Source organism: Zingiber officinale, chromosome 6A, assembly GCF_018446385.1.
Source record: "Zingiber officinale cultivar Zhangliang chromosome 6A, Zo_v1.1, whole genome shotgun sequence".
Classification (NCBI taxonomy): Eukaryota; Viridiplantae; Streptophyta; class Magnoliopsida; order Zingiberales; family Zingiberaceae; genus Zingiber; species Zingiber officinale.
Genome location: NC_055997.1, coordinates 113252628 through 113324716, shown reverse-complemented (window position 1 = coordinate 113324716; position 72089 = coordinate 113252628). Strand labels below are relative to the sequence as shown.

Here is a 72089-nt window from a genome sequence, read left to right as displayed (position 1 = left end):
CTTTTTCAAGGACTAATTTTGTGTCGACCTCCACTTTCTTGTTCATCCATGCATCTACGATCCGCAGGTGACCAAGGGCCAGATCCAGCGCGATCTTGCAATGAACAAATTCGATTGGGATCACCCGATCCACCTCCAGCTAATGAGCCCAACAGCAGTGAAGGAGATGACAGTGACCTGGGATGCTTACGAGGCCACCAAGGGGCCCATGGAGTATGCATCCTGACTGAGTGGGATGAGTTTAAGACACTGGACTATACTAAAATCTACGCGAACATGCAGAAGCCTTCATCTTTGACGGTCGCAATGTGGTAGACCCTGAGAAGCTCAGGCAGATTGGCTTTATTGTTTATTCTATTGGAAAGCCACTGGACCCGTGGCTTGCAGATATGCCTGCTGTGACCTAATTGGGTGATCCAGTAGAGAACGAAATCTGATGGATTCTCTAGGGAACTTATTCCTTTCTCTTATGGTTCAGAGTTAATAATTATTTTCATCCGAATGATGTCTTTATTTATTTTTTTTTCATAACTAGTTTCTACACGGAGGATGATTATTGCACTGCTGCGTTTGTACAACTCTTTTTCTTTGTCTTCAATGAAAGAATTTCTTTTCATGGACTACTTATTTGCAATGAGAAAACAAGTTGGTAATTACTCTCTTTCTTTCTTTTTGGAATGAACTACTGATTTGCTCCTCCATTAATGTTCAGTTGAGGTTAATAATAATAAGTGTTAATAAATAATCTTATAGATTTTTTTTTAAAAAAATAGATTTTAAATGATTTTTTTATAATTTATGGGGATAAAAAGATAAGAAAAAGTCTATTTTTGTGAACCTAAATGTTTATATTTCCATAGAGTTTATTTTTTTTTCACGGATGAATAATATCCTAAAAGGAAAGATATAGTGCAATGATCAAAATACCCCTCCCCCTTCTCTTAATCATTTCTCTGCCCTTAAACTCTTTCCACATCACAAGCCTCCCCTTCAAGTCTAGTCGAAAGAGGCATGAGTCCGACTGACTAGATGCAGCCTAACGTAAAATGAAATCGCTCCTGAATGCAGAATTAGATCGTTGAACCTATCATATGAAGTCGAATGAGTATTTGTGGCGATGCCGAGCGAGCGACCAAAATAGTATCGAGCGAGTGACAATAAACCGCGATCAGGCGACCGAAAGATGTTGACCGGGTGATCAAGAATGTCGAGTGAGTAGAAAGACGATAGGCGAGAGGTGTTGAGCGCGTGATTGAGAAAATGTCGACCAGGTAACAAAGATAATGTCGATCGGGTGGAATAAGAATAGGCGAGCGATGTCGAGGGTGTGATCGAGCGATAATAAATCCCGATCGGGCGACCAAAAAGTGTTAACCGAGTGATCGAGAATATCGAGCGATCGAGAGACGATGGGCGAGCGAAAGCGAATCCCAAGAGCGGAGCGAGCGTAAAGCCTATGAAATCGAAGGGGAAGGAAGCAGAGCCCTTGAGATGAGCAGGCGCAGAGCTCGTGAATCAAGTAGGAGCTGATCCCGAGAGATCGAAAGGCACAACATCGATACCCCAAGTGGGCATAACGCCCATCGAAGGCGAATGCAAGAGGAGGCACAGTCGGGATCTGAGTGGGCGCAAAGCCCGTGGGCGCAACCAAGAACAATGTCGACCGAGGGGCAGTAAATCGCGATTGGGCAATAGAGAAAATGATGGACGAGCAAAGCCATGAGCGCTACTGAGAAAAATGTCGACCGAGCGACAGTAATTCACGACCGAGCAATAGAGAGAATGATGGACGAGCAAAGCCGTGAGCGCGACCAAGAGCGAGGCGATCGGGAGTAGAGCCCTTGAGCCGAGCAGTGAGTGAGACGCGAGTGTCAAGCAATGCGAGTGAAATGAGTGCCGGGCAGAGCGGTGAGTGTCGACCAAGCAATAGCGATGAGTGAAATGCGAACGGTGAGTGCTAGGCGGAGCGGCGAGTGAAGCGAGTCTAATGAGTGCCAGGCAGAGCAGCAAGTGAGCGGTGAGAGCCGACCGAGCAACAGCAATGAGCGAAACGCGAATGGTGAGTGCCGGGCAGAGCGACGAGTGAAGCGAGTATGATGAGTGTCAGGTAGAGCAGCGAGTGAGCGGTGAGTGCCGATCGAGGAACATTGATGAGTAAAATGCGAACGGTGAGTGCCGGGCGGAGCGGCGAGTGCAGCGAGTGTGCTGAGTGCCAGGCAGAGCAGCGAGTGAGTGGTGAGTGCCAATCGAGCAATAGCGATGAGAGAAACACGAATGGTGAGTGTCGGGTAGAGCAGTGAGTGAGTGGTGAGTGCCGACCGAGCAACAGCAATGAGTGAAACGCGAATGGTGAGTGTCGGGCAGAGCGGCGAGTAAAGCGAGTGCACTTAGTGCAGGGCAGAGCAGCAAGTGAGTGTCGACCGAGCAACAGCGATGAGCGAAATGCGAATGGTGAGTGTCGGGCAGAGCGGCGAGTAAAGTGAGCCCCTGACTAGGGAGTAACCCAACCGACTAGTGGTTGATCGTGAGAGTCTGGCCGGGAGGTCGTTGGTCGTGAGAGTATGCTCATTTATAACTCGCGCTGGGGCGAGAATCTGGAGCCCGACCGAGAGGTCATTGGTCGTGAGAGCATGCTCACTTATAACTCGCGCTGTGGCAAGAGTCTGGAATTGTGAGAACATGCTCACTTATAACTCGCGCTGGGGGAGAGTCTCGAGGCGTGAGAGCATGCTCACTTATAACTCGCGCTGGGGAGAGAGTCTGAAGGCGTGAGAGCATGCTCACTTATAACTCGCACTGGGGAGAGAGTCTGGAGTCATGAGAGCATGCTCACTTATAACTCGCGCTGAGGCGAGAGTCTGGAGCCCGACCGAGAGTTTATTGGTCGTGAGAGCATGCTCACTTATAACTCGCACTAGGGCAAAAGTCTACAGGTGTGAGAGCATGTTCACTTATAACTCGCGTTGGAGCGAGAGTCGAAGGCGTGAGAGCATGCTCACTTATAACTCGCGCTGGGACGAGAGTCTGGAGGCGTGACCGAGAAGTGATCTGGAGGCTTGACCAGGAAGCAATCTGGAGGTCAGACCAGGAATGGATCTAGAGGTTTGACCAGGACTTGATCTGCAGACCTAATCAAGAATTGATCTAGAGATCTGACCAGGACTTGATCTGGAGGTCTGACTAGGACTTGATTTGGAGACCTGACCAAGAATTGACCTGGAGGTCTGACCAGGACTTGATCTGGAGACCTGACCAGGAATTGGTCGGAAGCTTGACCGAGAATTGGTCTGGAAGTTCGAACGAGAATTAGTCTGGAAGCCCAACCGGGAAGTAGTCTGGAAGCCCGACCGAGAGATCGTTAGCGATACTCCGATCCGAGACCGGTGGTGATACTCTAATCCGAGACCAGTGACGATAGCTCGACCCCGAATAGGGGAGATGAAGCCCTGAAGTCCATAGAAACGGAGCCCGTAACAATATAAGGGAGAAGAGTCTTTATCATACTTGACGTGGAGTGGTGTCGAACGACTGAGGATCTGTCTCGGTCCCTCAACTCCCGAATACTCTTGGAGCGAGGGGAGAAGATAATAATCTAAGCCCTGATCGTCAAAGGGAGTGAAATCTATGGTAATATAAGGGAACAAAGTCTATAGCAATAGAAGGAAGCAGAACACTGTGGGTGAAGGGGGCAAAGCCTGTAAAAGTAAGAGGATGCAAAATAGGTGGAGGATGCAGAGCATATAGTAATAAGAGGATGCATAGCTCCATGGTGAAGGGTACAGAGCCTGTAGCAGTAAAAGGATGTAGAGCCTCATGGTGAAGGGTGCAGAGCCTGTAACAGTAAAAGGATACAGAGCCCCATGGTGAAGGGTGCAAAGCCTGTAGCAGTAAAAAGATGTAGAACCTCATGGTAAAAGGTGTAGAGCCTATAACACACCTGACCTGGGAGCTAGGTTCCTAGTCCGTGATCAGAGAGTAAGATCCCTAGCATGTAATCAAAGAGCAAGACCCCTAAATCCTGATCGGGAAGTTATACTGCGAGTCATTGATCAGGAGGTGTGTCCCTAGTGTCTGATTGAGGAGTTGTGCCCCTAATGTCTGATCGGGGAGTTGTGCCCCTAGTGTCCAATCAAAGATCTAGGGCCCTAGTTTTTTTATCAAGGGACTAGGATCTTACTCTTTTAGCAGGGAACTATAGCAGATCCTATAACTATACAAAGGGAGCAAACCTCGTAACATACCTGATAGAGGAGTCGTGTCAACCGGCTAAGGATTTTTCTCGGTCCCTTGACTCTCGAATACCCATGGAGTCAAGGAAAAAATATAATGGAAAAACTAACCTGTTGATCAGTTGAAACTCCAACTCAATCCTTCGACTCCCGAATACCCGTGGAGGGAGGGTAAAAGATAATATGTTCGTTAGAATCCTCTGAGACTATGATAATAGCAAAGAACCTCCCGACGTCGTCCATCTTCACGTTCCAGAACAGGTGAAGAAGTTTCCCACAGACATCGCCAAATTGATCCTGTCCGGAATCTAAGTCAGACGGGCCGCGGGGTGAGGTGGATGGAATGTTGACCGAATCACGATGTCTCGGAGGGGGGGGTGCTGAGATGACTTCTATGTTGACCAAGTCGTCAAAAGTCCTTTGGTCAACGCTACCTGCAGCCAGCGATCGGGTCGCCCCGGTCCCTGGTACCCCGATCCTCGAAGCAGATCCAACGAGTATATAAATAACAGACTAAGACATAAAATAATGAAATGCATATAGAATATGAACGAAGAACGTACCCTGGCCTAGGGGGTGCCCTCGGATGGCACGCTGCTCGAGTTGTTGTGACCCGAAAGAGCAGATGACTATAAGCCGGCTGGAGAGCTAGATTTGACAATGCAGAGCCGGACGTGGTGGCACGAAACTGGATGTGACCTCGACACGCAGGCCGAGATATGACTTCGGCACATGGGCCGAGATAGGACATTGGCACACAGATCAGGATAGGGCATTGGCGCGTAGGCTAGAATAGGATCTCGGCACGTAGGCCGAGAATTAACAACAACAAGAAGGCTAGACATAAAACACACAGTCCAAAATACAACCGCGACTCGAAGTTCAGAACACCACGCACAAGTCAGATCAATGCGAGGGTCGGAACACAGCGAAAACGGAATGTGGTCAGATCGGCGATAATAGGGCCTACGACAACAATAACAGGATCCGTGTTGGGGCGGTTGTGAAGGTGTAGGTCCGGCCATGGGGACAACCGACGAGGTTGTTCGTGAGAGGGGAGGAGGTGATGCCTCCTTGGCGGACGTCAACGTTGTACGAAAGAGGGGAAGATCGTCGGCGTCAGTGCTCTCTGCGGCGTCGGCGTGGAGAGGAGGTGACAACGAGAGGAAGTCAGAGGCGTGCATGTGCAGGGAGAAGAAGATGCGCCGGCGCTGGCGTTGGCGAGGGGATGCGACAGAAAACCTCCAAGGCAGCGTTCGTACTTGGGGCAGTGGTGGCCTTGGCAACGACGTGAAGAGGGAGAGAGACGACTTTGGCAACAGGCGCGGAGAGGAAGAGCCTGAGGGAGCAAGGTCGCTTGGGCACGGGATGCGACAACGTCCGGCTTAGGGTGAAGGTGGAGAGAGGGGTTGCCGACCTCCTCGTCGTGAGAAAGAGAGCACAGGAGAAGGGGCGGCGGATGGCCGTGTTGGAGTGTATACTGAAAGCCTAAGTTTCTGCAAACATTTATTTTGAATAAAGAATCACATTTGGTCAAATTAACTACATTTGTTTGTAGTTGTTCAATTAATTTATATTGTAGATAACATAGTATATGGTGTCACATACAGAAGATGATGTTATCAGTACCTTATAAATTATAAACAGTAGCTCACGACCAAAATGGAAAGGAACAAACCATTGGAAGGTCGTAGTGTAATTAGGAATTAGTTTATCTTAACTATATAATTACACTAGTACACTTAGAGTGTATTGAGTAGGACCATTAGAGGTCGTTTCTTTTATACTGACTTTATAAAGGAACAAAGACCTAAGTTATTGTGGAAGTGTGTGCTCTTAATCCTAATATAATAACAAGCACATATATTTGATATTTATTTCTTTAATTTATCAATGGGTGAGATTTAGTTCGATAAATCAATAAGCCCGATAAATTGGGAAATGATATCACTTATAGTGTGTGTTGTTGATTATAAAAGGAAACTGTGTCCTAGTGATCTAAGTTGATAATGTCCCCAAGATGAGCTCATAAGGATTGTCATGTTAAACCCTGCAGGTGGACTTAGTCCGACATGATGATAATGTTGAGTGGTACTATTCTTGGACTAAGATATTAATTAAATGAGTTGTCAATAACTCACTTAATTAGTGAACATTTGACATCTTAAACACAGGGAGGCTAACACACTCATAATAAGAAGGAGCCCAAAAATGTAATTTGGGATTGGTGCGGTAGTTTAATAATAGTTCTCTAGTGGAATGAATTATTATTGATAAAATTAAGTTGTGTGTTCGGGCGAACACGGGATGCTTAATTTTATCGAGAGACCAAAACCAATTTCTCCTCTCGGTCCTTATCGTAGCCTCTTATTTATAGAGTACTATACCCACCTTCATAACCATGATATAGGGGCCGACCAAGCCAGCTTGTGGATCAAGCTAGGGTCCGCCAAGCCTTGGTTCATGGGTGGCCGACCCTAGCTTAAACCCAAGCTTAGGTGGCCGACCCCCATTAAATTAAAAAGAATTTTAATTTTAAATTTTTCTTATGTGAAAGATATAATTTATTGCAGAGATTTAAAATTAAAATATCTCTTTAAAAATGATCTACAAAAGATTAAAGAAAGAGATTAGATCTCTTTCCTTATTTGTAGATTGGAAAGATATTTTATTTTTCTTCTTTATAAATTATTCATATGTAGAAAAATTAAAATTATAGAAATTTATTTTTATTAACCATGAAGGGATTTTAAAGGGAAATTTTATTTTTTTAAATTTCCAAAAACAAATAAGGAATTTTAATTGTTGATTGAAATTGTCTTGTTTGCTCTTATTGATGTGGCCGGCCAAGACATGAAGGTTTAGGAAATTTTGTTTAATTTTTCTTAATTAATTCATGTCAAGGAAAATTAAGGAAATTTTATTGTAATTAAATTTTCTTATTTACCAAAGCTAAGAATTATAAAAGAGAGGGTTGGGGTGCCTTCATGACACACAACTTTTATTATTCTTCTCCCTCTTTTCTTCTTTGGTGTGGCCGGCCTCATCCTTTTTCTTCTCTCCATCCTTGTGGCCGAACCTCACATCTTCTTGGAGATCAAGTGGTGGCCGGATTCTAGCTTGGAGAAGAAGGAGAGAAAGCTTGTATCCCTTGGAATATTGGTGGTGTTTTCTCTTCATCCTTGGAGAAGCTCTTGTTGTGGTCGAACCTTGCAAGGAGGAGAAGAAGGTGCTTTGGTGGTTTCTCATCTCGGAAGATCGTTATCCACACAACGTCCGAGGTTAGAAGAGAAATACGGTAGAAGACCTAAAGGTTTTTACTTGCAAAAGAAAAGGTATACTAGTATTTAATTTCCGCATCATACTAGTTTTATCTTCATGTAAAAATACCAAATATAAGAGGCATGCGATTCTAGTATTTCGAATTTGTTTTCGATATTGTGTTCTTTTGTTTTTCTTTTCCTTGTGATTTGATTGTTCTTTTCGGTTGACCTAAAGTTATTTAAGGAAATTAAATATTAACTTTCCTTAAAAGGCTTTGTCTAAGCGGTGGTGGTTGTTCCCATATCCAAGAAGGTCATGTGCCTCGTCATGCAGTCCTGGAAGCCAATTTTGGAAACTAATATTTAATGAAATTAATAACTTAGGTGATTTGGATCGAACGTGTTAAGTTCCAAAGGAGATCCAAGTCTTAACCTAAAATAACAAATAGATTAAACTTTGGATCAAACGTGTTAATTTCCGCAGGCGATCCAAGTTTAATTTAAAAGAACACATGGTAGCTAGGAAAAGGTTCAAACTTTTATACAAAATTTTTATACAGTGAAACCATTACGTTTTCCGAGTAGCAACCAACAGGCCGACGGGCATGAGAGGGAGAGGCTACCCCCTTAGCGGCAGAGAAGAACCACGAACTCCCCTGTTCGTGTCCGTGGAGCGAGGAGGAGAAGAAGAGGAGTAGCGGCCGGCGCGAGCGAGGAGTGTAGTGTGAGAGGAAGAAACTGACCCCCCTCTCTTGGTGGGGACCGGATCCTCTGGTCCCCTTGTCCTGGTCTACTTTTGGACCGGGACAAGGGGATTGGTAGGAGACAATGATCTCCACCTATTAATAGATAAAGATCCATTGCCCTCCACTAATATAAAGATTGGATCATAAATTAATCCAGTCTTTACATATCAGAGGATCCGTCCCCTCTGGGCGGCGGAAGCAAAATAACGAAGAAATCCCTTTCCCATATATGAACAATTCCCTAAATGCCCCTCCCCCTTCCCTCCTCTGCCCTTAGCCCTTTCCACATCAACATACTACACTGGAGAAGATTTTTAAAAATTGAGTGGAAAAAAATATCAGACGGAGAAAATCACCTCTTGCCGTCATCGAGGAGGCCATAGTGACAATACTTCTCTCCCTCCTCTCTGTGAATAAACGAACCAACTAACCCTTTCATGTGATTTACCTGGACGCTTTATAGGGAAAAGAATGGATATCACTTGCCCACTCCCTCGGCAACGTGGGCAACGTGTGACACTCACTTGGCACACGTCCAACAAGGCGGCCGCCGTCCGAATGAGCAATGCAATGCCGGCGGCTCATCCTTCAGCATCTCGTCCTTCAGTTTGAGGGCGGCCAGCATTTCCTCAAGCATGCTGCGGGCGGCGGTGGGGAGTGGCGGCGAAGCTGAAGACATGTCGCCGCGCCGCAAAGGGGACAAAACCCTAAATTTCGCGATCAGCACCTCCTTGCAATCGATGATATCCTAATAAGCCAACAAGCTCGATTCCCGGAACCAAAATGAAGGTGAGCGACGGAAGCAGATTCATCCAACAAGCACCCTCCTTTGTTGGTTCAGAAACCCGATCCAGGGTTTCACTCCAAAGAAATCTTGATAAAAATCGGAACTTTGGCGCATCTTCTTGCTTCACGCAAAAGCCAGAAAGCTCCCGCATAGGTTGCAGCTTTTCATCAACTTCACCAAATCACCGGAAAACAGAAGAGCAAACTGATTTCCAACAAAACTAGGGTTCTTGCTTCCTGAGCTGCGTCCGCCACAAAGAGGAAGTTTTTAAGAAGACAAATTAATGTCGATCTAAACACAGGAGAAAAGAAAAAAAAACACGAAGTGTCCCACTTCTTAAATTTGTCATCCTACCTAATAAAACAATTCTTACACTGCACCGGTGCACTTTAAATTCGAATAAGAGCTAACCGCTATAGCACCGAATAAAACTATTTTAAATATGATTTTATTTGGTCATTGGAGAAAAAAATAATAAAAATTATCACATAACTATTTTGCTTTCATTTGGAGTGTTAATTTAATAATTTACTAAATTTATTTTATAATTAAATTTGTTCGATTTATTATCCTTCAAATATCTTTACACAGAAATGATCATCAAACTGAACAAAGAAAGGAGGCTGAGTCAAGGTAACAAGGAACGTATCGAAAGGAGATGACTGCAAGAGACCAAAATTGACGTTCGATATTCAGCTCAGCGTTTCGAGAACATTCCTTGAGTCAATGATGAGAAATCATAGTCGTTGGACGATTGACCAGAACTCATGGATGATGATGAAGCAGCATGAACTGGGTTTACGCCATCAGTTGATCTGGATAGTTCAAGAGCACTTAGACTGCATGGCAAAAAGTTTGGAATTAAAATGGCAGGTCTGCAATCAGGCGAGAAAGACAGCAAATTGAACATGGAGCTCAAGTAAAATATGCATACCACATACACAAGGGGATTTTTGTGCTAGAAAATCAAATATATCGACTAAGCAATATATAAACATCAGCATTTAATAGATTTAACTAACATTTTCTTTGATCTTCCTGTACCTCTCAACTCTCCTTAAGTTTTACGTGAGTTCTAAAAGAATCACAGTAAGAATATTTTGTCAGGATTCTTGCAACAAAAAAGCAAAGCATTTGATATGATCACATCGCTATATGTTATCATCAAGTTTCAATGACCATTTTTTGAAAACCAGTTTTTTTGGAATGATTCAATGGTCTTTGTCACTTTCTCCTAAATCCTAATGCAATTGAATTGCCAATATACTATTCTATTCTTTTCCCTAGTGAATTGATCATCCATCTTTCTACAAAACATTTTCTGTGCCATACTCCCAGCACAATGAGAAAGGATGCATGACTGAAAAAGTGAAGGTTCAAATGTTGGATTTCCTTGAACTTGATTTCAACTCCATTAAGATTTTATATCTAAAATCAGGCTTGAGGAATGCATACCTTGAAGCACGAACATGACCAACGTTCTCAGATAAAGTGTGTGAGATATTTCCCATCTGCTATTTCACAAGGGGAAGTCATCTTTCTAATCTAAGATATATATATATATATATATATATATATATAACCAGATTAGACAGCTGGGCTTACCTGACCAAAGTTATTGGGATACTGACTGCCAAAAGGTACATTCCCTGGAAGCTGGTAGGTGAAGTTACCCCAACTTTGTGACGCAATGTTTCCTTTCATTGAGTTTGAATCACTCGTGTTGAGTTGATGAGTTCCGAAAGCAGATACAGTGGAAGGTGAATTGTCAGGTTTGTTGGCAGTCATGGCATGAGCCTGCTGATGGGCAAGGAATGTCAGCTGCTGTTGATGAAGTGCAAATGGAGACACCATATTTGACTGCAAATCGTCAAATTACAGATGTTAAAGAAATCAATAATCTCCCATATTGAATTTTTTTACCAAGTAATAACTATGTAGAGGAAGCAATTGCTTATATGAAACCAAGTGAAAAAAATAATGCCAATAAATTAAATTATCATTCTGCAAAAACTACGAGAGCACATGGTGGCAAAAAAAGGCGAATACGCTCGCCTCCAGCGCCCCCGCCAACCCATCCCAAGGTCAACATGGAAGAGGTAAATCACGGACGGCTACTAGCCTTTGGAATAGTGACTAGCACATAAAAAAAGCATTTACTCGGCTTTGCCGAGATTTGAACCCCAGATCTCATGGTGGTAACACCTCATGCGCTAGAGCACATGATCCATTAACAATCAGTGTTGAAGCAATAAAATGTTTAAAAAAATAAGAGAGAGAGCTTAAGAATTCATGAGAACTTTTAGTTCATACAAAAAATAACATAGATTTTACCGTGTCAAAGAGGCTCATGATTTCATTTTTTAAATCTGGCTGAGTTTTCTTTTCTGCTGAAGGTTGCAATGAAGATGTTGGATCCTTAAATAGATCTTCAACTATAGATTTAGTTTCAGTATTGACATTAGTCTGACTATTTGTTTGTAATGGAGGTTCAAACAATGATTTTGAAACATTAAATAGATCCTCAGCTCCAGATGTTTCATTTTTGACAACTGGCTGAGTTTTCATTTGTGTTGAAGGTTGCGACACAGATACCGAATCCTTAAATAAATTCTCGACTTCAGATTTAATATTACTCTTGTCTTCAGCAGATTCAGTGGTGCTCTTATTGTCCAAAGAATTGGTTAGTTCTGCAGCTGCAAATTGCGAATAAGGAAGTGAGATCAACATGTCAATAATCAGTTAACAATATATAAATCTAATCCACAAAATAAAGTTTGCAGAAGACATCACAAAGAGTAAACTATAAAAACAAAAGAATCAGCATCAGTACTTGATGATGTGAATTTTTACCTAATGAGTCCCCTAAAGATTGAAAATTTTTAGACAATGGAGAGAAGAATAAAATACTCATTTCTTTTCAATATTAGCAGAATATCAGAAAACATACACTGAAAATTTGCCCATGAATTGTCATCGACTGGAGACAATTCTTCTCCAATTTCATTTGGACAATCCAGAGAAAGCATGTCCAGTAGATCAGATGTAGAATTGACTTTTGGTGGTGGTGTTGTTATGGCATTAACCACAGCAAGAGCTACCTCTGGAGGATATACCTGAGCTGTGCCTGTTTCCGCATTTAATGTGTAGGAAACCTGTTAAGTAATCTGGATATGAGAAACTTTTCTTACTACTATCAAATAAATCAATTAGAACTTAAGCGAGAAAAGGAACAAGTTAGGAATAGAATTACAAATGATCCAGAATTCATGAGAAAGCATTGTGCATTTGTTTCACAAAGTTATGCTAATCTTGAGATCCATCTTGTGTAACATGCCACGAGCTTCTGAATGTAAAATGGAGGCATGCAAATCCACTCAACTAAACATAAAAAACCATGTTGCTATCTAAAAACAAAGAAAGTGATTTTCTTAGTATCTGGGACCTTTAAGCTTTCCAAGGAATTACAACATTCTCAACATCTAGAAAATGTGGAAAGAATTATCTCCAAGAAAGAAGGATGGCAAAGAGAAACTATAGCTCAGTTATGATGAACATTTTTGATGAAAAGGGAAAAGAACAAGAGAACTTTTGCAGAAAGCCAGATAGATAGATGCACACAATCAATCAGCCCAGAGTTTGGGATATTAGAGACTGGCATTTATTAGGGTAATATACAAGATTTGAATATTAATAGTGATATAGATTTGTATAGAGTTCAAAGGAGGGATAAAATAAATATAACTAACACTAAATAGCTGAGATTGACACAAATTGATGATGATGGTAGTGGTGGTGGTTATAGCTTGTAAATAGTTCAATAAAGGGAGAAGATCTATCAAGAAATGGCGACTAACAAGGCTTCATCAGCATTTCTCATCAATTATGGGAAAATCTAGAGTCTTGTGATGTAAAATTATATTCCTTGCTTAATTTTCAAAATTATATATCACTTTTTCACTTATTGGATCATGATTATCAAAGACAACAGTTTGTTGCTAGAAGTTGTATGGGCTAATTTCCACGAAAATCAAAACTATCTCTTTGATGATGATTTAGTTCCATTAGCTGGTATAATCATAACCATAGACCGTGGTTATACTCCTATAGTTGCATGAATTCTCAGTCAGGAACTGTATAAGATTCACCTAAAACTTCATTGATTTTTTAGACCAAACTTTGGTAGTAAAATAATGGAGACAAAGATACAGTATAATATCAGCTTTGCAGAAGTGGACGAAGTAAGAACATTACTGGACTAGGTAGCTTAGGAACCACGAGATTATCTTTTTTTATAGGTGGATTATCCTTCTTCTCTGAAGCTTTGTGATTGCTGGAATTCTCATGTTCATCTGCATGGCCAGTCTTCGCTTCTTGCTGTTTTGAAGGCGTTGTAAATCTTTTATCCCGAGGAACCCATCGTTTCTCTTCATATCTGGAAATTCAGTCCATTTAATTGTCAACTTAAACATGGTATGCGATTTCTATATACGAGGAATATAGAACACAACACAAGAATAAAGGAGTAAAGGAAAGATGATAAGTTCTGATACTTTGCACGAATGAAGTTTTCGATCCCAACTCTGTCATAATTAGGAGGCAATTCTGATTCCCAGTAGCTATTTGCCTTTTGATTGCCCATCGCTGTCCGTCCACAAGAATCAGAAACTTAAAAACCACAATCACTTTCATACTAAATAAAAGTTCATTTTACTCAACTATGGCAGGAGTAACTAGGATACAATTAAAGATATATATAAAGAAGCAAAAAAGACCTGCTCACTTTGGATAAAAGCAACTTGCTCTGGAAGCCATGTGTCCAATGCCGCAGATCTTACCTGTGGTGCAGTAAGAATTAATAAACTACAGTCAAAATTTGAACCAACTCTTGTTCCTAGATTTTCAGTAATGTTTCTATATATATATATATCATAGTGTAGTAGTTAATGACATTAAAATATCTCAAATTGAAACTTGCTAATGGAGAATGAATGGAAATTGAAGTTCAAGTTAATTGATAATTTGAAGTTGCTAAGACAATGTGAATGCATTGACAATGAATATTCAAGTATGTTTGATGGCATAAGAAATGAACTTTGACCTTTGATATATGCACTCCTAAACTTCTATGAATTCCAGAGCATTGCATGCATAAGAAAATTCCCAGATTCACACTTGCCCATCGTGGACCTCTGAAAATTAACCACCAATATGTTAAAAATAAATGCTTAAATATAATATCAACAAAAATGAAGGTCAAAAGTTATGCAGTAGGATAAAGATATATACAGCAAGCGAGAAGGCTTAGATTTTGAAGAAAAGAAATTCGGAACTCTAAAAAAAAGTCAAATTTAAACCGAGGCTTCAGAATGCAGCAAAAATGTTTAGCAGGGGCCTAACCAGAAGTCCTGGAAACACTTCCCAGTTTCACCTCTGGATTATCTTATGGGAGAAATAATTAAGACAAGAAAATCCACTATTCATGATAGAATAGAATAAATTCTTGGTGCCATCAAATGCATTACACTGACACAAGAGTGTTCTATCATTTCAGAAAATAAACTTTAGACAGGAATAAATTTAGTCTAAAGTTGCAGTTGAAGTGTGGGCAACAAGAAAGAAATTAAGTAGCACGAAGTTGGATGGAGAAAATTGCACACATTATCTTACTTTAAACTATGTGGATACAGCCCGTCGTAAAATTAGAACATCTCTAATGTAAGAATTTGTGTTATGCAACCATCGTGTCATCACAAAGCAACGAATAATGCAATTTGCATATACAAGGAGGAATCAAATGGCAAACATAATGCTGATGGAAATTTATACGATTCAGTAGAGCTAATTATGAGGGCATCAACAAGCAATAGCAAACCTCAAATATAAATAAACCATTATAACAAAATGTTCTCATCAAACCAGCAACCCTTTATCAAGGAGAACAACCAGGTGTTGTGGTCAAACTTCTGTTCTTATTTTCAAAATCGTCTTGCAAACTAATACTCATTGACAAAAAATTTTAAAATGAAAGTACTACTAGTTATGCTTTAAACAAATGGGAGAACACCACTAAGTGTTATATCAACAGTTAAATATATACCCAGAAAGAATTGAAAACTAGTAAGAAGCTAACAATCACAAAAACTAAAGCACTTTTAAGCATAAGACCAGAAAAGAACTATGTGAAAAATTCTAGATTCTGTACAAACAATATCCTGGTTTTATTTGCAAAATCCAATGCTAAGAGAAATAATCATTGTCATGAAAAGAAACACCAGAAATGACTGCACCAACAAGGATGTTATACAACATCTATCATAAGTAGCTTCAAAGCTTACTTCGACTTGCAATCAGCGCATTCTTTATTCTCTGACAACTTGAGCAATCCTTCCAATATCTGCAAATAAATAAAACAGATACATAATTTTGCTTAGATAATCACAACGGGAAATGAAATAAGTTATATGAAAATATTTCTTTAAAAAAAAAAGAGAATAAATCAAGGTGGAAAGAGAAGAAATCAGCTGAAGTATTTGTGACCAAGTGAGAAACCAGGACAAGAAAATTATAAGGAGCACATAGTGGCCAAATTGCTCAAATGAATGAATTCCAGTGCATGGCAAGAAAAAATCTGCTAATGGCCTTAATGATGGAATGGAAAAAAAGCAAGTTCAGTGACAATAGGACTGAAGATGAATTATACAGGAAAGAAGAAAAATAACGTAAAGCTAAGCTATTTTATTACTCAAATTGTGGGGCCATAATGTCAAGTTAGCGGCCCTTCTAATTACTATATATCAATATGACTGGAAAAGGAAGGACAGAGTTCAGGGCTAGATATTAACAGTATGAATAAGATTTGACCTTATGTCCTCAAAGATGTGTCTGATAAATATATTTCAGCTAAAGCAAATAAACATAATTTACTTTGGAAGAGAAAATATCAAACAACACAAAATGAAGCAGTTAAAAAATTCGTCACACAAAGTAATTAGTTGAAGACTCATATGAGAATTAGAAGTTGGAGCATAACTGTGCCACGATCTATTTTGCATTCACTTTTAACATGGTCCTGAGATTGTGCCGTGTGTTGTCTTTGGACTTACAGTCGGAAACAATAAGGTCATCGACTATGTTGCTCAAAACTCAGAAGATCATGGACTAATCACAATATTTAAGAGAAGCGCAAACTAGCAGCGCCAGATTAGTATGAGAATTCATAAATGCTGAGAAGCTTCACCAGAACAACATATTGGTAATATCCATTAATTCTTAGAGGTTATACATGGATATCTCCCAACAGAGTATTATATATATGAGGCTAGCTCATGACCCAAAATTAAAAATTATGAAAAACAAAATATGCTGATTATCCTATATCGATATCCGTAATCAGACTAAACTTCCAAATTCCTGAAGAAAACGAAGTCAATGTAAAAGATCTGAGCTGGGTAGATCCAGCCAACCCCTAGCTCTAATAGAAAAAAGACTGCGTTTTTCCCGTGTCTGGTCGAGGACGATCGATTGAAATTTACCGACGATCGACAACGACAAACTAAAGTTTCAGATCCGCAATAATGAAACCACGATCCAACAGATGGCCGAAGATCACACACCAATAAAAAAAAATTACCAAAAAGGATGGATCAGAATCGAAATGGATAGATTGCAATTTCTACATGCCCAAACACTGATCATCGAACCGACAGACAAACAAGCGCTACAAAAATTGAAATCTTTCTGTGCTAATAAGATAACAAAGGTTGAAATAAGGCACGACGAACCTTTCTATGCTTCTCGTTGAGCTCCTTGGAGACGGTCGCTTTCTCGTTCATCTCGGCGCCTTTCTCAAACGATTCAGGAGGAAGAGAGCGAGCGAGAGACGAGAAGAGCCAGAAACCGAACTAATACTTTCGCTTCAGAGAGTTAATTTTACGCACTGTGCCTTCTCTACGTATTACTGGTTCCACCGCTGGTCCCATGATGGAAGGATGTAGAAATGGGTACGTGTTGGTGGATTCGTCTTAGGAGAGCCCATTGGGCCTTCATTGAAGGCCTTGAAGCAGCCCATCTACATTCCTTCAACTGTATAATTATTTATTAATAATATTAACTTGCTTAAATTTTTATTATAATTTTATTTATTTACATTCTATTCAAATATATAACAAAAATATGCTACTTTATCATTTTTAATTGTTTATAATATATTAAAATTAAATATTAATATGCTTTTGAATAATAGATTAATATTTTAATTAAATTATGAGAAAATAATATACTTTTAGTTCTTTAATGTAGTATAGTAAATTGTTCAAGGAAAATCTTACTCTTAAATAATTTTCAGCTCTCACTCAATGAAACCTTTAATGGGTTTTTAACTTTGAAATGAATAAAAAAAGTGAATTCATAGTGAAATTGACAATTGAATCAATTATGCCTTTTTTTTTTTAATAAATGACTATTAAAATCATTTTATAAAAGATGAATGATTTCAATTTATTACTTGGAAACTTAATACTCACAAAGATAGTTTAGAGTCAAGTATAAAGTAAGTTGGGGTGAGCAACATCGGTAATGCAAACTAAATTCCAATTGGTGAATCACTTAAGCTGAGCAATCTATTAATAACTAAATCGATCCAATCAATTAAATCGAAACCGGACTTTTTTTAAAATTAATTGAACTGAACGAATTTCTTTTTATGAAAATGGAACTAATCTAATTGATAAAAAATTGATTAATTCGGTAAAAAAATGAAATAATATTAATGATGTACAAATCGGGTATGCTCTTAACTTCAACAACTAGTTTCTTTATTGATCAAAAGAGGTTGTAATGTGCTTCCAACTGTCGCCAATTTCAATCAATTAGGTGCTTGTCTTAGTTAAAAGATCAACATATGGTGAAATAGAATTAGAAAAAAAATAAATATAAATGATATCTATAAATCATACCAAATTAAAATCCCTAATTTATAGCTAAATAATTCTAAACCAAATCATTCCTGATTTTAAGCAGATTGTGTGGGAGTATCCATATATTGAGTTAATTGTGTGGAATTATCCTTAACACCCCCTTCACCGCGCCACAAGCGAGGCAGTGAGGCATACACCATAAGCTTGTCCCGAAGTAGAGCAAAACGATGTGAAGACAAACCCTTGGTGAGAATATCAGCAACCTGATCTTGACAATAGAGATACTGAATAACAAGAGCTTTGTGAGTAACTCGTTCTCGAACAAAATAAAAATTAATCTCAATGTGTTTGGTACGAGCATGAAAAACATGCTATGCAAAGAGGAAAATCTCACCAATGTTATCGCACCATAAGACAGGGAGTTATTCCATAGGGACACACATCTCTCCCAGAAGTGACCAAAGCAAATAAAGTTTGGCAGTTGTATGAGCTAGACCCTGATATTTAGCTTCGGTACTTGAATGCGCAACAACTTATTGCCTCTTTGAGTTCCACGAGATAAGATTATCTCCAAGAAAAATACAATAGCTAGTGGTTCAACGACGATCATCAAGATAATCGACCCAGTCAGTATCGAAGTAGGTCGATAATTTGAGAGATGACGAAAGATGGATAACAGGTCCATGATGTGGAGTGTGGCGAAGATAGTGAGTATACGCTTAACGGTGGCCTAATGCGAGATAGTAGGCGACTGCATGAATTGGCAAGTATGATTGACTGCAAAGGCCAGCTCAAGGTGTGTAAGAGTTAAGTACGGTAAGGCCTTGATAATGCTCTAATAAGTAAATGGGTCGGAAAGTGGATCATCATCATCGCGTGAGAGAGACAATCCAAAACCAACTAGGGTGTGTAAAGGTTTGGATTGACGCATGTTGGCTCAAGTCAAAATATCATCAATATACTTGAATTGGCAGAGAAATAACCCCTGATGTGTACAAATGGCTTCCACTCCCAGAAAATTATGTATCTACCCTAGATATTTGAACAAAAAATTAGTACCAAGTGTGGTGATGATGGTAAAGATGTATTTTGGGGAGTTTTTAGTAAAAAGAATGTCATCCACATAGATTAAGATAAACAGTAACATGTGTTGAGTAGAATAAGAAGAGTGACATATTCAATAAATCCTAGTGAGAGTAATGAAGTACGTAGCATGGCTTGTCATTCCCGAGGTGCTTATTTGAGGCCATAAATGGTCTTGTACAACTTACATACATGAGTTGAGAAGTTTAGGTAAACAAACCTAGGTTGATGAGACATTAGACATCCTTGTGAAGAGTGTCATGTAAGAAGGCATTACTGACATCAAGTTAGTGGATAGGAACATTCTTAGACATGGTAAGTGTGAGAACGGTCCAAATAGTAGTGGTTTGACCACGAGACTAAATGTCTCAACATAGTCAATATCAAGTTGTTAATGAAATTCCTTAGCAACCAATCGAGCTTTGTGTCTCTCAATAGAACTATCAACCTTGCATTTCAGTTTAAACACTCATTTAAAGCCAACAACAAGTTGGTGCGGGAAGCATCCGACGATCGAACCTGAGTTTTGATAATGGCAAAGGATTCAAAGTTAAGGTGTTTTGTGATCTAACGTGCTTGACTAAGTGTTTCAGGAAAGTCCTAACTGTGGTTAGGCAGGTAAAAACCCTAGGGGGTGGTAACCCTAGGTCATAGGGGGTGGTAACCCTATATGGAAAGTCTTGGCAGGTCGAAGGCTTCAGGCAAAAGTCCTAGGGGGTGGTAACCCTAGGTGGAAAGTCCTGGTGTCGCGAACCAAGTGAAAGACTGGACTAACCGGGAAGCAGATGTCCAGTGGAAAGTCCGGAAGCTTCGAGTGCTGAGTAAAAGTCCAGTTGATCTAAAGGATCGCACTGGCATCAGGTAAATCTCCTGAGTGGAGTAGGTGAAGACACATTCCCCGTAGAGGGAACAGTAGGCTTCGGGTCGGCCTAAGGTTTCCAGTTGGAAACCCGAAGTCAGACTCGGACAGTCCGGAGACTGTCAAACTTTCTCTTTTATACTATCACTTATGTGTTATGAGCTAACTTTGTGTTGCAGGGTATTTTTGTGTTTAATTTAACATATCTTGTAGGGATCAAAGTGTAAAATTGGCCTCGGATGAACGGTACCGAGGTGCCTCCATGGAGCTTGGAGGCGCCTCGGGTGCAAAACCTGAGCTGGCTACGAAGCAAGCTTGGAGGCGCATTGAAGGAAGCCAAGGCGCCTTGGATAGCTTGATGAAGGCGCCTTGGAGAGGCTGGAGGCGCCTTGAACCAGCTGATAAGGTTCGACCAGTTCAACCCTTATCTCCGCGGCTGACTCGGCTCATTCAAGGCGCCTTGGTGAACAGTAGAAGGCGCCTTGAACACCCTTTATAAGGGATCTCGACCTGCAGCTCACAACATCTTCTTCCAAGCGAACTTTCTACTACAAGCTGCCTACGAGACGATCCCGAAGTGCTGGAACGACACCCCGATAACCCGGAGCTTCAGATTTAGTCTTTTGTTGTCGGTATAATCTTTTTACTACTTTGAATTGTAATTAGTTTGTAATAGTTTTTACGAGCTTATAGTTGTTGCCCACGGAAAGCGATCAAGGATCGCGGGCCTTCGAGTAGGAGTCGATCTAGGCTCCGAACGAAGTAAAATTCTCTGCATCTTTCTGTGTGTTTGTGTTTCTTTATTCCGCTGCTTTAACTCTTACATCTTTACGATTCCGATAATCGAAACAAAATAGCCGCGAGCGCTATTCACCCCCCCCTCTAGCGCGTCTCAATCTAACAATTGGTATCAGAGCGGGGTCGTTTTGAATTGGTGCAACCACCATGCAAAACAATTTTCCGTGGTAGTTTCAGATTTTCGGAGTCAATTAGAATTTAGCTTTATACCTATATTCTAATTTCTTTTTTCGAATCGATTTTTGCTCGAAGTTGGTGCAACACCACTCGAGATCGTTTTATTTTAAATACTTTCCGCACTACTAATCCAGGACCAAGTCCTGGAATTTTCTTGTCGTTTATTTTCTATATAAATAATCTAAAATGACCCAACAAGAAGGTTATAGCACCGTCCGTCCCCCGCTCTTCTCCGGAAAAGATTTCGAGTACTGGAAGGGATGAATGGAGACGTTTCTAAAGATCCAGTTCGAGATGTGGATGATCATCCGAACTGGATTTCAACTACCAACTGACACTGATGGCAAACCTACTCCCTGCGAAGACTGGGAACCCTCCCTCATCAAGAAAGTGGAAGCCAACACCAGAGCTACCTGCACCCTCTAGTGTGGATTGACCAAGGAGGAGATCAACAGAGTCGGTCCATTTTCATCAGCAAAGGAGCTTTGGGAAAAGCTGATTGAACTTCACGAGGGAACCTCCGACACAAAGGTGAGTAAACGTGATTTACTACTTAATAAATTATATAATCTGAAAATGCAGGAAGGTGAGACGGCAAGTTCACTACACACAAGAATTCAAGACATCCTCAACTCTCTCCACGGAATAGGGCAAAAGATAGAGAATCGGGACGTCATAAGGTACGCATTAAATTCGTTTCCGAGGAGCACATTGTGGGCATCAATGGTAGATGCCTACAAAGTCTCTAAGGATTTATCTAGTATTAAATTAGATGAATTATTCTGTGAGTTTGAACTTCATGAGCAGACTAATGCACAGCCAACCGAGAAGGGGCTTGCTTTGGTTGCAGGTACTAGTCGAACGCGCGAACCGAGATCACGACGAAGAACTGAACCTGAATCGGAAGAAGATCCCGACTCGGAAGACGAAGACGATGAACTAACAACCGAGCTCGTGAACCTCGTAAAGAAGCTCTACAAGAAGAAGAAGGGCTTTAATAAGAAAGATCTAAAGAAGGTGGTACAAACCAAGGAGGTGCAACCAAGTTCAAAAGGTAAGTTCGAAGTTATCTGCTACGGGTGCAACCAGAAGGGGCACATCAAGGCCAACTGCCCAAATCAAAAGGAAGCTAAGAAGCAAAGAAGGAAGAAGGCCCTGAAGGCGACGTGGGACGAATCTTCTTCGGAAGACGACGACGACGAACTTGATCAAACAAGCCTACTTGCTCTGATGGCCAGGGACCAAATTGTCGAATCCGAGAGCGAGAGTGAGTCGGAGGCCGAGTCCGAGCGAAGCCACGGATCCGTATCCGATTCCGAAGGGCCAGATCCCGCTGTAAGTATCCCTCGTCTAAATAATCTAGTCAATTATTTGTTGCGCAAACTAGCTAAGTCGTACCTTAAGGTCAAGTCACTTTTAAAGGAAATAGTAGTTCTTAAAGAAGTGACTAACTCTAAATCATTACCTGACCAAGTTCAGACTGGAAATTTAACTTAAGTTCAAAAACTTGAGGAAGAAAACTCTGGTCTGAAAAATCAGGTCAAAAATTTAAAAAATACTTTAGAACGGTTTTCTTTAGGTTCCAAGAATCTTGACTTAATTCTTGGGGCACAAAGAGTCATTTATAATAGAACCGGGCTAGGATACAAAACCAAAAAGAAATATAAATCTTATTTATCCCTAATAAACAAACCAAATAGTAAGGTAATCCAAGCATGGGTCCCCAAGTCCAAATTGGTCACTTTTGTTGGACTTGGTCAATACTGGGTCCCGAAGGATCAAATGCACTATCTCGATAGGCCATATCGAGGCTATGATTCAGGGGGAGTTAACAGAAAAACCATTAAAATTAAATGAAATTAAAATTTAAAATTCAAAATTAAATTAAAAATTCGAAATTAAATTAAAATTAAAATTCAATATTAAATTAAAAATTCAAAATTAAATTAAAAAAATTCAAAATTCAAAATTAAATTAAAAATTTGAAATTAAATTAAATTTAAAACTCAAAATTTGAAATTAAATTAAAATTCAAAATCCAAAATTCGAACTTAAATCAAAATTCAAAAATTCAATTTAAATCAGATAAAAATTTAGAAGGAGGATCCAGAATAGCTGGCACCCCTAACTAAACTACTCGACTAGATAACTGAACTTAATCTACCCGAAATGGGTAAACAAGAGTAGACTACCCAGCAGGGTAATTAAGGTTAGAAAAAATATGCTAGGTTTAACTTGACACACGGTACTGGTGAAGTTTTTGGATGATAGTACATTAGGGAAGTTTGGGCATCGCATGTCTAGGAAGATATGGCTTCGACCTGGTGCATTTGGCCAAGTGGAACTGACCGAAGCTACCCTTAAACGGATCCTAATCAGTTAGACCAAGGTTTAGTATTAAGTTCAATGGGTACGACTATTTGGAAAACCTCGAAGGCATGGTTACTTTAATGAGTTCCTTGTGACTCACCATAGCCCAGAAGTTTATCCAAAGAATGCTTACTTGTTGAACTCAAAGCTAAACCTGAATCTAACACAAAGTTAAACCAAACACTTAAATTGAACTTCAATTCATCTCACAAAAAATTAAAGCATTCCTTGATTGAAAATTTAGATCGGGCGAGATGACTAAGGAATTTAAAATCCAAATTCAAAATTAAATTCATTTAATTCAAATTCTATAATCAATTAATCAATTTTAAAAACTTATTTAAAATCCTCTTAAAAAAAAACTCTTTAAATTCTTTAAAAAAAAAACTTTTCAAACTAATCTTTAAAACTTAATTTCAAAATTCTTTTAAAATTCTTTAAAAAAAAACTTTTCAAACTTATTTTAAAAATCTTTAAAAATTAACTTCAAAATTCCTTTTAAAAATCTTTTTAAACTTATTTTAATCTTTAAAACTTAATTTCAAAATTCTTTTAAAAATCTTTTAAAAAAAAACTTTTCAAACTTATTTAAAAAAAAACTTTAAAACTTAATTTCAAAATTCTTTTAAAAAAAAACCTTTTCAAACTTATTTTAAAAATCTTTAAAACTTAAACTTCAAAATTCCTTTAAAAAAAAAATCTATAAACTTAAAATTATTTTCAAAATTAATTAACTTAAAATTATTTTCAAAATTTAATAAACATAAAATTATTTTTCAAAATTAACTAACTTAAAAGTATTTCAAAATTAATGAACTTAAAATTATTTTCAAAGTTAATAAACTCAAAATTATTTTCAAATTGAATAAACTTAAAATTATTTTCAAAATTAATTAACTTAAAATTATTTTCAAAATTAATGAACTTAAAATTATTTTCAAAACCTAATTAGCTTAAAATTATTTGTTAGAAATCATTAACTTAAAACCTTTTCAAAATTAAAAAACAAAAAAAAAACCGCGTGGCGCTTATTAGAGGTGCCTCCCACCAAAGGGAGGCGCCCTAGCAAGCGGCGGGAAAATTCCCGCCACATCGTCTTAAGGCGCCTCGGATCAATTCGAGGCGCCTCCAAAAGTTTACTTAAGGCGTCTTATTTTGTTTAAGGCGCCTTCAAATCCTAACTTTAGAAAACAAACAGAACGCTTTCTGTTCACTTTCTGCCGACGCCGAGCACGATTTCCGCGTGCGATTTCTAGCAACCAAGGCGCCTTCAACTCGGTTTTTCCTCTCCTACATCTAGCAATGCCTCCTAGGTATAATCTCAATTCTTTCCAATCAATTTTTACATAATATTTGTGTTTGTTGTGCCAATTTTTGTGTAAAATGCTTAAAAATAGGAAGCGTCATCACGTTGATCCTACTCCAGCTAGACTTCCATTAGCAGATATCAGATTCCCTACTGTACATCTTAGGGATACCTTTGCTATGTACACTTTTGATCCTATCAAACCTAGATACGTAAATAGGTCCTTTTTTACCCAGTTTTGCCAACCATCTATCCAGATTATAGAGCACTATCAGCTGGACCAACTGGTTTATTGCACTGATATAGTAAATCGGGAATTATGTGCACAGTTCTATCACAACTTTGAGAGAGTTGATGATAGTACGTACTCCACCAGAGTTGTTGGCACTGACATTGAGCTTACTCCCACTTTGTTACGCACCACCCTAGGACTTAGGGCTTCAGAGTCTACTTTCCTATGCTACCCCAGTAGGGAACTACCATTTGGCGATCTCTACTCCCATTACGTTAGATACTATCTATACGTATTTCTTCGGGGAAGAGAGACCTCTTGGCCTGACTGAGTTCACGTCAGTCTCTCTTCGGGTTCAGGACTATGTGATGTATAGGGTCCTGACAACATGTATTTTGCCGATCTCATCTCGGGATGTCCCGAAGATGCGGTCTTCACACTCATTTTTCTTGTATGCCTTGTGTCATCGATTAGATATCGATATAGCTTTGCATATGTTCCAGAACATCATTTGTGCATCTGGGACAGTCACTTCCAGAATAGTACACATGCCCTATTGTCATATTTTGACACGCTTCTTTTCGACCATAGAGGGCATAGATGTGACCAGAGGGACAGTCATCCCTCTAACCATATATGACGAGCTAGGGTCCCGCAATTGTAGACTAGCCCATGCTGAGGTCACCGCTGATGGAGTTCTAGCCTGGACAGGACGACCACAGCCAGTCGCTGCCCCTATCGCTCCAGAGGCCGAGGATATACCAGGCAAGGGAGAGGAGTGGGCCGACTTCTTAGCTGAGGATTTTTTCGCGGATCCTTCCTCGTCTGCCGGGCCATCCACCTCAACCGGACCTTCGACCTCTGCACCACTCTCTATCGAGGACAGACTTGCTTGACTTGAGGTCGAGTCCATCCAGACATGACAGATAGTTCTGTCCCTTCGATCCGAGATGGCTACCGGATTTACCTCCCTCCGAGACGAGATACGACGTCTAGGTCAGCCAGCACCCGAGCAGTCCCATGCACCACCTCCCGCTGATGACCAACCAGCTGATGCTCCTCGAGTAGATGATCTTGTTCTTTGATATAACCCTTTTTATGCATTGTACTATGGACTGTTGACTATGGAAACTTACACTTCACTATCTATTTGTTTTGTTAGACCTTCTTGAAGTGATATCTACTTATTTGCATGCTTGCTAGTCAACAATTTACTTAGTTTCAAATCATCTGGGTCTACTTATTTTTTAATAACTCTAGGAAATTATTTATTTCAAAATCCCAATTTGTTAGATTTTTTAAAAGTTGGACTTAGCCTAGGCTTTCCCCCTAGAAATCCTGTTCCCCTAGATTTAAGCCAGAGCATCTCACAAACACCTAGGTCTACCTTGCTTGTGTTTGAAAAACATAGAATGGCGTGAGATTCATAAGGTACAGCCTGAACTCAAGAATGCTTATTTCTGTGCATCAATATGAGTCTGGGTGTTAAATACTTTATTAATAGTAATCAAGTCAAGTCTTCCAGCTCTAGTCAAATCTACCTGGACTAAATAACTTAGCTCGACTAACCAAGTGAAAGATGCTGCCCTCTAGGCAATCAGCAAGTAGCTAAAGGTTAGACAGTTGGTGAAGGAAATATTAAGTTTAAGCATGCTTGTACTTTAGAGCTCTGATACCTGATCAAAATAAATTAATAAATTAACAACTATTTCCCTTGACTCATGCTTGGACTTAAGGACCAACCAAACTAATTAAATTAAATTTTAGTTTCTCCCTCTTTGTCCTGATAATTAAGTTCTTACTCCTATGTTTTCAACATTAAGTATTAGTCAAAATTAAACTAAGTGTCTATTTTCAAAATTCATTTTTTTTACAAAAGAATAAGCTAAGTATACATATAGAAACCTTCAATTTTTTCAAACTTAGCCAACCTTCAAATCTAACTTTTTATAAATTCTTGCTAAGCCATTTTTTTACCTAAAAATATCTGATCCGGTGGTAAGGCCGGGGGACCCTCATGGGCGGAGGGTCAAAGACACGTGGAGGTCAACCCCAAGTTCGCGCCGAACGAAGGATGCCGGGCCGAACGGAAGGATGCCCTGCCGAACGGAGGATGCCGGGCCGAACGGAAGGATGCCCTGCCGAACGGAGGATGTCGGGCCGAACGGAAGGATGCCGAGCTGAACGGAAGCATGTTGGGCTGAACGGAAGGATGCAGGGCCGAACAGAAGGATGCCAGACCGAACGGAAGGACGCCGAGCCGACCTGACATTCGGCCAGGAGCTTCCCGGGCCGGACAGAAGACAACCCGACCATGGGCGAGTTTCCGACGCTATAGTGAAAAGGGTCACCTGGCCGAGCGGATAGCCCGCTCGGCCGAAGCATAAAGCATCGTTGCTGTGGAACACTCTCAGCCGAGCACCCGGTCGGACCGATACCTACGCCCGGTCGGACCTATGCCTACCGAGCGGCTGGCCGCTCGGCGCGGGAACAGAAGAGACAAAAGGACAAAGGAAACATCGGGGGGACATCTCCTGACAGCGGGTATGTTCAACGACCAGGCCATACGCAAGATCTTACAACAGAGGATCCCGCTGTCCCATCATAGATGTGCTCGGACTGTAGCAGTATGGTGTCAGGTAAGCTCTTCTGACAAGCCCATACCGAGGTATGGACAGAAGACACGTATGCGCCTCGGTATGTGTACCCGAGCCTCTTCACAGCTCTATATAAAGGGTCCTCACCCTTCGCCGGAGGTACACATTCTACGATTTTTGGAGCCACTGCTTTGTTGCTTGCTTGCCTGACTTGAGCGTCGGAGTGTCGTCGCCGGGAACCCCTTCCCTGCCCGACTTCTTTACAGGTTCACCGAAGCGCCGTACGACCGGCCGGAGATCCACGTCATCAACAAGGAAAGAGCCACGTGCCCAGCGTCCGTTGATTCAGCAATTCGGATAGGATCAGTATCATTGCTTTCAAAATGTTTTTTGCTAAGAGACTTCAAACTTCTTTAAGATTTTTCAAAATTTAGCTAAGTATATTTCAAAATCAACTAAGTTTCAAAAGTGGCTCTTAATAGTCTACTAAATATTAGCCTTTTAAAGTTAGTTAAAAAAAATTTTCAGAGTAATTTACCATCTGTTTTTCCCAAAGAAAATTAAAAATTGTTTGAAACTGGCTTATTTTTTGATAAATGGCAAAGGGGGAGAGTAGGAAATTCAAAAAAAGTAAAAATCTACCTAATTCAAAAGTAAAAGAAAGCCCTGCATTAAGGGGGAGCTTCACAAAGTTTAAGTGTTAGCTTAAGTTATGCTTTTATTTGAATTTATATATTTAAGCTTACTCACTTAAAATCTTTTAATATATGTATGCATTTGTTTTATGCATTTGTTTTACTTAACTTTGAATTTGGGTTGTCATAATCAAAAAGGGGGAGATTGTTGGTACGGGAAGCATCCGACGATCGAACCTGAGTTTTGATAATGACAAAGGATTCAAAGTTAAGGTGTTTTGTGATCTAACGTGCTTGACTAAGTGTTTCAGGAAAGTCCTAACTGTGGTTAGACAGGTAAAAACCCTAGGGGGTGGTAAACCTATGTCATAGGGGGTGGTAACCCTATGCGGAAAGTCTTGGCAGGTCGAAGGCTTCAGGCAAAAGTCCTAGGGGGTGGTAACCCTAGGTGGAAAGTCCTGGTGTCGCGAACCAAGTGAAAGACTGGACTAGCCGGGAAGCAGATGTCCAGTGGAAAGTCCGGAAGCTTCGAGTGCTGAGTAAAAGTCCAGTCGATCTAAAGGATCGCACTGGCATCAGGTAAATCTCCTGAGTGGAGTAGGTGAGGACGAGTTCCCCGTAGAGGGAACAGTAGGCGTCGGGTCGACCTAAGATTTCCAGTTGAAAACCCGAAGTCAGACTCGGACAGTCCGGAGACTGTCAAACTTTCTCTTTTATACTATCACTTATGTGTTATAAGCTAACTTTGTGTTGCAGGGTATTTTTGTGTTTAATTTAACATATCTTGCAGGGACCAAAGTGCAAAATTGGCCTCGGATGAACAGTACTGAGGCGCCTCCATGGAGCTTGGAGGCGCCTCGGGTGCAAAACCTGAGCTGGCTACGAAGCAAGCTTGGAGGCACCTTGAAGGAAGCCAAGGCGTCTTGGACAGCTTGATGAAGGCGCCTTGGAGAGGCTGGAGGCGCCTTGAACCTGATAAGGTTCGACCAATTCAGCCCTTATCTCCGCGGTTGACTCGACTCATTCAAGGCGCCTTGGTGAACAGTAGAAGGCGCCTTGAATACCCTTTATAAGGGATCTCGACCAGCAGCTCACAACATCTTCTTCCAAGCAAACTTTCTGCTACAAGCTGCCTACGAGACGATCCCGAAGTGCTGGAACGACACCCCGACAACCTGGAGCTTCAGATTTAGTCTTTTGTTGTCGGTATAATCTTTTTACTGCTTTGAATTGTAATTAGTTTGTAATAGTTTTTACGAGCTTATAGTTGTTGCCCACGGAAAGCGATCAAAGATCGCGGGCCTTCAAGTAAGAGTCAATTTAGGCTCCGAACGAAGTAAAATCCTCTGCGTCTTTCTTTGTGTTTGTGTTTCTTTATTCCGCTGCTTTAACTCTTACGTCTTTACAATTTCGATAATCGAAACAAAATAGCCGCGAGCACTATTCACCCCTCCCCCCTCTAGCACGTCTCGATCCAACACAACATTGTTCGTAATAGGGTGTGGTATGAGAAACCAGGTGTCATTATGGATAAGAGCATTGAATTCAACATTTATGGTTGCTTGCCAGGTAAGGTCTTTGCTAGCAAGAGTGTAGCAAGTGGGTTCTTGAGATATAGTGGAGACCGCTGTGTGAGCACTCAATATGGTAGACCTAGTTTTAGCTCTGGTGGTTATTGGATGTGAAGAGCATGCAAGGGCTTTGAGAGGTCCATTGTCGACGGGAACAAAGATAAGAGCTGAAGGAGCCGACTAACCAGTCAGGGGTTCAATGTTATTCATATGTTGGGGGGATATATCTGACATGCTTGATGTGACTGAGCTATCAACTATAGGAGTCGATATACACTTGTCAAGAGTAGAAAGTGCAAATAACATAGATAATGTAACCTGGGAAGATGGAGTGAGCTGAATTGGAGTTTGTCGAATCATTGAAAAGGAAAAAAAATATTCATTAAACACAACACGTCTTGAGATATAAATATGTCCTGTACTAGGATGAGGACATCAATAGCCTTTGTGGTCCTTTAGCCAATAAAAATATATTTGATCGTCTGAAATTCTAGTTTATAATGATTGTAGGGCCTAGTCAATAGAAAACAGGTATAACCAAAAACTTTGAGTAACCGATAGGCAAGAGATAAGGAAAGAGTACCTCAAACAGAGAATGTTGAGCTAGTATGTACCAAAGCATTTAATTAGCAACATACACAGCTGTAAGAAAAGCATCATCCCAATAGGTCAAAGAAATAGAGGGATGCACTAGTAAAGCTAGTACAATTTCAATGATACCATGAATCTTCCATTCAATAATACCATTATGTTCACTAGAATAAGGGCAAGAGAAATGGTGTTGAATGCCATAAGATTCAGTAATTGTATGAGTCGTGCAATATTTGCCTCCCCAGTCTATTGTAGGGCTTTAATCTTCCTATTAAATCACAGTTCAACCCAGGCTTTAAAATGAATAAACATGTGAAGCACGTCAGATTTATGTTTGAGAGGATAAATCCAAGTGTAGCGGCTATAATCATCACCAAACGGTACAAAGTATCAAAAAACATAGGAGATGTTCCAAATATCAAAATATATTAAATTGAGAGGAACATCAGCTATACATTGAGATAACGAGAAGGGCAATTTATGTGTCTTTCCAAATTGACAAGCTTCACAAAAAATTGATGGTTTTATTTGCTAGAACAAGTAGCTAAAAATGAGAAATAACAGAAGATGTTGTTACTGAAGATGGATGCCTAAGTCTATGATAATAGGTATTAGTTTGCACATGTTCCCAAACAAGAGAAGTCTGGTTGATAACAGGACTTATGATCTATTTTATGTAATATATGCCTCCTTTAATTGTACCTCAAAGTAGTTCCATCTTCGTAATATAATCCTTAACAACACAGAATGTCAAGTGAAATTCAAAATAAACATCATTATTAATTGTAAAATGAGCAACACTAAGAAAATTTTTGGTAATAGCAAGAACATGTAGAATATTACATAATTGCAATACTCTGTCATTGCTGAACATTGTAGAATTCCCAATGTTAGGTATCAGAATAGTCTTGTCATTTCCAATAATAATATTTTTCATACCTTGATAAGGTGAGTGGACCTAAAGGTTCACAAGATTAGCAGTAAGATGATCTGTAGCACTTGAATCTAGATGTCAGGCAGGATTAGAGACCATTTTCATTCAGCTATTAGTGTCATTGGTGATGTTGATAGATTATAGTTTTAGTCAAAACGCCTACGACAAGTGATCATCGAATGTCTAGTACCATAACAAATTTGACACTGATGGCTAGATATGCAGTTTGAAGCTACATAGTCAAGCATATCACACAGTTGGCATTTAGGACGATGATTACCTCCATTACAACCTCCTCAATAACCACATTGATTGTGGGCTACACTGCTCTGAAAATGATTTGGGTCTAAAGAATTCATTCCAACATGACTTATATTCTCGATTGCTGGATTATAACTCATGTGAGGCCCATTAGGGTTGGTTTTAGTGAGAGAGCTTCCTCCCAAAGGAGATGGTTGGTGCAGGAGAAGTCTAGTGGAGGAGAAATGCGAGGTTGGTGCGTTGCGTCGGTGGATTTGACCGATGGCAAGATGTGCCGACGGGTGGCACAAGATGGCAAGATTGGTTGTCAGTGGAAAGATGCCCTAGTGGAGTTGCCCAAGTCGCTACTCATGCATAAGGATCATGTTAGAGAGATCATCAGTGGTAATGACTTCGGGTCTCATTGTAATGGAAACAATAAGGGCTTCGTATTCATGCCCTAAACCACTGAGAATGTAATGGAGGAGGTCTGAATTAGAAACTGTGTCTGGCAATGACAACTCCATCAGTAATGGTTTTGATTTCTTGAAGGTAATCTGTCATCGTAGAGTCTCCCTTTTCATTGTTTGTAACTACAACTATAGCTGCATAAGTCTTGCTTTAGATTCTGAGGCGAATCTTCTTTCGAGTGTAGTCCATAGGCTACACAAGGTTGTAAAGCATCTCCAATAACCTGTGCCAAAATTGGCTCAGTAAGGGTTGATATCAACCATAAGAGAAGGAGTTGAACCTATTTTTCCCAAGCGGCAAAAGTGGGGTTTGGTTTAATGGTCACATTACTACAGTCATCAATTTCGGTGTTAGTCTTAGGTAATGCAAGACCTTCATGCAGAGTTATAGGATCGAAAAGAATTTAAATATCTTCACAATTGTATGATATTGTCCATTTTGTGCCTAAGCCCTCATGATTTTGCTCTTGGGCTCTCCCCAAAAGGCCTCATGCCAATGGAGATATCTTTTCTCTTATAAACCCATGATCTTTTCCATGTGTTTTTAATGCCAGGTCTTCCTGCCCCTCGGTCCACCCGACCTACTAGGACTTCCATATTGTACCCACATGGCTCAATCTTGTTCCAGGCTCTGATACCAATTGTAGGATTGAAAAGATTTTAGATATCTCCACAATTGTATGATATTATCCACTTTGGGCCTAAGCCCTCATGGTTTTGCTCTTGGGCTCTTCCCAAAAGGCCTCATGTCAATAGAGATATCTTTTCTCTTATAAACTCATGATTTTTTTCCTTGTATTTTCAATGTGGGACTATATTTGCAACCTTACAACCCAAACAAGAGTGACGACAGTTGTTTGTTCAGCTTAAGGCTCTGATACCAAGTTAAAAGATTAGCAAAGGATGAAATAGAATTGGTGTTTTGTATTTCTTAATATTTCATTTTTGTACATTGTCAATGTTTATAGAGAAAGAAAATAAATATAAATAGTATCTTCAAATCACACCAAATCAAAATATCTGATTTTTATCTAGATAATATCAAATCAAATCATCCCTGATTTTAAGCTAATTATATGGGATTATCCACATATTGAATTGATTGTGTGGAATTATCCTTAACATCCTTAACAATCTTAGATCATGCTCACAAAATAACTCATGTTAAAGCAACAATTACTTCATCCTACGCATGATCTCCTTGTTGCTGAAAAAATATTGATCTGAAAATGAACAAGTTATATATTATCATCTATTCTTTTTTACAATGCTCCTATCTACTATTTCAACTTAAGAATAAAATTGCTAATACATCACGCATGATCTCCCTTAGTTTACAAGCATTGGATTGAAAGATTATGATGAATTTTTATATTCTCAAAATCATGATAATTTCATTGAGATATAAAACTTTTAAGAAAATGGAATGCTAGTATCGACGATGTTATCTTAGAGAAAGCTCTAGAAAATACAAAGTATACCTTACTATGTATTTTTTCATATTTAAAAATAAAATATATGATACAATTGGGGATTCTAAAGTTTTATATTTTGGTGAATGAAGAGAAAGATGTATCTAACAAAGAACAAATGACTATAATTTTGAGATTTGTTAATGTTCATGATTTTTTACAGGAGAGTTTTTTTTTCAAATTATGCATGTTTATGACATCACAGGTTCACAATTGCAACACTTAAGAAATATATAATGCCCTCACTAGATATAATTTAAAAATTCATAATATGCGAGATCTAGGGTATGAGAGTACTAGCAACATGTATGGTGCTTTTAATGGATTACAAACTCTATTTCTTAAAGATTATCCCTATGCGTATTATGTGCATTGTTTTGCCCACCAAATTCAGCTAGTGTTAGTTGCAGCTACTAAAAAGGAGATCTCTGTATGACTTTTCTTTTCGAATATGACCACTATGTCAATCTTGTGACATCTTTTTCCAAACACAATACCAAATTATAATCTACCCAAATTAATGAAATTGCACATTCTGCTGTTGCTAGTGAACATGAGACTAGACGAGGTGTTAATTAGATTGGTACTTGCATTGAGCAGGAACTACTTGTTGGAGCTCCCAATTTAATTCTATTTGCAACTTAATAGATATGTATGGTGGAATTATTAATGTGCTTGAAAGCATTATCACTAATGGTCCTCCATTTCGATGCATGGGCAAGCTAGTGGATTTTTATTTTTCATTTGATTAGTAAAATTATGGGGATCACAAATTTATTTTGTCAAGCCTTGCAACAAAAATCTCTTAATATTATAAATGCAATGGATTTGATTTCTATGACTAAAACACTTTTCCTTGATATTAAGAAATGATAGTTTTGATATTCTTCTTTTGTGTGTCAAATCATTTTTCACAAGATTAGATGTTGATATACCAAGGATGAATGCTCGTTATAATCATTCTAGTCGTTCATGTCAACAAAAGGATATCATCATAGTTAAACAATATCACTTTCATTATGAAATATTTAATGTTGCAATAGATTTTTAGTTAGAAGAGTTAAACTCTAGATTTAGTGATGAAATAGGAAAACTTTTTATGCTTAACTTTGTTTTGATCTTGATGTGGCATATAACAGGTGGCCCCAAAGATAGCATCAGGTCAAGGGTTAAGGTGATGTGGCAGTCAAAAGTCAAGGACATGCTGGCGGTCAAAGTCGAGGTGTACATGCCTAAATTGATCATGCCCGGATGACTCAAGGCAGGTCGGACCCCAAGGACTCAGTCCCCTCACTGCTCTCGGACACAGCTTTCTGTCTACTCTTGGTCGACTCTAGGCCGATTGGACCCCAAGAGCTCAATCCCCTCACTGCTCTCGGGCACAGCTTTCCATCTACTCCCGGTCGGCTCCAGGCCAACCGGACCACAAGGGCTCAATCCCCTCACTACTCTCAGGTACAACTTTTAGTCTATTCCCGGCCAACTCCAAGCTGGTCGGACCCTAAAGGCTCAGTCTCCTCACAACTCTCTAGTATAGCTTTCCGTCTACTCTCAGCCGGCTCCAAGATAGAAGGACCCCAAGGGCTCAGTTCTCTCACTGCTCTCGAGCATAGCTTTCCGTCTACTCCTGGGCCTTCCAGGCTGGTCAAACCCTATTTCATTGTGTAGTTTCCAATATACCCCGTCTAGCATAGATACCGGGTGGACTATTGATAGGAGACAACATTATCAGGGAATCGTAACCACTTGTCAAAATAACAATTATTTATCAAGGAATATACGGAGGCTCTGTCATATGCATGAAGTAAAAATTTTGTTGGAATACAATCAAAGTCCCACATTGGAAATATATGGAAAAGATCATGAGTTTAAAAGGATGTAAGATATCTCCATTGACATGAGGTCTTTTAGGTAGAGCTCAAAAGTAAAGTCATGAGGGCTTACCTCAAAGTAGACAGTATCATGTCATTGTGGAGATATGTGAATATCCTTTAGTCATAACAAATGGTATCAGAGTCATGATTCATGGTCCAGGCCAAATGTCATGTGGGGTGTTCTTGAACGAAATTGCAGGAGGTTGGGGTGTCCTTGAACAAAATTGTAGGAGGCCCAGAGCAGGTCAGGATGATCGGATACAGATGCAAATGGGGGAGATTTGGAATAGGTTAAGGTGATCAAATGGTTGTGGGAAATGCCTGAAACAGGTCAAGGTGACCGGATACTCACAGAGACTCAGAGTAGGTCAAGAGTGATTCTATCCGGATTCTTGCGGGGAGGCATAGAGTAGGTCAGAATGACCGGATTAATTAGGATAAGAGTAATTGTGATCCTTCGTTTAAAGGGAGGATTATTAGGATACAATCAAAGTCTCATATTAAAAATATATAAAAAAGATCATGGGTTTAAAAATGATGTAAAATATCTCCATTGTCATGAGCCCTTTTGTCTAAAGCCCAAGAGCAAAGTCATGAAGGTTTAGGCTTAAAGTGGACAATATCATGTCATTGTGGAAATAAGTGAATATCCTTTGGTCACAATAAATGGTATCAGAGCCATGGTCCATACCAGATACCATGTGGGGTGACCTTGAACGAAGTTGCGGGAGGCCCAAAGCATGTCAGGATGACTAGATGCTCGCATAGAGGTCTGGAGCATGTCAGGGTAACTAGATATAGATGCTTGCGGGGAGGCTCGAAGTATGTCAAAAGTAATCGGATGCTCATAGGGAGGTCCGAACCATGAGAGTAATTGTGGTCCTTCGTTTGAGGAGAGGATTGTTAGAATATAATTAAAGTCAACAATGAAAATATATGGAAAAGATCATGAGTTTAAAAAAGATGTAAGATATCTCCATTGGTATGAGACCTTTTGGGTAGAGCCCAAGAGCAAAGCCATGAGAGCTTAGATCCAAAGTGGACAATATCATGTCATTGTAGAGATATGTGAATATCCTTTGGTCACAACAACCTTCCTTCACCCAATGGGAGTTTGTCGTACATCCATTATTATCCGACATATTTTGACACCTGACATTCTCTAATGCATGATGATTACAGAGGTTACAAAGGTAGTATAAAAAGGGAGGTCCTCTCCATTGACCAGGGACCCTATCACGCACACACACTCACTCATACACACTCATCTACTACAATCTCTTTCATACCTTTTTCTGCTCGGCCGCTTTTTGACTTGAGCATCCGAGAGTCTGCGCCAAGGACATCTTCCCTAGTTCTCGCTCTAACACTTGGTCAGTGGTGTTTGCAGGGTCGTGTGTATCATTGGTGATCACCCAGTTCGGATCCTCTGTCCCCAAATTTCTCTGTCCCCGTGTCCCTTGCCGATCAGACGGACCAGATTACATCTCAAGACATCATGGCATCCTTAAGATGTGTGCAGTATCCTCGTGATGTGCAAGGTTCTAGCTCCCAGGTGTAATCTGATCCGTCTGATCAGCAAGGGGACACGGGGACAGAGAAATTTGGGGACAGAGGATCCGACCTCGCGATCACCCCCCCCCCCCCCCCTCCTTTCTCCGTTGGTCCCAGGTCCGAGTCTTCTCATCGTCAACGTTCTAGCTCCCGTCATAAGCATCTCCATCTGACTCAACTTTCGGACAAGATCAGATCCAAAAGATAATTTTAAATAGTTTGATAGATAATTTTAAATAATTTAATATTGACATGATTTATACTCTCACTTAGAAGTATTATTCTGAGGACTTTACTAAAAAAGAAATGCATCATTCAAGACATCAACTACACTATTATGAACTCAATGTAGTTTATTATGAGAATTTTAGAAATTATCCACTATCTCATAATTCTACCTAAGAGTTTTTGAAACAAAAAAAAGTTACATTATAACTATTCTATGTTCAATAAGTTCATCTGTTTAACTTTAGCTTTGCCTATTTCCACAACAACTACAAAACATGCAATTTCGATTATGTAGCATATTAAAAAGTTTTTTATAATAGAATGGGAGAGAATTTTTTGACATATTCTATAATTATTTATATTGAGAGAGAGTATGCTTCAAGTCCTGAGTAATTATCTATAGAGATAGTATGTTTCAAGTATTGACTAAATTCAATAATTAATGAATATTATATTTTGAGGAATTGTAAATTACAGTTTCAATAATATGTGTATCTCTATATGGACCATATCTGTTAGTTAAGAAATGTTAATTTGATCGTAACATTAAATGATCAATTTTAGAGATATTCATTTTATTGAAAGCTCATTAATTTTGTATTGAATGATAGAAATATAAAGGATTATATTGTCTAATAAAAAATTATCGAAACTTTTCGAATGTTACAAGTTCCATAGCAAAATATTGAAAATCTTATTAATGATAAACTTTTTAATATTATAATAAACAGTGGATAGTTATAAGTAGATTTTAATTATTATATATTATTTTATTTTTGTTTGAAAAATTTTGAGTAGATTATAATTCCCACCCTTGCTTGTAAGTTATGAGGGACGGAGTATGATCATCTTTGCTATAATAATTAATTTTCTTTTAGATAAATATGATATCAAAATCAAACCGTCTAGAATTTGAAATGAAATCAATAAAATAAAGAAACAAATAATCTCACACAGAGAAATAATTCCATTGAGAATTTAAATTAAAAATTATATTAATTCTAAAATATTTAAAATACAAGGCTTTAAATTTTTTTAATAGATTATAAATATGAAAATAGATATTTTAAATAAAAAATATTTTGGATTATAATTATTTTTTAATTTATTATTAAAATAAAAATATTAATTCTTATATAATAAAAATTAAATTTATAGATGAATAAACATAAATACTTTTTAATTTATTTTCATTTATTACTATATAATTCATCTTCAATTTATTTTTTAAAATTATTTTCTTTTATGCACTATTTATTTTCTTTAGCATCACGTTGCTCGATAGAGAATATTCATTTATTATTATGAATTCACAATCAAATTTAAGGTATTCTGGCTCAATCCAATTTGATCACTATATAAATCAGTGTATCCTTTAATTGAGTCATATATAGTATTGTCTAAATAAAGTCTATATACCATTGTTTTAATAAAATATTATTATTTAAATAAAATATTATTATGTGATGTAAATTGACTATCCAACTAATATATTTATATTTACAGATAAAAATAAAATTAAAATATTTACAGAAATGGAAGCCGTCGAAAGAGGAGGTACTCGGAGTCCCAAGGCAGCACAAACTCGTCAGTTGAGGAGTCTGGTTCTAGTCCGAGACCTAAGAAGAAAGCAAGAAACTAATAAGTCTCATGAATCTGTTTCAAAAATAGTTACCTGAGGTTGATGCTGAGGCACTCAAGTTCAAGGAATTGATTGAATATCAGAAGAAGTCAGCCTTGAACAATGAGCCTATGATTGGGCCTGCACCTCTCCCACGCACTGATGATCATATAAGCTATGGTGGCACGCTGAGGCCTGGTGAAGGTGATGCTATTGCCCAGTATGTGCAGCAAGGGACGTGTATTCCAAGAAGAGGAGAAGTCAGCTTGTCAGCAGAGGAGATTCAGAAGTTCGAGGACTTAGGTTATGTCATGAGTGGTAGCAGGCACCAGAGGATAAATGCCATCCGTATCAGAAAAGAAAACCAAATTTACAGTGCTGAAGATAAGAGATTCATGGTAGATTCTAATAAAAATTTATATTTATGTGGTTGAAGTGTTCACAGAAGTTTGAATTCAATGGTTTTGCATCAACAAAATTAACCAGCAAGACAACCTCATCCGAACAGGCAGCAAAGATCTGTTTCCTGATTGAATAAAACTGTATATTAAACAATGTTACCAAATCCCGTTCTCAACGCAGATGACACATAATAAGAAGAAAAAGTTGTTCGACTGCTGGAATTAAGAACACTGCAAAGATGTATTACAGAAAATCATTAAATTACATTAACCAAAATTTTAAGAATACAGCAAATTTGATTTGCCTGTCTAATTATGCATTTATCAGACTACACAAACTTGCAATATCACACGCGTGCAGCAAGTGATTACATATGGTTTATAAATTAAATTGTTGAAGTACCAATATGAATGTTGCTCAAGCGAAATGAGTTGTAAAATCTTCAGGAAGGAATCGATTGCAGGAACTGTGAGGCTAGAATCCAGGGAAATACAAGCAAAATAATCTGACATTTAGTCCGTCAGTTCCTTGTTTCTCGAGTAGTAATCTGCTGCACTGAGAAAGACATGCTTTTCTAACTCCAACTCAACTGGTAGCTGATTCTCAAAACTATCTACCTTAATCTGCAACAAAGTTGTAAATTCAACAACTTTCAAACCACAAATTATATGTACCCAATATCGATGAGATTAAATTAGCATGGATACCTTCCCATTTCCTCTTTGAAACTCTAATTTCAAATTCAAAAGATCTCTTGACAACAAATATGTCTGTAAACTTTCAGCAAGCTTCTCATCACCTGAGGAATAAAATGCAGACGATCAAATCTCAAGATTTGGCATGTTGTATAACAAAATCATAATTCCAGTGTAAAACCTGAATATAATGCAACAATAGCTCCGGTATCAAACATCAGAGCAGGCTTTGCTATGCTAACAACGAATGAGACACTAGGTAGTTGTTCCTCACGTGATAGCAAGACCTGCAACAAATTATAGAACAAAAGTAGAGAAAATTGTCAAGTTAACCTATATTGTAATATGGAGCCCTTTGCTAAAACTGAGGGACTTTAACAACAAAGAGCATAAAAGCAATCAACTATTAGAAATATAATGGCACATACCTGAAACTCCTCCTGACACAAAATCACCTGCAAGTAATAGGACCATGAGGGCAAAGTACAACAACCAATCAGAAAGGGAAAATAACATGAGCAAAGGGGAAATATAGCAATAGGCACTGAAGCCCTTATAAAAAAAACCAAAGGTGGACATTAAAACTCAATAGAAAATTAATCAATAAACAATAATTCCTTGAAAAATAAAAGTCAGTAAATTAGGATCAAAAGCTCCATAGAACTAGGGTTTGATAGGCATATTGCAGAATAAATAGAAACAAGATAACATGGTGCTGCCTCAAAATAACGTACAAAAATGTTTGCTTTGGCAGAAAGCACAAAGAAAACGTTTGCTATTGCACATTGTATCTGAATCAAAAGAACTAAAATAACTTAGTCTCAAATCTGCTGAAGTATGAAATTGCAACTCATTCATCATAGTTTTGTTATATCGTTTAACACTTACAGCATGAGGGGGAGTGTTGCTTTGATGAAGTAAAGGAGACCCAAGAGCATCTTTGATGTATTCCTCCTGCAACAAAAGTACCAGAGAAAAAAACTATGAAGGTTAACAACTATAAGGGTGGTTTAAGCACATAGCCAAACAATATGAAGACATACCTGGGATTCCACAATTTTCTCCAAAACATTTTTACTTTTCCCAAGAGGTTCATAGTAAACCTCTACAACATCAGTGGGCTCCAGACCAGCTTTCTTACGTAATTTCTGAATCCGATTGACAACCTGACATAAAAAGTAGCAATCTCACAAACATAAAACTAGTACATTTGTGGCCTGTGAGAAAGAGGAAAGAGGTGCCCAATATTTTCTCTGCTCTCATTTCTCTCCAAGTGAAAGCCTGCTCAATCTCAATTTCACAGGTTACAGCAATAAGAACAATTTACCGACAATTACGGGCTTAAGATTGACAATGTTCTGAGAGATATTGAAGTAAGACAGATATGTGCACATACATAACACACTATGTGAGCAGCACCACTTCCAGATAGATGGTGCTGGAAATGAAATTTGGCTGTTCCAAAGCATAATAAAAAAAGTAAAATATAGGCCAATCTATGTCATAGAAAAATAGATTCCACATGCCCAAAAGTAGATTACCACAACTCTGAAAGTACTAGAATACTAAAACTTTGAGAGAAAAAACAAATAGCAGATTTTCCTGAAAAAATGGCAGTAGCAGTTTGAATATAGGGGCATATGATGCATTAACAATGAAACAATACACATTGCGAAACTAACATTCATCTCCATTGCTGTGTATAACATGATGAATATACAAGAAACATTATTCCCTTGTAATATCTCTACAGTCTAAAAAGAAAAATTCAAACACCATAATTACCTCTCGAGCAACTCCTGCATCAAACAATGATTCATCGGCTCTCAAATCCAATACCACCAAAACATCACCTGAGAAAAGATCTATGACATCACATGGGGAGGAAAAGTTTGACATTATAATCTAGAAACAAACTTTAGCTTACCATCTCCAGCAGCATCAATCTCCTTTTCTGTAGTACCAGAAGGCCGTTTGAACTCATGCAATATCTGAAAGCATTATTACTCAGAACCATGATAACTAGAGATTTTGACAAAGTTACAACAATGTGTGAAATTCCAAATTTTAAAGTCCTAATGTAAAAAAGAAAAGGTAACATTAAGTTATTTGATTTATATAGTAAAAGGATGCCTACCTACAGATTCATAACAATATTGTGTTACATAAAACTAATGGCGGGGATAAGAATATAAGATACATGTCATAAACCCCCAATGGTTCTTAAACAACAAAATACATGATTGTTACCAAAATACAATAAACATCCCTTGAGTATTGAGAGATTTACGCAAACAACATATTTGAGTATACGATTGTTTAATGAGCAAGAAAAACATAGAGAACTAGCCCCATGATCTCAGAATTATTGAGCATTGAAATAGGTCACCAAAATATCCATCTTAAAATAGCTCCAAAACCAATAACACAGCAAGACAAGGTAGCATAAATCTTAGATTTATGTCTCTCTCTATAAGAATACTCGACACCCTAGATCGGAAACTGACACCCACATTGACAATGTGCATAAACTTCTAGAAGAAAATATAGGTAGTGAGGATATCCTAAAACAGGAGAGAAGAAAAGAAAGGTGGTATAAAATGGAAACTTGTATCTGAATAGTGTGCTAGAAGTCAATTCAATGTGTGTGTGTGTGCGCGTGTGTGTGTATATATCAGCACATAAAAGAAGAAACACTTCAAATTCTGAGTCCAGAAAATGGGAAATGCGTAAGTTGGCAGGATACAATATTAAAATTCACCAGTACCAAATATAGAGCATGGTTTGAAGTATCACTATGATAATGATACAAATCTAGACTCCAAACAATATGCGCCAAGCAATAAAAGTACATGCCATCTTGCAGTACCTGAAAATATCCATAACTCTAATCTAGAGTAGAAAGCAGTCCATTTGAAGTTTCCTAAAAAAACTAGCTCCAGGTGCTCTTAAGAAGATTGATCATATACATATTCCTTAGATTTTATAATACTTTCAAAATCATAATTACCTTTATATCATTCAGCTTCAAGCAATGCCCGGAGAATGTGACTTCTCCAGATTGCTCAAAAGACGATATATCAGCCTCAGACATTGCCTTGACCTCCTTAGCCACAGCACCCATTGCCTTCCCTAATCTTTTACCTAATACACTAAGATAATAAGAAAAAGAAATCAGTTACCACCCACAACTAAAGGATTTTAATAAACTTAGTGAAAGTCATAGCATACCTAAAATCAGGCTCAGCTCGTAATGAAGCATAATTCAAAGGATCATTGCATGAAACCACTGATTTAACATTGAGCTCCTCCATCACATACTACAATGTCCAAAGAATATTTGCATTTGACTTGATTGATGGTATATTGGAAAATCAAAAACATTTAAACAATGGCAGGTATATTTAAAACAAAGTTTACAGAAACTAGTGCAAGAAAGATGCTAAGTAGCTTGCAGACAAATATGAAAAGAAAAGAGTTTATGTTTTCTTTGTTCTCTTGGGAGTCAGGTTTCCTTCCAAAATTAACATTTATTAAACCCTTTCTTATTGAGGTTCCCAAATTTCACTATTCTTAAATGGCCAGTTAAAACTGACTCAGTTTAATGCATTTAGGATTTTCTATGCTCTTGAACAATGACAAGCATAAACAGAGATTTTTTTTTGATTGTCTTTCATCTTAACTCCAGTTCCAAAAGATGGGCTAAGCACCAGACGGGAACCTAAAATGATTCCTATAAATTTACTCTCCATATAAAATGGAATCAAATCATTATCTGAAGGTTGTAACAAATGCAAATATAAACTAAGCTCGTAAAAAATAAAAAAGAAGATTCAATTGCTATCCGACCTCCCTCAACTTTCCAGTAATATCTTCCAGAAAGTCTGAATCAGGATGAACAACTATCATTTCCCTGAAATAACAGAACATAAAAAAAAAGCTTGATAAATAGAAAGGCATTACAATATACGGTAAAAGCAACTCCTCATACTTGAGTGGTGTTTTGAGAGGTTTACTATGACGCTCCCGAATGTTGCGTGCCAGGTCAATGACAGTCATCATCCTTGTGACACTCTGCTCAATGCGCTCCTCCCGCTAAGGATATCAGTAGAAGGAATAATTTAAGCATGTTAAATGGAACTGCAAAAAAATATACAGTGATGGACAGCATACTAAGAAATTGAAAATAATTATACCTTCCCTAATGCTGAAGGAAAGTTACAAAAATGAATGCTTTCCTCAGATCCACCAGAGACCTTCCGAAGGTTTAGATAAAGAACCTCTGTAAAGAAAGGTGTGAATGGAGCCATCACTTTACATGTAGTTAAAAGCACCTGCAATATGTAAAATCGAGCAAAGTATCCATCATATTATGAAGTTTTAAATAATAAATTTTAAGATATAAAATGAAGCTAGGCCTAGGTAATTGAGACCATAATCCAGATGATATTTGTGCCTAAAATTCATCTAAGTATTCATCATATTAAGCAGTTTGTAATAATATGTTTTAAGATATGAAAAAAAAGGGCAAGGCCCAAGTAACTGAGAAGAAATCATCTCTGAGCTCATATTTGCTCAAAAGGCCAAATAAATAAATATCGATTTTCTAAACCAAAGTTAGTAATAGAAGTATTCATCTTATTCCGTTCAATATTGAATGACTAGCAATAATCAGTCTATAGTGATATCTACAAGGATTTAAAGATACACAAAAGGCAGTAAGACTCAAGCCAACATTAATAAAATAAATAGCAATATAGCAATAAACAAACAGTATGTTCCAACTATACAGTGTCGTGCAACCTGGAACTTGTTGAAATCTTTGTAAAGCATATTTACATTAATACTTATATCTTTAAGGCACTTCAACTGTGATAAATAGAATTTTCTATATATATAGATAGATAGACAGATCTCACACCTTCTATTCTAGTTGATTTAACTTGTCTAAAATCTTTGATCATGTTTCATATAATTATAATTGATTTTATAGTATTAAAAAAATTTCCAGTGTATGATGGTTTTATCTTAACTGGAAGTACTACCACAACAATGAAACTAAATAAAAAGAAATACTATCAATTGACACATACATCAAAAGATCTTATACAACACATAAATGCAATAGAAACAAAAAATATCATGCAATATATTGCACCAGAAACATAGGGGGAAAAGTGCAATGTAGGATGATAAATACCACGAGTAAAAAATATATACATAATACATACATGATATAAAGTTGAAAGAGAGATTCTGCAGTCGTCTTCTCCTGTGCGTCCCTTCAATCTCTTTCGATTAAAACGCACATATATGTTGGTAAGATTGTCAATGAACTTCAGAAGATACGGGACAACCTGCAAAAAGAAGACACATTAAGAACACAAAGGGTATAAATACATATTTCATGGTTTTAAAGTTTAGATGGAATGAACACAAAAAAATACCGAGTACAACCGATAAGCATCCATTTCTTGACGAACAAATTGAACTAAACTTTCAGTAGCAGAATTTATCCACTGGTCAAGCACATTCAAAGACTTTTGAAGGGCTTCATAATGCACTGGAACAAAAGGTGCAAGACCCTCAACCTCAAGCCTTTTTGCATTTTGAACGAGGAATCTATATGCGTTATACCATGGAAGGAAGACATCTTTGACCTGCTTAAGCAAAACAGAAAGAAGGCAACAGTAAAAATATATTGAAACAAGCATACAGTCCACATGCTTAAATAAATCATGACCCAAAAGAGCCACTTACCACACTATATACACCATCCTTTTTGAACCGCAAAGGTTCAGCACGAACAACAGGAGAATTAACCAGATATAATCGCAATGCATCCTGTAGGTTCCATGTTATGATTGTGACCATGAAAGTTACATAATTAAGGATAAAACAAATAATTATAACTCAATAAATAATGCTTCTTGCTAGTGAAACTAATTGCATACCGCTCCATAATCATCTATGACTTCGGTTGGCGATGGGTAGTTCTTCAATCTTTTACTCATTTTCTTCCCATCCTCAGCCAACACAAGACCATTGCAGATAAGGTTTCTAAATGCAGGCTTCCCAAACAATGCCGTAGATAGCACCATAAGTGTATAGAACCTAAAATGGTAAAAAACATTAAAATAAGTACTGAGGGGTTGAGAGGAACTATTATATGAGAAAATAAGGAGGAAGCAACTTATACAAATAATACTCAGTAATGCTGAATATCATTGGAGCTATCAACAAAACAAAATCCATAAATTGCACATTTTTGAAGACACAAAAACAAATGAGAAACATAACCATAATGAGCAAAAAAATTCTGCATAAATTTTCCGAAAAAATTCAGTATGATAGTCAAAAGTAATTGTTAAAAATCAAAACTATTTCAAGGTCGCCAAGAAAATTGTTGAAAATCAAAACTATTTCAAGATCGCCAAGAAACTAACAAATTGCCAGTTTATCAAGTGAACATGATAATATAAGTACTCAATTCCCAGAAATACAGGAACAAATTTGTGCAAAAGTGGTTGAAATACAACCTAACTAGTATATTGAGCAAGGGCGTCAATATGTTTCAACATTAGGACAAAAATAAAACATGTAAATCAAATTCACACTTCTTACTAGAAGTTTTCAAACATAATTATGCCCAGTAGTTGTCAATGGATGGTCGTGAATGTATGCTTGAGTCATGAGTTATAGAAGCATCCTAGTCCATGTGACAAACCAAGAAAAAGGACAACACTTTTTGTTGAATGTTTAACCATGACTAAAAAGTTAATTGGAGGCAGTGTTAACTGGAACAGGATTCCTTTGCATGGTAAAGAAAAAACGGATAATTTGCCTCCTATGCTTTATAACAAAGAGATGATAAGTAATACGCACACTTCAAACTTTTTCTCTTCTATAATCTGAACATCATGTATAAGTTTCTGTGCTTTTTAAAACTTGGTTTCCATATAAACAATGGAAATAAAGAATGCATGAGTATAATGGTATTCAGATTTATGATGAAAAATGTAAAGACACATGGTTTTCCACCTGTCAAATGCAAATTTCTGAAACAACAAACCTTGGCATCGTTTTTCCTATTGTGCATACTTTTCCTCACTCCAAATACTTATCTTCCCATTAGCAGTCTCAATCATATCAACACACCAGTTCCATTAATGTAAGTACATGTCAGGTTTGCACCATCAACAAGGAAATATCAACTGTAAATCAAACCAATACATGAAATGGGAAACAAAACACTTGCCTTATCAGTCAAATTACATGTTAATGTCTCTAATCAGACTATCAACTAACATAAATAAAGACGGTCTAGTCCAACTTAAACAAAACACTTCAATATAGCGGCGATGAGGCTAACCTAAGGATAAAAAAGATGAAAATGGAAGAAGTAGAAAAAAAGCAGCCTATAGAAGTCATGATCACCGCAATTCAGATCTAGAATAGAATAAACTCGACATGCAACAAAAAAATGTTAAAAGGAGAAAAATTAGCCAATCAACTAAAATGAACAAAGATGATATAGGACTACTTAGTAAAAACACCTTCGAATCATTTCAGAGCTCACAAGGTTTATCTAAAGATAAGATGACAGTAAAGTAAAAAAGGGCGAGCACTTGTAATAAACAGGATCTCATATCTCGAATAGAATATATTTGACATGCTTAAAAAAAAGAGTTACAGTAGGAAAACCAACCATCCTCGCGTTTGGTCAAGGCCCTCGGCAACAAAGTGTCCCGGAAAGTTCTTTTCAAAGAGTTCCACATTCTCAAACGGGTAATGAATATAAGCATATGGCATTGACCCACTCTCAAACCAGCAGTCAAAGACCTGAAGGATGTATAGAATAATTTATTCTCCACTCATCAAAATAGGATCTGATTGATCAGAGAACCCATTTGCAGAGTATAAACTGTTGCAATGGAACAAGCCAATCAAGCATTATTTGGACAACTGTAAACTAACAGGGTTTTATTGATTAGTTAGCTGGCTCAATCCTACAAAGGATCCTTCTCTCAATTTTATGCCAACTTAAAGATTTGTGAGGTGCACAAACAGCTGTTGAGGTATGTGGACTGCACTCGCATCATATATTCGCCCACAATATATATTTTTTAAGTGTGGTTATTTATTTGAATCAATCCCGAGAAATCTAGATGATTCATTCAAGAAATGGCAACAACTACCATATATTTGAGTAATTAAACAAACAATAATCAAACTTAGTCATATCACTATAATATTTGGCAAATACTTGAATGGCAAACAATCTCAAAGTCCAAATTATTGTGGATCTTACACGAATTTCACATATAACCATATTCATTTATATATTAATAACCAATTACACATAGATTGATTGCCTTGAGAAAACTCACATCATCAATGCGATGAAGAACCCCAAACTCAGGACCACGTTCAGAAGGAATGGTTATGTGATCAATATAGTGACGATGCAGATCAGTAACCTTAAATCCAATAAAAAAAAGTTAACTTAGTTAACAAATTAAAACAGGCCTGACAAAAACATTAATAATGCATGAATCCACCTTAGCACCAGATAGTTGCTCAAGTTCATCAATAGAACCAATAACTCTCTTCTCAATGCCATCCTCACTGACCCAAATAGGAAGAGGGGTACCCCAAAACCTACTTCGGCTAACAGCCCAATCCCTAGCATTTTCGAGCCAATTATGAAACCGTTTTTCCTGTGGTCAACAGTAGATTAACCATCACCACTCTGGTTCTGCGGGAATTATTCTTTCAAAAGAAACAATAAAAGAAGGAAAAGATCAAACCTTCACATAGTCGGGGACCCAATCTGTTTGTTTGTTACTTTCTAACAACTGCTCCTTAATCTTTTCAACAGAAACAAACCTGAACATACAAGCTAATTATAAAAACAAATAGAGGGAACTTTTTTATTTGAACAATCCAGAGTATTATGAATAACAGCTTTAGTATTCAAGATTGAGGAATGATTTAAATTGAAATTATTATGACTTCCAAGTATCAAAACACTCACAAAGACTGAAATGATTTGATAAGAACACAAAATACAGTTTATGCTGAACACGATATAGAAGATGACATCAATAGTGCTAAAGTCAATCATGACTACTATTTGGTCAAAAGGCACATAACTAACTTTTATGGAGTTTCCAATAAATATTGTCCACCACTTAAGAGTCATCCAATCAACAATGAATAAATCAGTTCCATTTGGACCAACAAACGGTTAACCCTCATCAATGGGAATGTCTTGACCTAAAAAGTTAAATTGAACTATGATGACATAGTAGGATAGTCTGATAACACTAAATAATTTCTTCATAATAAGAGCAACAAAAAAGATAAGCTGCATGAAAGAAACCAAGATCTCCATAATCATGTGCATCGCCACAAAAAAAATATGGAAAAAAAAAATAGTATAGCAGATATTATCAGATCAAACTTCTTGTTTAAAAGTGGCGGAACCAAAACTCAATGTATCAAAAAGTTCAATCAATAATATGATATAGTGATTTACCAACTAGGAACAGCCCGATATAGAAGGGGTGTGTCTGATCTCCAGCAGAAAGGATAAGAATGCATGACACTTCCATTATTTACAAGTCTTCCTTTCACCTGATACGAGATTCAAGATGTTCTTCTATGTATAAATACTGATTAATGAACCCACAACACCAAGATAAGATGAGCAATCAAAGAAAATCAAGAAAACTTGGTGAAGTATTAAAATTCTATCAAAAAAAGCCAGCATGAGAAAACATCTTCCGAGTTTGTAAGTTACTACACGGCAACAACAAACAAATGCGAGTCCCAAGTATTTGGGGTCAACTACATGTATCTCAAAAAGCCATTGATATCTATATAATGATATATCAAGGTTTATATAAGATTTTTCAAACAAGCACACTCAAATGAGAATATTTCGAGATCAGGATAAAGCATGAAAGAATCAAAATTACAGAACCACCTACAAGGATTACTTACTTCAAAAACTCACGACTTATTCTAAAAGTTCAATAAAAGCATATCTTATAAGATTTGTCATCATGCAAATTACAAAGTCATATAAAAGTTCTATAAACGAGAGAATTAAGACACATTAGATTAATTAGTCATCAGTCAGACTAACACCTTAGACATTGACTAGAAATGTCAACAGAGATTCTTACCTTAACAGCATTTACAATGTCCTTATCAGCATCCTTCACATAGCGCCCATAGAAATCTGAGACTTCCTCAGTAAAGCAACCATCAGCATCAACCGCCACAAAAAGATCCACACCCTATTCAATTAGAATAAAGTAAAATAATGATATTAGAAACATAAAAAAGTTAAGATTGAATTATCTAATTGTATTGTCAATACAATAATCATAAATCAGCTACATACAATAACATCAAAGTAAACAACTTAATGACTTCATGTCGCAGTTTTTTCTGTTGAGAATTGACTGTCATATACAGATATTACAAGAACTAAACAATGATTGAAAAAAAAACAAACATTTACGGGCAACAAAGAACTAGCTGATTGTTAAAATAATAATAATAATAAATGTTTTTAAAAAAAAAAAACAACAGTCCGGTGCACAAAGCTCCCACTAATGCAGGTCCCGGGAAAGATCTATTATATGCAACTTTAGCTTGTTTTGCAAGAGATTATTTCAGATACTCAAACCCATGATCTTCATCCACATAAATAATTGAAGTTTACTATTAAAAAGAATACTAGTAGAATATAGTTAATTATTTGAACACAATGTCGATGCAAGATCAACCCAACATGACCCCTTGAACTTCAAACGGTCATAATTTTTGACTCGGAATCAGGCTCTATTGGTGGCCACGCATGCAGAATTTAAAAATCTACATTTGTTTTGAGGTACCCGTAATTGCCAATTTTGGGGCCCACCCTCATCTGAGCTTCCGAAGATTTTATTACTATTTTTAGTAATTTTTATTTTTATGGTATTTAGGGTATTTTTGATATTTCTGATAATTATGAGTCATAGAGCGTCTTGTTTTATTAATTTTACTTTCTGTCAAGATATTTCCTTTTCTGAAAAGATCTCTTTTCTTTCTCTACAAGATTGGAATTGAGATCCATATATTGTGATTTATTTCCTTGTCTGGAGTCTATAAACACATGTCTAGTTGTATGAGGATGATCCCTCAATTAATAATAAAGTTTTCTTTTTTAAGCAAACAACGGATTTTCTCCTTGTTTTCTTCGGGTTCTCTTCTTGCCTTCTCCTTAATTCCCCCTTCTCATCAGTCGGCAAGATAATTGCTATCCTGCCCGACGTCAATTGGTATCAGAACAAGGTGCAGATCCAATGGAAGGTCATCGTGTTATGGTCACGGTAGGCAGGTTCCAGCTGAGAAAGTCTCGCACCGTGGTCGTAGCATTTATGACATAATGCCGATGGAGAGGCAAGTCGCTGACTTAATCCAACGAATAGCCCAGGCGACACAAATTACTGAGGCTCATGGGCTCTCAGACCGTGGATCTGAGTCTTCCTTTGAAAACCATTATCACCAACAAGTTACATACTAGGAACGTCGTGATCGAGAGGAGTCCTATAGAGACCTCGATTTTCGAGTTGAATTACCCAAATACTCTGGTACATTGCAAGCAAAGGGCTTCGTCGATTGGATCAACGAAGTTGAGCGGATCTTCGACTATAAGCAAGTTCCAAATCAGATGAAGGTAAAATTAATTGCCATCATACTCAAGAGGCGAGCATTAGCGTGGTGGGAACAGATGCGCAGCCTAAACTAATGACTAGGCGAAGATGAAGAAGAAACTGAGGGAACACTTCTTTCCTTTCGGCTGCCAAACTCTGTTCCAGCATGCTCCGCTCGTTGAGACAAGGCGCGAGATCGATCAATTGAGAAACAAGACTACATGTTTGAGTCCTTTCGAGATTGTCTATAGGTAGAACTCATCGGGGGTTCTGGACTTAGCCCCTGTTCCATGTATGGGACAATTTAATCTTAAAGCAGATTAGCAGGTGAAACTTGCAATTCTATATAGCAATACCAAGTACAAAACTCGGGTTGACAGTCATCGTCGTTAGGTACTTTTTGAGGTCAGTGATGTTTGTCTGAGTTGTTTTAACTCGTGATCGTTTCCCTATTGGTGAATACAATAAGCTGAAGGATCGAAAGATTGGACCGTGTGAGATACTGTTAAAGATCAATGATAATGCCTACATGTTGTGCTTTCCTAGTCATCTTAAGATGTCTAATGTCTTCAATGTAAAGCACTTGACTTCTTATTCGGTGGATGCTAATGAGGCTACTATGAACTCGAGGGCAAGTTCTTTTCAACCTGACTGATGCAGGATCAACCCAACATGACCCTTGAAACTTCAAACGGTTATAACTTTTGACTCAGGAGTCGAAATCAGGCTCTATCGGTGGCCCTCATCCGAACCTCCAAAGATTTTATTACTATTTTTAGTCATTTCTGTTTTTATGGTATTTAGGGTATTTTTATATTCCTGGTACTTATGAGTCATAATTAGTCTATAACAGCGTCCTGTTTTATTAATTTTAATTTTTGTCAAGAGATTTCCTTTTCTTTCTCTATAAGATTAGAATTGAGGTCATATATTATGATTTCTTTCCTTTCTTTGTCTCAAAATCTAGAGTTTATATAAACACCTGTCTAGTTGTATGAGGATGATCCCTCAATTAATAATAAAATTTTCTTTGTTTAGCAAACAACGAGTTTTCTCCTTGTTTTCTTCGGATTCTCTTTTTGCCTTCACCTCAATTCCCTCTCTCGTCGGCCCACAGGTTATCCTGTCCGACGTCAAATGTGATCCAAAATGACAATGGTATTGAACAACAAGAACAATATATAAATACTGACCTTGATTATACCAGAAGCAACACAGACACGGTAATCATCTTCACCAAAAGCAGGAGCACAGTGAACCACACCAGTTCCACTATCATCAGTTACATAATTGTCTGCAACTACCCTAAAGGCTGTATCCGAATACTTCAAGAAATAATCAAACAGAGGAACATATCTGCACAAACAAAGTAATCAAATCTTGTTCTATCACCAAAACAGAAGTGCAGAAGATAATTGTTGTCTGAATGTCCAAAAGAAAATTGGAATTATTTACACAAACACACAAATTTATAATAGATGAGCAAAAGAAAACAACAAAGCATGTGACTATGCTACTCAAGCAAGAAAAATCAGCCCCCATACAAAAAAAATATATAGTTTTATAAATAGTCCATGGTAGATGCAATTGATAACTTTTTCAAGAACTGAAACTTAAATAATTCAAACTCTTGAAGTAGTAGTTAAAAAAAATAGAAGATTGTTATTTTTTATTGTGTCTCCATAGCCTCAATCACCTAAAATTCCTTTCTGTATTTGTATCATTTGTAGATTTCATCTCTAGCATCAAATAAATTTTATTATATAACTAAAACCTTACATCAACTCTAGCTCTAATCAATATTAAACATACTAAACCTTTTGGAGAGCTGGCTTGTTCAAAAAGCCGTAATATTAAATTTCTAAACAACACTCCCTTCACCCCCTTGCTTTTCCTCATTGTTTCTTATCATAATACTCATTTAATCAAAATTCATGATGCTTATTTTGTCAAACCATTCTTTTTAACTGTATGCTTTGAATGCACAACATGTTCAACCCACCTACTCCTAGACCATATGCTGGTTGCATATAGTGTGTGTGTGTGTGTGTCATTGCATAAGCTTATGCAGCTGCAAAGAAGCATATTTTAAAACAATGATCATGACCATCGATAACTACAAATAGGTAGAACAAAATATTTGGCATAGGGAAATTTTTATTCACCTCAATCCAACTAAAGAAGCGCCTGTTAATTTCTCCACTAACTCATATGATTTGGCATCAACTCCACTCTTAGTTTTAGTGCTCGAGGTTCCCTTGCTCTTAGAGTTGGCTGATGATATATCTTGTGGAGGCACAACAGCTCCAGCTAATTCTGATTTTGACTTCTTGCTAGGCAGCTGGGACAACCTAGATTCTGCAACAATATAAGTCACACCTGATGTTTTTTCTCGAACCTGTCATTGGTTGCATGATTCAGAAAAGCTGAAGAAGCTTATAAAAGAGCTCAAAACGATAATAAGAATGATCAGTGTAATGCTTATAGTATCCAACAAGATATATCTGAGCTTGACAACTTGCAAATTTCAGAAATCATTTAAAGCTGGTTATTCACTATCTCCATTTACAATGGAAAAAAAATCAGTCTTCATTCTAAATTTATTTGTATGTTAATTGACATGAGAAATTTTATCTGTGTAAGCAACTTAAGGCACACTTGTGACCAAAACTTTGAGTCATCATTGTCCACAAATTGGAGTTAAACAGTACATCCATTCATAAAATAACAACTGAACATATTCACCTTTCTAAAAGAATTGTAATGACACTCAAGGTTTTAAAAAGGAGACACAGAATATATATTGATCGCAGTGGCAAACACAATCCTTATTAAAAATAATTTATTATATAAAATGTTTTATTTATGCTTATTTATTTATATTTATTTATTTATATAATAAATATAAAATAATGTAGATTATTCAACTTATGAATTGATAATTCCACCAAGAAAATATGTAACAATCAATGTAAAGTGCATATTATATAACAGCTAATGTTAAATAACAAGTAATAATTCAGAGCATATTTTATTAATGAAATGCATGTAACAAACAATGTAAAGTGCATACTATATAACAGCTAATGTTAAATAACAATTAATAATTCAGTGCATATTTTATAAGAGAAATGCATATATATACTTTAACATTTGCAAAGAAGTGGTTAAACAAACACTAAGTTCCCATATCAAAACCAAGCTGGTAAAAGAGTAATCACAAAAGCCTTGTTATTTGAAAAGATAAGGGCAGGTGATAATTAGGGCCTTATTTGATTTGGTTCAACTCAAACTGGTTATGTGGATCATATAGACCCGCTAAATCAACCATATATCATCATCATCCTCATTATCACAAAGCCAAATGTATGTACTACATGTAATATGGTTCCCTACTGCGTTTAAAGACAATGCAAGAGAACTAGTGATGAATTGTGCTCTACAATAATAATTTTCACATACCTGACTGCATACTTAATAATTGCACGTGATTGTAGAAACTAATTCAAAAGGTTGTCTAAATAAATAAAGAACTCCTGCTTAGATTGAGAGAACTATAGTTTGACTTGTTTTAATTTTCGAAGATTGAAATTTTCCTAATTGGTAAGAATTATTTTCTCTCTTAAACTGGAGAAATTTGAGTCAGAAGGTGACCAAATCCTAATAAAATTAACGTGATACAAGATCTTCTTTTAGCCAAAGTTCTATAAACCAATGCAAAATGACAACCAATTGTTTTCAATGGAGAACAAATGCAACGGCTGAATAAATTTTGCACTTCATGTTGTGTTGACATAATGTATCATGAGCAAGTTGAGCCATTCATGACAATATAAAAAATAAAAATACTACTTGAAATATATATATATATATATATATATATATATATATATATATATATATATATATATATATATATATATATATATATATATAATATATATTATTCTAAAACAAATTGGATAGGTCAACTCACCCATAAATCATTTTGATAGAACTGATAAGAAATGTACATAAGAAAACTTATTTGATGGATGGATCATGTCAATCCATTTATCGTAACCATGTCATGTCGCTTTCAGATTTGTCTCTATAGATAGTATTTTGAATTTGGTCAATTGTGTCAAATATTGTTATCAAGCCCTATCAACAAATGCAAAATGGCAAGGAACTCAGCTGTTGAGAATAAATTGCAAGAGATGATAATGCAAGGAATCTATGAAATGTTTAATATAAGCAAGAGTAAATTGCAAGTGCATTCCATGTAAGCATGGAAGATTTTGGATTAATACTAAATTCCAAAATATGAGGAAAACTATGAGAATTAATGCTACAATCAGAACATAAAGAACAACAAACCATCAACAAAATGCAATTGGTTATTTGTACGGTGCAGATAGTGCTAGGCACATAACAAAGTAATGCTATCGTACAATATAGCTATGAACTGATATTAACTGTGCCTTAAAACTCATAAAGAACATTTTAACTGGCAGGGATAACTCCATTAGTAAAAGTACTGATAGCAAATGCCTCGAAGATGCCAAAACAAAATGTACATATAAGAAGTTCATAAACCAAGGCTGAATAAACTAACACTCTATCAAGCAGGCAAGACTGACCTTTACATACACCAAATCAGCATTTACGCACAGAGCTAGATTGCTCGGAAGTGTCCATGGAGTAGTTGTCCATGCTACTAACGCTGCATTATGAGGATCGCCAACGATTGGAAATGACACCATGATTGCAGGGTCCGACACATCCTGCAATTACCAAATTGGTAAACAATTAGACTACAGACCCTCACACAAATTTTTTTTAACAGTGAAGATTGAAACAAACGAGATGAACAGAACCTTATAATTTTGCCCAGCCTCAAAGTTTGAGATCGGTGTCCTGCATCCCGTGCTGTATGGCATGACCTTGAAGCCTCGATATACAAGCTCCTTCTTCCACAGCTGGGCGAACACCCACCACACCGACTCCATGAACTTGAGGTCCATCGTCTTGTAATCGTTCTTAAAATCGATCCAGCGGCCCGTGCGCGTGATCGTCTCCTCCCACTCGTTCACGTAGTGCGTGACGATGGCGCGGCACTCCTCGTTGTACGCCGCGATGCCCATAGCGAGGACGTCCTCCCGGCTCCGTATGCCGAGCTTGGTGTCAATCTCGAACTCGACGGGCAGGCCGTGGCAGTCCCAGCCGAAACGGCGGGTGACATGGCGGCCGTTCATAGACTGGTAGCGGGTGACAACGTCCTTGATGGTGCCGGCTAGGATGTGACCGTAGTGCGGGAGTCCGGTAGCGAAGGGCGGCCCGTCGTAGAAGATGTACTCCGGCATGGACTCGGTCCGCTTGAGCTGGGTCTCGAAGGCCCGTATGGATGACCAGAAGCGGAGGATGGACTCCTCCTGCTTCGGGAACGAGAAGTCCTTGCCCTCGCAAACGTCCTCCATCGCCGGCGAGAGAGGTGGCAAGACGGGGGTTTCCAAACTGAGAGCAGAGACGGCGACCACCCTACTTTTAGGGTTTTTAGTCAAACGAACGGGTCAGAGGCCGGTCCACAGCCGGTCCGTGACCGACCCGATTTATTCGTGCGTTGAAAACAAGCATGAAGCATCAGTATCTTGAGTTACAAGTTCACGATTAGAAATTTTTCATTTTGCTCCTCTACCGTTTGTTAATTTTGACATAGCTCCTGTATAATGCTTTTGTTAAATTACGATGATTCTGTAATAATGTTTCTGTCATAAGCTGTAGTCAATTACAAAGTTTGATGATGATTTTAATGATCTGAAAAAACTAAATCAAACCTTTTTTTTTAGCTGCGAAATTAATTTGGTAGTTGAATCAGTAAGGAAAAAGTTAAAATATTTATTCACGGGGTTATTAATTTACCTCATACGCTAGTCACTAGATTATCCCGATGAGACATCATCAATTGATATTATGAATATTACGGTGGATAATATCATCTTTTACTTCCGTAGTATTTATAATTTATTATCCCCAGCTATGGCACCACGGCAACATTGGTCCAGTAATTCTCAGTATTTATAATTCGAGTCTTAACTACAACACGCTATAGAGTGATTTTTTCTAATAATATAAAAATATGAGATGAAATAATCATTCGCCTAGTAACTTTTAGGCGTTTGATAGGGATGATAAAATTAGGATTATATTTTTTAAAAATTATTAATGTGTCGTTTGATAAGATTGATTAGAGGTAGAATTTGTAATACCTAGATATGAGGAGTGATTATAAATCTTACTCATAATCCTAATCATATCATTCCTACTAAACGGAGCCTTATAAATTAATTATCAAAATATACCATTCATAAATGTACAAAATACTTCAACTTCAAGCATATTCCAAAACTCATCACGTTAAACTAATAAAATATTTTAATAATAATGTACTTTTGAATGAACATAAATAGATAAATAGATACATAGCTAGGTAGTAGATAAATAAATAAATAAATAATGATTCAATTCCTAAACTTAACTAAAATCATAAATAAATTCCAACATTAAATCTTAGATATACCAAAAATGATTCAACTCCAAGAATAAAAAAAAATTCTAACAATCATAGTAAATAATAGTCGCCAATAACTTGGTTCGCTTATAGCAGCATCAAATGTCAATGATTGTCGAATCAATTCCAAATTTTGTTAATTCTACAAAAATAATAAGAACCAATGATCAAATATAAGTCAATTCTCATAAAAATAGAATCTTTAAGAAAATAAGCAGAAGTCAAGAAAGCTGAAATTTTGATACCATTATCAAGCATTTCAATCTCATCTTCCTCAACCTTTACTAATTGGTTCTGAATCCATGTGAAGTCGATTTTGAGTACAAATCAATTACTATTTTTGGAGATAAAGAATGGCTAATACATCTCGAGCCACTTTGGAAAGAATTGAAAACTTGTGAGAATTTACTTTTTACCATAATAAAATATCAAACTTCTCATTGTTCTCACCCAAACATTTCTCCAACTCAGATTTTACATGCTCAGCTCTTCCCCCAACTTGTACAATTCTTAAATTGATGTTTCAAGTAAATTCTCGATGCCGACTGAGAATTTTCAACACCAAGGGAAAATGATTGTTGGTTAAACGAATGTGTTGGACTTTGAGGACTCTCGTACCTAAATTTGTAATCCAAAAACAATTCTAACAAGCCATTCTTCTCCCTTTTCTTCATCATTACACTTTTTACAATATCGTGTAGGATCATATCAACATGCCCCCTCCCTGGCCGTCCAATTTATTTATCTATATTTTATCATGTGATCGATAATGCTAATTGTTTAAAGTAAGTGATATTATATTTTCACACCAATATTCATTTTATCAATTGATCCATAAATTTATCAAACTTCTTTTTCATTTTTCATTTTTTTTTTTTTTTGTTTTGACATCTCAGCCAACTCCTGATAGTCACCATTCAACCATTGTCTAAAAAACATATCTACAACACTTATTTTGTGGAACATTGTATTATATTCTACAAAAAGTAAAATATGTCCCTTGGCGGCCTCCCATGACTGTTCTATACTATTAGAAATGAGTAAATTAGGAAATCGAAGCAAGTCGTTGGAAGGTATTTTCACGGCTTCGTCGGAATCGACCCTTATTCAATTCTACAAAACTACCATGTGATGACCAACTATGCTATGTCCGGGGGTAGGATATTGTGTTCAAAGGTGTAGAAATTAAAAGACATAAAACTAAGGCTTGCTTTGTTATGAACATCAAATTTGCTGAAAAGTTACACATGTTTATATAGTTAAGTTAAATACCAAGAAAAAGACTAATGTATCCTTAATAGATAATAAATAGAACAACCTAATAATAATAATAACATAATCTAACATCCCCTCTTAAACTCATGATACTATAGCTAGAAGCATTAAGAATTTATCAGACAAAAAAGGAAAGTGTGAAGCGAAATGTTCTTTGATAAATATATAGCAATATGTAGATTAGAAGGAATAAATTACTATGTGATAGTGACAAGCCGAAGATGATGACGAGTAATATTATAATAAATTTCAATATGTTTCTGTTGGGATATACCCGATGTGGGTACGTACTAGAACACATTTCGTAAACATATGCAGCGAAAAAATAAAACAATAATAATTCCTAATTATTACATCACACACCACTACATGCATACAAGGATACAACATGTCAAACATGATCGCATAATTAAAATTTTATGGGAAGTAAATTTACGCTAGGTATACCTTACGGATGACCTATAACGAGAAGGGCATCAACCGTAGCGATGTTATCGAACATCACCTCTATTCGTATCCATGCCAAGTTCCTTAAGATAACTCCTTGAATACAAGTCTCTCCTTCAAAAGTTACTAGCCATGAGCGAAGAAGAGGAATCAAGAGGAAGAAGAAGAAAAGCACACAAGGGAGAGTTTTTCTCCCATATGGTGGCCACGGCAACAAGAGGGAGCACCCTTTTGTTGGCGGCGTGAGAAAGAGGGGAGGGAGAGGAGGATTGGGTTTCCAAAAGCCAATCAACCAAATAATTAAACTTGTATCTAATTATCTCCAAATTACATCTATATATAATCATCTTTAATGAGTTGGATTAGAAAGCTCAAATCCAACTCATTATCTTTTAACCAAAAATTAGTTCATTAACCCTTTGTTTTGGTTCATAATGAAGCCAAGTTAGTTCATGACTAATTCATGATTAAACCAAATATAGTTCAACTATACCATAAGAGATGTAGCTCATCTGTGCTTCCATTATGACAAATATTTCCATATTTGTCTTATCTATGGTCCAACCAAATATTTATCTCTTGATCTAAAAATCCTATTCTTTAAAGTATTTTACATCTTTCAGAGACTCGTTAGTGTTAGAGTGTATACTAAAAGTCTAGCTTTTGGTATAAACATTTATCTAGAAATAAGAATCACATTGGTCAAATGTCTACATTTATGATAAATGTAGTTGTTCAATTAATTTATATTGTAGATAACATGGTGTGTGATGTCACACACAGAAGATCATGTTATCGGTTTCCTTATAAATTATAAACAGTAGCTCACGACTAAGATGGAAAGGAACAAACCATTAGAAAGTCGTAGTGTAATTATGTATTAGTTTATCTTAACTATATAATTACACTAATACACTTAGAGTGTATTGAGTAGGACCATTTGAGGTCATTCCTTTTATACTGACTTTATAAAGAAACAAAGACCTCAGTTATTATGGAAGTGTGTGCTCTTAATCCTAATATAATAACAAGCACATATATTTGATATTTATTTCTTTAATTTATCAATGGGTGAGATTTAGTTCGATAAATCAATAAGCCCGATAAGTTGGGAAATGATATCACTTATAGTGTGTGTTGTTGATTATAGAAGGAAACTGTGTCCTAGTGATCTAGGTTGAGAATGTCCCCAAGAGGAGCTCAAAAGGATTGTCATGTTAAACCCTGCAGGTGGACTTAGTCCGACATGACGATGAAGTTGAGTGGTACTACTCTTGGAGCTAGATATTAATTAAGTGAGTTGTCAGTAACTTACTTAATTAGTGGACATTTGTTATCTTAAACACAGGGAGACTAACACACTCATAATAAGAAGGAGCCCAAAAAAATGTAATTTGGGATTGGTGCGGTAGTTCAATAATAATTCTCTAGTGGAATGAATTATTATTGATAAAATTAAGTTGTGTGTTCGGGGCCAACACGGGATGCTTAATTTTATCGGGAGACCAAAACCAATTCCTCCTCTCGGTCCCTATCGTAGCCTCTTAATTATAGAGTACTATACCCACCTATACTCACCTTCTTACCCATCCTATAGGGGGCCGGCCAAGCTAGCTTGGAAACCAAGCTAGGGTCGACCATGTTTTGGTTCATGGGTGAATTCATGTGGCCGGCCCTAGCTTGAACTCAAGCTTAGGTGGCCGGCCCTATTAAAATAAAAAGGAATTTTATTTTTAAAATTTTTCTCATGTGGATAACATGATTTAAAAGAGAGTTTAAAAATTTAAATCTTTCCTTTTATAAGATTCTACAAAAGATTAAGAGAAGAGTTAAATCTCTTTCCTTATTTGTAGATTAAAAGGTTGATTTTAATTTTGGTAAAAACTTTCCTTTTAATCATGTTCATGATTTAAAAGAGAGTTTAAAAACTAAATATCTCTTTTATAAAGCTTCTACAAGGATTAAGAAAAGATTAGATATCTTTCCTTATTTGTAGATTGGAAGAGATTTTAATTTTTAAAGATAACTTTCTTTTTATCCACATGTTTAAAAGAAATATTTTAATTTATAAAATTTCCTTTTTATTGACCGTCATGAAGGGAAAATTATTAGAGAAATTTTTTATAAAATTTCCGGAAACAAATTAGGAAAGTTTTAATTCTTGATTGAATTAAATTTCCCTTGCTTGGTTTAAAGTGGCCGGCCACATTGTTGATGAGAAAAAAAAATTATTTTTAATTAAATAAATTTTCCTTATCAATGGCAAAAGAATTAAGGAAATTTTTATTTAAATTTCCTTATTTGCTAAGGCCAAGGATTATAAAAGAGAGGGTAGAGGTACCTTCATGACTAACAACTCTATTATTTTTCTTCTCTCTTTTTCTTCCTTGGCGTGGCCAGCCATCCTCTCCTCCTTTCTTCTCTTTGATGGCCGAACCTCATCCTTCTTGTGGAGACCCATATAGTGGCCGGATCAAGTTTAGAGAAGAAGAAGAAGAAGGAGAGAAAGAAAGCTTTGTTTCTAGCATCCCTTGGAGCATGGTGGTGGTGGCCGAACCTCTTCATCCTAGAAGAAGTTTTGATGGCCGAAATTTGCAAGGAAGAAGAAGGTGCTTGGTGGTTCTCATCTCGGAAGATCGTTGCCCACACAACGTCCGAGGTTAGAAGAGGAATACGGTAGAAGATCAAGAGGTTTTTCTAAAAGGTATAACTAGTAATTTTTCTTTCCGCATCATACTAGTTATTTTTGGAAATAATACTAAATACAAGAGGCATACGATTCTAGAGTTTCGAATTTGTTTTCGATATAGTGTTCTTTTGTTTATTTTTCTTGCGATTTGATTGTTCTTTTCGGTTAACCTAAAGTTATTTTAGGAAATTAAATATTAGCTTTCTATAAAAGGTTTTGTCTAGTCGGTGGTGGTTGCTCCCATATCCAAGAAGGCCATGTGCCTCGCCACGTCAGTATTGGGAACCGATTATGGAAATTAATATTTAATGGAATTAATAACTTAAGGTGACTTGGGTCGAACGTGTTAAGTTCCGCAGGAAATCCAAGTCAAAACCTAAAAGAACAAATAGATTAAGTTTTGGATCAAACGTGTTAAGTTCCGCAGGCGATCCAAAATTTAATTTAAAAGAACACATGGTAGCTAGGAAAAGGTTCAGACCTTTGTACAAAATTTTTGTACAGTGAAACCTCTAGGCTTTCCGAGTAGCATCTAACAGTTAGTGCGTGTGACCTAATAGGTTCTTGGTTTATCTTGGTCATCTATAATTAACTACTTAATTATAGAACAATCATGAGTGACATCTAGTAGTACATCTGTTAGGATGTATACTAAAAGCCTAGCTTTTGGTATAAACATTTATCTAGAAATAAGAATCACATTGGTCAAATGTCTACATTTATGATAAATGTAGTTGTTCAATTAATTTATATTGTAGATAACATGGTGTGTGATGTCACACACAGAAGATCATGTTATCGGTTCCTTATAAATTATAAACAGTAGCTCACGACCAAGATGGAAAGGAACAAACCATTGGAAGGTCGTAGTGTAATTAAATATTAGTTTATCTTAACTATATAATTACACTAGTACACTTAGAGTGTATTGAGTAGACCATTTGAGTTCGTTCCTTTTATACTGACTTTATGAAGGAACAAAGACCTCAGTTATTATGGAAGTATGTGCTCTTAATCCTAATATAATAACAATCACATATATTTGATATTTATTTCTTTAATTTATCAATGGGTGAGATTTAGTTCGATAAATCAATAAGCCCGATAAGTTGGGAAATGATATCACTTATAGTGTGTGTTGTTGATTATAGAAGGAAACTGTGTCCTAGTGATCTAGGTTGAGAATGTCCCCAAGAGGAGCTCATAAGGATTGTCATGTTAAACCCTGCAGGTGGACTTAGTCCGACATGACGATGAAGTTGAGTGGTACTACTCTTGGAGCTAGATATTAATTAAGTGAGTTGTCAGTAACTTACTTAATTAGTGGACATTTGTTATCTTAAACACAGGGAGACTAACACACTCATAATAAGAAGGAGCCCAAAATGTAATTTGGGATTGGTGCGGTAATTCAATAATAGTTCTTTAGTGGAATGAATTATTATTGATGAAATTAAGTTGTGTGTTCGGGGCGAACACGGGATGCTTAATTTCATCGGGAGACCAAAACCAATTCCTCCTCTCGGTCCCTATCGTAGCCTCTTAATTATAGAGTACTATACCCACCTATACCCACCTTCTTACCCATCCTATAGGGGCCGGCCAAGCTAGCTTGGAGACCAAGCTAGGGCCGGCCATGGGTATGTTCATGGGTGAATTCATGTGGCCGGCCCTATTAAAATAAAAAGGAATTTTAATTTTAAAATTTTTCTTATGTGGATAATATAATTTAAAAGAGAGTTTAAAAATTTAAATCCTTCCTTTTATAAGATTCTACAAAAGATTAAGAGAAGAGTTAAAATCTCTTTCCTTATTTGTAGATTAAAGGTTGATTTTAATTTTGGTAAAAACTTTCCTTTTAATTATATTCATGATTTAAAAGAAAGTTTAAAAATTAAAAATTCTCTTTTATTAGTTTCTACAAAAGATTAAAAAAAGATTTAATATCTTTCCTTATTTGTAGATTGAAAGGAGATTTTAATTTTTAGAGATAACTTTCCTTTTGGAAATTATCCACATGTTTAAAGAAAGATTTTAATTTATAAAATTTCTTTTTATTAACCAATCATGAAGGGATTAAAATTATTGGAGAAATTTTTATAAATTTCTAGAAACAAATTAGGAAGTTTTAATTTTTGTTTTAATTAAAACTCTCCTTGTTTTGGGGAGAAGAGTGGCCGGCCATTATAATTTGAAAAGAGAAAATTATTTTAATTAAATAAATTTTCCTTTTCAATGGCAAAAGAATTAAGGAAGTTTTTATTAAATTTTCCTTATTTGCCAAGATCAAGGATTATAAAAGAGGGGGTAGAGGAGGCTTCAATGCTAACGACTCTATTCTATTTTTCCTCTCTTTTCTCCTTGGGTGTGGCCGGCCCTTTCTTTCCTCTCCTCTCCTTTGTGTGGCCGAAACCTTCTCATGGTGGAGATAGCTTTGGTGGCCGGATCTAAGAAGGAGAAGAAGGAGAGAAAAGAAGCCTCTTTTCTAGCATCCCTTGGAGCATGGTGGTGGTGGCCGAACCTCTTCATCCTAGGAGAAGTTTTGATGGCCGAAACTTGTAAGGAAGAAGAAGGTGCTTGGTGGTTCTCATCTCGGAAGATCGTTGCCCACACAACGTCCGAGGTTAGAAGAGGAATACGGTAGAAGATCAAGAGGTCTTTCTAAAAGGTATAACTAGTAATTTTGTTTCCGCATCATACTAGTTATTTTTGGAAATAATACTAAATACAAGAGGCATACGATTCTAGAGTTTCGAATTTGTTTTCGATATAGTGTTCTTTTGTTTTTCTTTCCCTTGTGATTTGATTGTTCTTTTCGGTTAACCTAAAGTTATTTTAGGAAATTAAATATTAGCTTTCCATAAAAGGTTTTGTCTAGTCGGTGGTGGTTGCTCCCATATCCAAGAAGGTCATGTGCCTCGCCACGTCAGTACTGGGAACCAATTATGGAAATTAATATTTAATGGAATTAATAACTTAAGGTGATTTGGGTCGAACGTGTTAAGTTCCGCAGGAGACCCAAGTCAAAGCCTAAAAGAACGAATAGATTAAGTTTTGGATCAAACGTGTTAAGTTCCGCAGGCGATCCAAAATTTAATTTAAAAGAACACATGGTAGCTAGGAAAAGGTTCAGACCATTGTTCAAAATTTTTGTACAGTAGAACCTCTAGGTTTTTCGAGTAGCAACCAACAACATCATGATATCCAATTAGCTGAAAAATCATAGTTGATCTTAGAACTAATTCTAAACCCTTCAACAGCTACAGTGAGTCATGTCTTGTTCCTTTCACTCGTCATATACCCACTGTTAGGACCGGTTGAGCAAGAGGGGGGGTGAATAGCTCATCGCGCTTCATTGTCTTGCTTTGATGATGATGATATGCAGCGTAAATACACATAAAACACACTCACAACGCTAACACTAGGATTTACTTGGTATCCACCTCAAAAAGAGATGACTAATCCAAGGACCCCACCATCGCTCACTCATCCACTAATAAAGCACTCCGTCTCGGTAACTACCGAACGCGGAGAAGCCTTGTACAACCTCTCAATACAAGGAGAAAGAAAAACAAGCTTATAAAATATAAATCTTACAAGATTTACAAAACCTTAGCTTGCTTCTCCTCCTTATGGAACGCCTCTTGACCTTAGAAGTGCAGCAACACTTTGCTCCAAGAAGCTTCAAGAATTGGCGGAGAGTTGTGGAGAAGCTCGTAAGAAGTGGAGAGGAAGAACTGCGGAGGAAGATGCTCGCCAACAACTTTATCATGAGCAACGGTCATCTCCCCAATCGATTCAACGCAATGGTCACCTTGACCTGCTGGGACTTCTTCACCAAGTGTCCGGTCAATCATTTGACTCACTTGGACCTTTTAACACCAGGTGTTCGTGTTGGGACCGATTATGTAGCTAGAGGGGGGGTGAATAGCTCGACGCGATCTCGTTCTCATCGTTGCTTGTTTCTTCAAGGATATGCAGCGGAAAATACAAAGAAACGCACTCAATGCTAACACTAGGGATTTACTTGGTATTCACCTCAAGAGGAGGTGACTAATCCAAGGATCCACACACTCACGCACCCTCCACTAATAAAACACTCCTTTATGGTAACTACCAAAGGCGGAGAAGCCCTACAAGTTCACACTACAAGAAGAAAGGGAAAGGGAACAAAATACAAGCAAAAGCTTACAAGTTTGCACAAGAAAACCCTAACTCTAGATTTCTTCTTCTTACTGTAGATCCGCCTCTTGACTTGGAAGAACCTCCAAGAACTTCAAGAACTAGCGGTGAGAACTCTGTGGAGAAGCTCTGTGAAGATCTGTGCACGCTGGAGAAGAAGGTCGTGAGTTCTACCAAGAGAACAGCTCGCCAACAGCTAAATACGACGCCAACGGTCGGATCCCGATCGATTGGATTGCTCCCAATCGATCGGGGAGGCTTTGGATCGATCGGTCGATCGATCCAAAGCGCCTCTGTGCTCTCGGAAATTGCCTGGATCGATCGGCTGATTGATCCAGGGCTTATCGTGCGAAATCGCACCTCCCAATTGATCGCCCGATCGATTGGGGGCTCTGGATCGATCGGCCGATCGATCCAGAGCTCTTCTGTTCACACGACACTTCTCCCCAATAGATCCACTGATCGATTGGGAGAAATCTTGTCACGGGGACTCACCCAATCGATCGGCCGATCGATTGGGCATGTGCCAATCAATCGGCTAATCGATCCAACTTCTTGTTCTTGCCCAAAAACAAGTCCAAAGTCCCCTAAACCAACATCTGGTCAACCATGACCTGTTGGTTCATCATGCCTAGCATCCGGTCACCCTTGACCTGCTAGGACTCCCTTACCAAGCGTCCGGTCAATCCCTTTGACCCACTTGAACTTCCACCAGATGTCTGGTCAACTTTGACTCATCTAGATTTCTCGTACTTGGCTTCACTCACCAGGACTTTCCATCTGCCTAGCTTCACTTACTAGGACTTTCACCTGGCTTCACTCACCAGGATTTTCCAGCTGCCCGGCTTCACTTACCGGGACTTTCACCTAGCTTCACTCACTAGCATTTTCCTTCTACCTTGCTTCACTCACCAGGACTTTCACCTAGCTTCATTCACTAGGATTTTTCTTCTGCCTGGTTTCACTCACCAGGACTTTCACCTAGATTCACTCACTAGGATTTTCCTTCTGCCTGACTTCACTCACCAGGACTTTCACCTAGCTTCACTCACTAGGATTTCTCATTTGCCTGGCTTCACTCACCAGGACTTTCACCTAGCTTCACTCACTAGGATTTCTCATTTGCCTGGCTTCACTCACCAGGACTTCCTAGTCTGCCTAACCTCCCAGTTAGGACTTTCACTTGGCTTCACTCACCAGGATTTTCCAGTCAAGTATCCAGTCAACCTTGACCTACTTGACTCTCCTTCACAATCTCACCACATGAACAATTATACCTGCAATCTCCATGTCTTGTCTCCATGTATTGTCAAACATTGAAACTCAAACATCAAGACTCGAGCTTGAACCAATTCAGGCTCAGTCAACCAGGTCAACCTTGACCTAGGGAATATTGCACCAACAGTTCGATCAACCTTGACCCACCTAGATCTCCACGTGTCTGGCTTCACTCACCAGGTCTCTCCATCTGCCTAGCTTCACTCACTAGGACTTTCCATCTGCCTGACTTTACTCACTAGGACTTTCACCTAGCTTCACTCACTAGGATTTTCACCTGGCTTCACTCACCAGGATTTTCCTACTGTCCGACTTCACTCACCGGGACTTTCACCTGCCTAGCTTTACTCACTAGGTCTTTCACCAGGTTTCACTCACCAGGATTTTCCAACTGCTTAGCTTCACTCACCAGAATTTTCTAACTGCTTAGCTTCACTCACCAGGTCTTTCGCCTGGTTTCACTCACCAGGATTTTTCAACTGCCTAGCTTCACTCACTAGGTATTTCACCTGACTTCACTCATCAAGATTTTTCCACTGTCCGACTTTACTCACCGGGACTTTCACCTATCTAGCTTCACTCACTAGGATCTTTCTAGCCCTAGGTGAGATAGTCTTGGCATGAAGAGCCACATAATTTTCATTAATTCTATCATGCCTCATATTTTTATGATAAAGAACATTAAAATAATATAAATTAGAACTAGCATGTTTTTTACCATGATTCATAGGGATAGACTCAATAAATGATATCTTGGGTTTTATCTTAGAAGTGATCCCCCTTTACTTGTGCTTCCACCCTTGGCTTTTACCGATTTCTTCCTCTTTGGACATTGGCTCCGGTAATGCCCTTTTTGGTTGCAAGAAAAGCACACAATGTGCTCCTTGCTCTTCTTTGTTATGGGGGCGGTCTCATTGGGCTTCTCCTTGCCCTTTGATGTCATTTGGCTCTTCTTCTTGGCCAATTTAGGACACTTACTCTTGTAGTGCCCTTTTTCCCTACACTCAAAGCATATAATATGATTTTTATTATTAACAATTAAAATTGTTATACCTTTGCTTGTAGGGGTAGTACATGATCTTCCATTTGATTTTTCTTGACTTGTGGAGGTGGTACCGTCTTCTTCTTCTTCACTTGATCCAGAGGTAGAGGTTTCTTCTCGCTCCGGAGTCAATGATCTACACTCCCCATCAATTCTAGAGGTGGAGGCTTCATCATCTTCATCCTCTTGCACATGAAATAAAGAGTATGCTCTCTCTTTGCTCTTTTGGTTACACTCCTTTGAGGATGAAGCTTCTTGAACTTCTTCTTCGGAAGTTGAGCATCTCTCAAATTCGGAGTCCTCTTCCTCTTGGTCTTGCTCTAATGAGTCGCCCTCTTTGGATTTCTCTTGGTTTGGTGCAGTGGAGGGTTCTCCATGAAGCTTGGCCAATTTGCTTCATAGTTCATTTGCATCCTTGTATTCTCCAATTTTATAAATGATTATGCTTGGCAATAGACTAACCAATAATTTGGTTACCTTGTCATTCGTCTCGCACCTTTGAGTTTGCTCCTTGCTCCATTTGTTTTTTTTGAGAATTTTGCCCTTTAAATCTTTTGGAGCTTCAAAGCCTTCTATTAAAGTAAACTATTGCTCTATCTCCATCATGAGAAAATTTTCGATCCTTGATTTCCAAGAATCGAAGCTCATTGATATGAATGGTGGAGGCACACTCGTGTCGAATCCAAGTCCATCTTGGAATTCCATTTAAAGTTAAGCCTTTGATGAAGTCTTTGACTTGTTGAAATTTGCTTCAACTTCTTCTTCCTCTAGCTCGTTGCCCCCTCCGATGATGATTTCAGTGAAAAGCGACATCGCTCTGATACCACTTGTTAGGGTCAATTTGTAGCTAGAGAGGGGGTGTGAATAGCTCGTCGCGCTTCGATACCACTCGGACTTTTCTCCTCGTGCCAAGTGTCTGGTCAACCTTGACCCACTTGGACTTACCGTCTCGTGCCAAGTGTCTAGTCATCCATGACCCACTTGGACTTCCACCAGATGTCCGATCACCCTTGACCCATATGGATTTCCTCGTGTCGAGTATCTAATTAATCCTTTGACCTACTAGGGATTCCCAACACTAGGTGTCCAGTCAACCTTGACCCATCTGGATCTCCACGTGCCTGGCTTCACTCACCAAGTCTTTCCATCTACCTAGCTTCACTCACTGGAACTTTTTATCTATCTGGCTTCACTCATCAGAACTTTCACCTAACTTCACTCACTAGGATTTTCACCTCCCACTGCCCGACTTCACTCACCGGGACTTTCACCTAGCTCCACTCACTAGGGTTTTCACCACTACCTAGCTTCACTCGTCGGGACTTTTCCACTGCCCAGCTTCACTCACCGGGACTTTCACCTGCCTAGCTTCACGCACTAGATCTTTCATCTGGCTGTTAGAGTGTATACTAAAAGCCTAGCTTTTGGTATAAATATTTATCTAGAAATAAGAATCACATTGGTCAAATGTCTACATTTATGATAAATGTAGTTGTTCAATTAATTTATATTGTAGATAACATGGTGTGTGGAGTCACACACAGAGGATCATGTTATCAGTACCTTATAAATTATAAACAGTAGATCACGACCATAATGGAAAGGAACAAACCATTGGAAGGTCGTAGTGTAATTAGGTATTAGTTTATCTTAACTATATAATTACACTAGTACACTTAGAGTGTATTGAGTAGGACCATTAGAGGTCGTTTCTTTTATACTGACTTTATAAAGAAACAAAGACCTCAGTTATTATGGAAGTGTGTGCTCTTAATCCTAATATAATAACAAGCACATATATTTGATATTTATTTCTTTAATTTATCAATGGGTGAGATTTAGTTCGATAAATCAATAAGCCCGATAAGTTGGGAAATGATATCACTTATAGTGTGTGTTGTTGATTATAGAAGGAAACTGTGTCCTAGTGATCTAGGTTGAGAATGTCCCCAAGAGGAGCTCATAAGGATTGTCATGTTAAACCCTGCGGTGGACTTAGTCCGACATGACGATGAAGTTGAGTGGTACTACTCTTGAGCTAGATATTAATTAAGTGAGTTGTCAGTAACTTACTTAATTAGTGGACATTTGTTATCTTAAACACAGGGAGACTAACACACTCATAATAAGAAGGAGCCCAAAATGTAATTTGGGATTGGTGCGATAGTTCAATAATAGTTCTTTAGTGGAATAAATTATTATTGATGAAATTAAGTTGTGTGTTCGGGGCGAACACGGGATGCTTAATTTCATCGGGAGACCAAAACCAATTCCTCCTCTCGGTCCCTATCGTAGCCTCTTAATTATAGAGTACTATACCCACCTATACCCACCTTCTTACCCATCCAATGGGGCCGGCCAAGCTAGCTTGGAACCCAAGCTAGGGCCGGCCAAGTCCAAGTGGATGAGCCATGTAGGTGGCCGGCCAAAGCATGGGTCCCAAGCTTAGGTGGCCGGCCACTAGAATATTAAAAAAGATTTTTATTAAAATTATTTCTTATGTGGATATCATGATTTTAAAAGAGAGTTTAAAAAATTAAAAATTTCCAGCTTTCTACAAAAGATTAAGAGAAGAGATTAATCTCTTTCCTTATTTGTAGTTTAAAAGGATGATTTTAATTTTTTGGTAAAAACTTTCCTTATTTGTAAATCATCTACATGTTTAAAAGAGAGTTTAAAATTTGAAATCTTTCCTTATTTGTTGATTAAAGGAGGATTTTAAATTTTAAGTAAACTTTCCTTTTAAATCATGTTCATGATTTAAAAGAGAGTTTAAAATTAAATATTCTCTTTTATAAGTTTCTACAAAAGATTAAGAAAAGATTTGATATCTTTCCTTATTTGTAGATTAAAAGAGATTTTAATTTTTAGAGATAACTTTCTTTTTATCCACATGTTTAAAAGAAATATTTTAATTTATAAAATTTCCTTTTTATTAACCAATCATGAAGGGATAAAATTATTAGAAAAATTTTATAAATTTCCGGAAGCAAATAAGGAAGTTTTAATTTGTGTTTAAAATTTTATTTGCTTGGAGATTTGTATAATGGCCGGCCATTGTAAATTGAGAAGAGAAAAATTATTTTTAATTAAATAAATTTTTCTTTTCATGGCAAAAGAATTAAGGAAGTTTTTATTTAAATTTCCTTATTTGCCAAGACCAAGGATTATAAAAGAGGGGGTAGAGGTGCCTTCATGGGTGAACGACTCTATTCTATTTTTCCTCTCTTTTCTCCTTGGGTGTGGCCGGCCCTTTCTTTCCT

The 72089-nt window shown here is 37.6% G+C and overlaps 2 protein-coding genes across 3 annotated transcripts; both read right to left on the bottom strand.

The window, feature by feature from the left end:
* Nucleotides 1–9540: 9540 nt before the first annotated feature.
* On the bottom strand, nt 9541–17004 carry LOC121997509 (ADP-ribosylation factor GTPase-activating protein AGD5-like). Of its 2 annotated transcripts, XM_042551955.1 has the most exons (11): nt 16810–17004; nt 15364–15422; nt 14127–14217; nt 13809–13863; nt 13579–13669; nt 13280–13460; nt 11976–12180; nt 11360–11721; nt 10631–10885; nt 10481–10536; nt 9541–9864 (listed from the first exon to the last, which is right to left on the bottom strand). In XM_042551955.1, the coding sequence occupies exons 1-11, from the start codon at nt 16858–16860 to the stop codon at nt 9723–9725; spliced, it is 1548 nt and encodes a 515-aa protein (XP_042407889.1). In that variant the 5' UTR covers nt 16861–17004; the 3' UTR covers nt 9541–9722. The 2 variants fall into 2 exon arrangements, with proteins under 2 accessions (XP_042407889.1, XP_042407890.1); XM_042551956.1 differs by lacking the exons at nt 15364–15422; nt 16810–17004 and having other exon boundaries at nt 13801–13863; nt 14127–14206.
* A 22146-nt stretch (nt 17005–39150) lies between these two features.
* LOC121997508 (isoleucine--tRNA ligase, cytoplasmic-like) lies at nt 39151–56912 on the bottom strand. Its single transcript, XM_042551954.1, has 27 exons — nt 56223–56912; nt 55986–56129; nt 53529–53761; nt 52557–52719; nt 49846–49959; nt 49194–49291; nt 48463–48541; nt 48214–48372; nt 48043–48132; nt 47361–47494; nt 45607–45766; nt 45413–45496; nt 45100–45312; nt 44884–45009; nt 43849–43986; nt 43644–43747; nt 43502–43565; nt 42884–42972; nt 42663–42804; nt 41580–41643; nt 41438–41505; nt 40696–40818; nt 40541–40606; nt 40081–40107; nt 39834–39939; nt 39665–39756; nt 39151–39580 (listed from the first exon to the last, which is right to left on the bottom strand). Exons 1-27 carry the CDS (start codon nt 56820–56822, stop codon nt 39470–39472), a joined length of 3591 nt encoding a protein of 1196 aa, XP_042407888.1. The 5' UTR covers nt 56823–56912; the 3' UTR covers nt 39151–39469.
* Nucleotides 56913–72089: the final 15177 nt, after the last annotated feature.

Coding starts and splice junctions, on each gene's coding strand:
- LOC121997508 (XM_042551954.1), bottom strand. CDS start 56,822: ATGGAGGACGTTTGCGAGGGCAAGGACTTCTCGTTCCCGAAGCAGGAG. Junction 42,805..42,883: donor CGAGCTGAGCCTGATTTTAG/GTATGCTATGAC, acceptor TTATTATCTTAG/TGTATTAGGTAAAAGATTAG. Junction 39,940..40,080: donor TGTGTCAGGAGGAGTTTCAG/GTATGTGCCATT, acceptor AATTTGTTGCAG/GTCTTGCTATCACGTGAGGA.
- LOC121997509 (XM_042551955.1), bottom strand. CDS start 16,860: ATGAACGAGAAAGCGACCGTCTCCAAGGAGCTCAACGAGAAGCATAGA. Junction 14,218..15,363: donor TGCGCTGATTGCAAGTCGAA/GTAAGCTTTGAA, acceptor GTTAATTTTCAG/AGGTCCACGATGGGCAAGTG. Junction 13,864..14,126: donor TAGGAGTGCATATATCAAAG/GTCAAAGTTCAT, acceptor ACTGCACCACAG/GTAAGATCTGCGGCATTGGA.